General features: G+C 45.4%; 1 protein-coding gene and 3 non-coding genes across 4 annotated transcripts; 3 read left to right on the forward strand and 1 right to left on the reverse strand.

Annotated features, from left to right (window-relative positions):
• Nucleotides 1-8,458: 8,458 nt before the first annotated feature.
• Nucleotides 8,459-8,530, forward strand: trnaw-cca (transfer RNA tryptophan (anticodon CCA)). The gene has a single exon. It is a non-coding gene; the product is annotated as a tRNA-Trp (tRNA).
• Nucleotides 8,531-9,431: 901 nt separating this feature from the next.
• Nucleotides 9,432-9,505, forward strand: trnat-agu (transfer RNA threonine (anticodon AGU)). Its single transcript has one exon. It is a non-coding gene; the product is annotated as a tRNA-Thr (tRNA).
• Nucleotides 9,506-28,469: 18,964 nt separating this feature from the next.
• Nucleotides 28,470-28,541, reverse strand: trnam-cau (transfer RNA methionine (anticodon CAU)). The gene has a single exon. It is a non-coding gene; the product is annotated as a tRNA-Met (tRNA).
• A 16,439-nt stretch (nt 28,542-44,980) lies between these two features.
• Nucleotides 44,981-45,649, forward strand: LOC144670170 (histone H1-like). Its single transcript, XM_078532643.1, has one exon. The coding sequence runs from the start codon at nt 44,981-44,983 to the stop codon at nt 45,647-45,649; it is 669 nt and encodes a 222-aa protein (XP_078388769.1).
• The last annotated feature ends 26,440 nt before the right edge of the window (nt 45,650-72,089 follow it).

A 72,089-nucleotide genomic window follows, 5' to 3' on the forward strand; every position in this document is an offset into this window, starting at 1 on the left:
GACACAAATCATGCAGACCTGGAGATTTGTCCATTTTTAAGCCTGCCAACACCTCCAATACCTTGTCACTCCCTATATCAACTTCCTCAAGAACCTCGCAGTCCCTCTCCCTGAGTTCCACACCTTATTCCTCATTCTCTTGGGTGAAGACGGATGTGAAGAATTCGTTCAACACTCTACCGATCTCCTCTGGCTCCATCCATAGATTTCCGCCTTGGTTCCTAATGGGCCCTACTCTTTCCCTGGTTATCCTCTTCCCACTGAAATACTGATAGAATATCTTGGGATTTTCCCTACTTTATCTAGCAAGAGCTTTCTCATATCTCCCCTTTGCTGTGCTAATTGCTTTCTTAAGCTCCCCCTGCACTTTATGTACTCCACTAATGCCTCTGCTGATTTGCTCCCCTTCTACATGCTAAAAGCCTCTCTTTTCCTTCTCATCGTATCCTGAATATCTCTGGTCATCCATGGTTCTCTGGGCTTGTTACTCCTTCCTGTCACCCTAGAGGGAACATGTTGAGCCTGTCCCCTCCCAATTTCCTTTTTCAACGCCCCCCACTGTTCCCCTGTAGATTTCCCCACAAGTAGCTGTTCCCAGTCTACCTTGGCCAGACCCACCTTATTTTACTAAAATCCACTCTACCCCAATCCAAAACATTTTTTTTGCAACTTGTCTATTTTTTTGTCCATAACAAGCTTAAGTTGTACCATGTTGTGATCGTTATCACTAAAATGCTCCCCAACTACCACCTCAGCCACCTGTCCGGCTTCATTCCCCAGAATTAGGTCCAGCAATGCACCGTCCCTTGTTGGACCCTCTACAAATTGACCTAAAAAGTTCTCCTGTGCACATTTCAAGAAATCCCCCCACTTAACACTATGTCTATCCCAATTAATATTGGGAAAGTTGAAATCACCTAATATAATTATCCTATTGCTATTTTTTTTACACATCTCCGCAAATTGTGCACATATTTGCTCCTCTATTTTTAAATGTTGAGCTGCAAATCCTGCCCCTCTCTCAACCACGTCTCTGTGATGGCTGTTATATCACAATTCCATGTGTCAATCCTCACCCTTAACTCATCCGTTTTACCTGTAATACTCCTGGCATTAAGGTATAGGCCATCCAGCCTTGCTTTACTCCGCTGAAACTTAATGCAGCTGTATTCCCTCTGACTTGATTGTTTTACTGTATTATGAATTGTACCTATTCTGCTAACGTTCTGTGTCCTCTCCCCCTGCCGAATTAGTTCAAACTCCTCCCAACAGCACTAGCAAACCTGCCCGGAAGGAAGTTAGTCCGCTCAGGTTCAGATGTAGACTGTCCCGCTTGTACAGGTCCCACTTTCCCCAGAAACAGTCCCAATGATCCAGGAATCTAAAACCCTCCCCCCTGCACCAACTCTTAAGCCACGCATTCATCTGCGTTATTCTCCTATTTCTGTGCTTGCTAGCACATGGCACTGGGAGTAATCCAGAGATTACAACCCGAGAGGTCCTGCTTTTCAGTCTACTGCCTAACTCCCTGAATTCTTGATGCAAGACCTCATATCCCTCTTTCTACCTATGTCATTGGTACCAACATGTACCATGACCTCTGCCTTATCACCCTCCCTCTTCAGGATGCCCTGCAGCCATTCATTGACATCCCGGACCCTGGCACCAGGGAGGCAACACACCATCCTAGAGTCACGTTGACAGCCACAGTAGCCCCTATCTGTTCCCTTGACAATAGCATACCCTATTACTTTTGCTCTTCCTCTCTTCCTCCCCTCCTGTACAGGCAGGCTGCTTGTGGTGCCAGAAACTTAGCTCTGTCTGCACTCCCTGGAGGATACAGCGCCCTCATAAGGCTCCAAAATGGAATACCGATTTGCAAGCGAGACCCCAGGGGACTCCTGAACGACCTGCCTGTTTCTCTTGGACTGCCTGGTGGTCACCCATTTCCTTCCTTCCTCAAGTCCCTTCAGCTGCGGTGTGACCCCCTCCCAAAACGTGCTATCCACGATGCTCTCAGACTCGCAGATGCTCCACAGTGTCCCCAGCCGCCATTCCAGCTCTGAAACCCGAGCTTCCAGGAGCTGCAGCTGGACGCACTTCCTGTACACATGTTGGTCCCGGGCACAATAAATGTTCCCGGCTTCCCACATGGTGCACGAGGAGCACACCATGGCTTTGAGCTCTCCAGCCATCCCTTTAAATTAAGCCTTTTAAATCAATTACTCTAGGGCCCTTCTTTCCTGATCCTCGTTACTACAGAATTTACAAACTATAAACCACAAAAAAACCTTAAACTCTCAGCGATAAAAGTAGTAAATACTTACTCGACCTTACCCACTACTTACCAGTCATTTCTCTCCCTTGTAACCTCTACTGCTGCAGCAGGGCAAAACCACTCTCTGAAGATTTAAGAAGTTGGAAAGCAAAGAAAAAATGCAAGAAAAACTCTTCCCCTCTGCACCGAATTCCCACTGTGCACCAAATTGCCAATACCCACACTCACTCTGGCGGTGCCTCACTCAGGATGAGGTCTCTCCTCTGCTCGTGTGCAAGCACGATTTGATGAATCATTTTATATGTCATCCCTCCACACAGCAGTAATTGATTATTTAATCAGCAATGCTACCCCACCACACCTTTTTAGGTCCCTCTGTACCCTGCCTGAAAATCCTAAGTCCAGGGATGTTGAGCTGCCATTTTTGGCCCTCTTTAAGTCAAGTCTCCATTATAGCAATGATATCATGCTGCCACGTGACTATCTTGTCCCTCAGCTCATTGGCATTTTTGCTAAATTCCTTGCATTTAAATAAATACCTTTTAACTTTGACAAATCCCTGTGCATTTAACCTTTGCTTCTTCTGTCTTTCAGAGTCACTCGCTAATTTGCTGTCTCCCGCTCTCTGCTCTGAATTTGTCCGACCTGAATCTGCCTTCAGGTTCCCATCCCCCCGCCAACCTAGTTAAAACCCTCCCCAACAACACTAGCAAATCTCCCTTAAAGGACACTCGTCCTAGTCCTAGTCAGGTGTAGAGCGTCTGGTTTGTGCAGATCCCACCTTCCCCAGAACCGGTACCAATGCCCCAGAAATCCAAAGCCCTCCCTCCGGCACCATCTCTCCTTCTCTCTTCTGAAGGTGTTGACTCTGACTGGGTTCAGCTCTGTGCTCATCAAAAAGCAGAATACGGAAGAGATGATGGAAATCTTAAATTAAAACAGAAAATGTTGGAAAAGAAAACTCAGCAGATTAGGCAGCATCTGTGTCCTGAGAAAAACAGAGTTAGTGTTTCAGCTGTGACCTTTCACCAGGACTGGGAAAAGTGAGAGATGGAATAGGTTCGAAACCAGGGGTGTGTGGGACAAGGACAAAAGGAAGGTTTGTGACCGGGTGGAAGACAGGAGAGGTTGAGTGACAGAAAAGTTAATCTCCAGGGCCAAAGGGAATGGAGATGGGGCAGGAAAAGAAGCAAAGAAACAAAACCTGTGCCTGGAGCAGCTGAGCTGCGAACTGAAAAAATAAAAGGAAACAAGCAAAGGAAACAAAATGAAGAACGGAGTTTACGGTCTGAAATTGTTGAGCTCAATGTTTCATCTCACTGACCTTCAGTCTGCAACAACCATCGGCTTCATGGTGCCGCCCGCCCAGGTCCCTCGCCGCACGTCTGCCGATCCTGGCGGCTCCGATTCGGGCTCTGAGAGCCGCTGGGACTCGGTCACCCCCGGCTAAGCTTTCAGGAGCCACACTGCGCATGCTCGAAAGAAACTAAATCCTCCGGGGGCCGGTCTTTTCTGCGCCTGCGCAGTGTGGCCTTTCTGATGGCGAGAGGCCGCTTTCCGAGCCGCTGAGCATTCTGGTTATTTCTGCCCGCCATTTCATTCAACAACAACTCAGACAGAAGCCATTCGACACAGAGTGTGGGCCCTGTCCCATTCCTCTGATCGTTGCCGATCAGCCTGAAAATATTGTCATTTCTGTATTCCAATTCCCTTTTAAATGTACAATTGAATCACCAACTCACTTGTTATTTTAACTTTCCTGCCCTCTACGTTTGAAACAACAAGACAGCAGGTTATACCAGATATTGTAATGAATAACGACCCACAATCTATTAATAATATGACAATGAATGAACATCTAGTAATAAGTAACCACAAAGTTTTAGTCGCTGACATTCAGTTCGAGGCTTTCAGGCAGCGCATTCCGAATCACCACAACTCACTGTCTTTAAAAAAAATTGCCCAGCTACCACTAAACACTCATGGAACCCTTATCTTGCAGAATGGTGCAGCTGAGTCGTGATCGGCCTATAGCTCAGAGATCACTGAATCAAAACCATTCTCTACTATTTGTATTCCCATTGACACCAAAGGATAGCATTTGATGCAACACTCAATCACTTTTATTAAATGAATATTTGTATCAGTTTATTACGCCCAGTCAACACTTCAATCTGCAATCTCAAATTGTTTTTATTTACGCAAGGACACAAACTGTAAATGCTGCAAACACACAGCAGCTCAGGCTTTCAACTTTCTCTCAACCGTTTTCTCCAAAAGACCTGACATAGGCAGCTGCCCTTCTTTTGTTCTCCTGCGCTCGAGGATTATCTGAAAAGCAAAAGTTATTCCCTTAGATGGAAACAGTATAGTGCAGGTGATACATATTTGTCAGAGAATGTCAGATCTATACGATCTGACAGTAATTCACCATGTTTATTTGAACAGCAGCGTCCTCCCTGTGACAAGTACCATTCAGAAATACAAGAACGTCAGCAAAATGGAGACAACATTTTCACAAAGACGCACTAAATAATTATTTGGACAGACATCACCACGATTTCTTAATCCCTGATTAAAAACATGGAATCCTGTCCCCAAAAATCACCATGAACTGTTAAAGTGAAGTTTCATTTGTATTTGTTCGTTTCGGGCTTGTATTAGCTACATATTGCTCTAAATACTTCTTTGAGAGCCTCCGATTGTTCCCTGTCTTGTTTTGCATGGGATTTAACGTGTTCAGTTTACCGCTCATTCCGTCCTTATCGGCCTTACTTAAGGTGAAAACTGTGACATGTGTCCTCGAGCCTTTAGCCTCGAACTGAATGTCTACCACTAACATTTTGTGGTCACTTATTGCTAGCTATTCATTCATTGTCATATTATTAATTTATTGCGGGTCGTCATTCATTACAATAACCGGTATAACCTGTTGTCTTATCATTTCTAAAGTAGCGTGGAGGGCAGGAAAGTTTAAATTATAAGCGAGTTGCTGGTGCAAGGCTAAAGGGAGTGGTAAAGAGACAAGTAAAGAAATGAAAGATTTGTCTGATGACGGTGTGAATGGCAGACGGATGAACAGCTGCCATCCGAAAGTAATGTATGAATTGTTTCATCGGAAACCATTGGCCTGAAGCTGCATTATGATCTGACTTGATATCCCCATTTTATACTTGTTCTTCCTTCGTTTCTCTTCCCAAGCCCAGTGGCGTCTGAGGAAGACAAAGCAAATGCTTACATCTGTTTCTATGGCTAGCTTGTTTTCCCCCAGAAACAGGGCACTCGTGGCAAGAACTTGTGGTGCTCAACTCTGCACCAAGCAGTGCCAACCAGGAGACTCTCCTTCTCTTCCTGCCAGCCATTGGCGTATTGGAATGATTTACAGATTGATGATTAACCTGTTTGGCCATCAAGTCCTGGAGTGGGACTCGAACCCAGAGAAGCAGCGACGCTCCTGTGCTGCACCATGGGACACTTATTCCTCATATTATACATTCTACCGTAAGTATTCTGGGGAGAACAAGTTACAGGCATGGGAAGGACAATCCATGAATCTCTGTAGCTGAGAATCCCTGTTGGTGATGAGTGTGGTATCATCAGATAGAGGAGTTCTCTGATCAAGACCTGCTGTATCTTTGCCTTCACTTTCAACTGGGACAATTTAATGGTTTGCTATCTGACCTCTTATGCAGGAAATCTGCAGGGAAGGCAAAGGGCAGGATCATGAGAAAATTAAATACTAAACAAAGTGGGGCAAGGAAACAACCCATTCTTCATTTCACTCCATTCTTCACCCTGAAGCTGTTGGAAGTGGTGCTGTCAAACTGTATAGTACAGTGCATGTTGTAATGAAAGGACGGAGGAGCTTTGATAGACAGTCAATTTTATCCAGAATTTGGTAAAGTCCTGCGCTGCTGATGGTGGTGAGTGTTTTAGTGCCTTCTCTGAAAACAAGATAAAGATATTCACATATTTTGTCCCCCATGTCTGCAACTGGTTCTCCCTTACTAGAAACTGCAAAAAACAAATCTGTGGCCGAGGGATCAGTGTCACATCTCCGCCCTTGATGCCATTGAACAACACCACGCAGAAAAAGTTAGCACATTCTTATGTCACACAGGAATACATCGAACTTCAGATCAGAAAGCTGTGGGTCTGAATCACATCCCAACCCAAGCTACTGTTATAACAGATCTGTGTCTGAGTAAATGGAAGCCCCATGCAATAAACACTGTCACATTTGAATGTTTAGTGAGTGAGTTTCATAGAGGGTTCTTAAACTGCCCAGCAAATAAAGTGTCACCTTTCAGCAGAAAATGTGGCCAGAAAATACTAGGAAACTCGAAATTGTATAATTTATCTGTCAGAGCACAGGCATTAACTCCAGGTGACAGATCCGGGCTTTCAGACCTCTTGGGTAGAGAATTTCAAAGATTCACTCCCTCTGAGTGAAGAAATTCCGCCTCACCTCAGTCTTAAATAGCCCGGCCTTTATTCTGACACTTTTCCTTCTGGTTCTGGACCCACCAGCCAGGGGAATCAACCTACAACCCATTTATTAGAGTTATTATAACGGGCAACGCGGGGCCTGTAAATATACTATACTTGTATTGTGAATGTCAACATGAAAGCCCTTTAGGACTCGGCCAGCTTGCCCTGTGCTGGTCGTTCCGAGCCACTTTTGGTGGATGGACGTTGACACTGTGCCGCCACCTCCATGACATGATCTGTCAGGTATCATTCCATGAGTATGACTATATCTGACTTTGGTGTTGATTAAGGTCTCAGAAGATTGCAGGCTTGAGTCCTGTCGTGATCCTTTTAAACGGAAATCTGGTGGAACTCCCTGAAAACCACGTTCTTACTCGGCAGCTGAAGGTTCTGATTGTTCTTCCAAACATTAAAGGGCTCTTAGGAATTAACACATGAAATGACATAAAAAGCATATTTTAATAAAGAGCGTTGCAATTCCCAGAAGGATATGTGGAATAAGAATTAAAGCCACCCAGTATTAAAGTGGAATTGAATGAATTTTGGAATAAATAAGTTTGTTACATCTCTCGATGTGTTTGCTAAACAATGTTACATCTAACACTGTTCTGGTGAAGATCAGAAGCAGTGATATCAGTTTGCGCCACTCGCCAGCTGGGCCTGTGATTGCGCCTCGCCAATCACGTGGGTAATGCAATTCTGCCAGTCCCTGAGGTCAGCTGACATTTTCGGAGAAATTCCAAGTCATCGTGATTTCATCAGGGACCTCATGTTTAAGGTGTGAGTGATGTAAATCATGACCTGATCAAATGAGTGTATCTTTCGCTATTTCCGCGATGAATTTTCATGCTGACGAGAATCATGTGGGACATGGTCTGGAAATATTTCACACGGAAAATATCTTTCTGAACTAATGAAATGGCTGGACGGAAATTTCAAACAATCCCGCGCTACCTGAGCCTCGCGGCCGGCACTGGGGCCGCGGTCATTTCCCTGACTCTCCCACTTTCTCTCTCCCCCCAGAAATTACTTTCGACATTTCATCCTTTGATATATTTTTTAAAAAGGCGCCACCATGTCATTTTAATTGGGGGGTGGGGTGAGAATGGGGGAACAGAGTGGGTCCCATTTGCTCTTTCTAGCCCTGTCTGTGAGGTTTGTGCTGAGCTGCGGATGGAGTGGTTGTGAAAAGCGTGAATTTTGTAATTCCAGGGCCAGCGATTAGTGCGCATGCGCCCCTCTGTACATTGCCCCCAATAAAGATGGCGGACGCGCATCCATGCGCGTGCGCGGCGATGGCCGCAAACGAATCCGTCACTCAGTGACACCCGAGTTCAGGGTTTCTGACACAAGCTCAGTGCAGCAGCAGTGTGAGCGTCGGTATTAGTTTGTGGATTCAGCGATTAAATTCAAGGTTGCTGTTTCGAGGTCACTCGGAGTTGGCGGAGTTCTGCATTTGTCCTTCATATATTCCGGGGCACTTTGTATCAAGCTGAAGTTAGAAGCAAAAAGTATAAGTAATGTCTGGGAAATACTTAAACAGCAGACAGCCTAGAAAACAGTTTAAATTAATCACTGACCTGACAGAACGGAGGGAAAATGGGGATTAAGCAAAATTCCAATCCCCGGAGTATAATCAAGGTGTAAAGAAGCGAATCTAGGAGCAGTACGATACCGTCTTCAACGGATGGGCTTGTGGCGCAACGGTAGCGCGTCTGACTCCAGATCAGAAGGTTGCGTGTTCAAATCACGTCAGGCTCAAAAAGCTTTAATGCTCAAGTGGCAAAATGATTACTGATATAAAAGCGGGTTTTTATATCTGTAATCATTTTGCGGGGATCTTGGCGAACAGGTTAATTTCAAAAGCAATTTCGATAGATGTCTGTGCCAGTATCAGCTGTGACTCATTTGGTAGCACTCTTGCCTCTGAATTCTAAGGCTGTGGGTTCAAGTCCCGCGCTTGGACTTCAGCACAAGAATCAAGGCTGAAATTCCAGTGAGTAGACACCACCTTTTTAAGCACTGGCTGAGAGTGGCTCAGTAGATAGCTCTCCTACCTTTAAGCTGGAGGTCCTAGGTTCAAATCCCACTCCAGGACTTGTTAATCATGAAATAACCTAGCTACAGAGTATAATGGTGTCAGTCTCCAGCCCAGATAAATGAGGAGAACAAGCAACGGAAGGGCATTTGGCCGTAAAAAAAAATCCCAGCAGCGCCCTATTTCGTTGAAACTGATCTGAGCGATTACGCACTTTCGTCATAACAGGGTGAAATCTGTCTTTGTTCTAGAATTATAGTTTAAAATAGTATTTCCCTGTATCGTTGAACAGCTGCAAAGATTTTAACACAAAAACAGAGTTTTGTTTCTGCGACTGAGGAAGACATTTGGGGGAAGAGGCCACTCACACCGAGAGACTCTTGATACCGGAAGAGATGGGCGCAATTCTATTTCACAATTGAACACTGACATCGAGATTTTGGAAGACCAAGTGAAAAAATCACTGGCTCAGTGACAGAATTCAAACATCATCCCGGGGAATAAGAGGAAGAGAGATTAAAGCAGGTGACTGTATGAACGCTGGAAAAAAAAAATGACTAAATCCTGTTTTCCGGGAACTCCTGAAGTTTGGACCTGTGATTAAAGTATCTATAAATTAATCTTGGCTCTGTGGCTAAGTTGGTTAAAGCGCCTGTCTAGTAAACAGGAGATCCTGGGTTCAAATCCCAGCAGGGCCTTATTCCAATTTCGAAGTTTTTGAGCTGACCTGTGCAAAAAATGGCTTGGTTCAGGTGAGCACTTCCGAATTGCTGGTTCAAATTGTCCATCCTTGTGCAATAGATTATCTTCTACTCTTTCAACGCAAGGAGAGTTTCGTTTCTTTGACTAAAGAAGAGATTTGTGGAAATTGGCCACTCACACTGAGAAACTCCCTCGTGCGTTTCTACTAGAAGAGTTGGGCGCTTTTCTATTTAATAGTTGAAGGTCAGAACACTGACATCGAGATTTTGGAAGAACAAGACAACAGAACAAGAAAAAAAATCACTGGGTCAGCGAGAGGATTCAAACTTCATAAGAGGAAGAGATAAAAACAGGTGACTGCATGAAAGCTGCAACAATCAGTTGTTAAATCCTGTTTCCCGAGAACTCACTGAAGATGTTTGTTTAAACTGTTTCCCACTCCGTTTAAAATGCTGAATATTCTGGGCTAACATTGGGGCGGACATTTGGTTTAACTTCACTCGTGAATAAAAGTGTCAAATGTTGACATGTTGTTAACATGACAGCACGTAAACGTTTCAAGGAATTCTCCTCACAACCTGCTTCACCGAAAGAGGTTATCATTTAACTTAAATAGCCTTTCACAAAGAGGGATGTTAGGTATCACTCCACGAAAATCCCAAGGGGTTTGTGACGGATTCACTACAAATAATCAGGAATTTCAAAGTGCCTCAATCAGCCACAATTTCTTCAAAAGAAACCGCTCGTGACATTCATCTCACTGAAGCAGAGTGTGACCGTGTTGTATCTGTCAGTGTGGAGGGGACGAGTCTGGGTTGGGTAGCCATGTTCCGTGTTTGTGAGAGTGGGGTCTGGGTGAGCAGCTGGTGAGTGCGACAGGGCCAATGCTGGATGCAGGAAGCTGCCGTCAGTGTGGGTGGGTCTGATGGGGCTGAGTGATTGACAACTGGCGGTTGTTGGTGTTTCCATAAATGGAGGAAATTCCCTCCGACAGCTTATTTTTTCTTCATTTGACTATAAACAACTTGAACAAAAGTGAAACAGTGTAGGAACATTTTTGCTCTGCATAAAAGGGAGGTGATTTCAGCTGCCATTGTCCAGTGGTTAAAGCTTTCGTCTAAAAATCCATGGGATTTTCCCACTTTGACTTGAGTCCTGCTCCCTGAGGAACTGTTCAGTATTTTTAATTCTGTTTTATCTTGAATCCTCTATTTCCACAGAATGCTGACACTGAAATTGCTTATACTTCCCGCCATTGTTATCTATGAAGCAGGTATTGTCTGCATGGTCTAATGGAGATATGCATAGAGGGCTGTGCCAGAGGGTTTCTTTCAGGTTTTATGCCTTTTGGTCCATTAGCAGCAACCGGATGTCTGCAGAGGAACTCGGAATGCCGAGTACCTCTTCTCAGGATGGACTTAATCAAGGGACAGAATGTTGGCTGAAGGGAGGATAACGGTCTGGGGATTTGGGCTGCCATTCCAGAACATTTGGGGAATAGCACAAGGCGGTGTTGCAATGTGACAATGGCGGTATGCAACCTTGGGATATTATCCTTTCTTTATTCATTCTTGGGATGTGGGTGTCGCTAGCTAAGCCAGCATTTATTGTCTATCCTTAATTGCCCTTGAGAAGGTGGTGATGATCTGCCTTCTTGAACCACTGCAGTCCCTCTGGTGTAGGTACACCCAAAGTGCTGTTAGGGAGTGAGTTCCAGGATTTTGACCTAGCGACATTGAAGGAACAGCGATATATTTCCAAGTCAGGATGGTGAGAGGCCTGGAGGGGAACTTCCAATTGATGGCGTCCCATGCACCTACTGCCCTTGTCCTTCTTGATGTTAGTGGTTGTGGGTTGAAAGGTGCTGCCTAAGGAGCCTTGGTGAATTTCTGCAGTGCACCTTGTCGATGGTACGTACTGCTGCCACTGTTCATCAGTGGTGGAGGGAATGAATGTTTATGGAATGAGTGCCAATCAAGCGGGCTGCTTTATACTGGATGGTGCCAAGTTTCTTGAGAGTTGTTGGAGCTGCACTCATCCAGGCAAGTGCAGAATATTCCTTCACACTCCTGACTTGTGCCTTGTAGATGGCTTTGCGGAGTTTGACACAAAAATTGGCCCTGTAGTTGATAGTGAAAAGGAGAGCTTTTGTCTCCAGAATTATATCAATGGTTTGGGTGAGTGGACGGAAAAATGGCAGATGGAATTCAATCCAGAGAAGTGTGAAGTAATGCATTTGGGGAAGGCAAACAAAGCTAGGGAACTACACAATAAATAGGTTATTGGGAGGGGTAGAGGAAGTTAGATACCTTGTGCATATCCACAGGTTCCTGAAGGTGGCAGGACAGGTGGATAAGGTGGTAAAGAAAGCATATGGAATGCTTTCCTTTATTGGACAAGGTTTAGAACACAAAAACAGGGATGTCATGATGGAACTGTATAAAACACTGGTTCAGCCACAGCTGGAATTTTGTGCACAGGTCTCGTCACCACATTACAGGGAGGACATTATTGCGCTGGGAAGAGTACAGAGGAGATTTACAAGAATATTGCCAGGACTTGAAAATTGTATCTATGGGGTAAGATAGGATAGCCTGGGGTTGTTTTTCTTAGAACTAAGGAGGCTGATGGTGACCTGACTGAAGTGTACAAGACTATGAGGGGCCGAGATAGAGTAGGCAGGGATGTCCTTTTTCCCTGAGCACAGTGGTCAATTACCAGAGGGAACAGGTTTGTGATTGGTAGAAGTGGACATGAGGCAAAACATCTTCACCCACGGGGTGGTGGGTGGTTGGAATTCGATGCCTCATTTGGTGGTGGAGGCAGAACCCCTCAACTCATTTTAAAGGCACCTGGATCTGCACCTGAAGCACTGTAACCTGCAAGGATATGGACCGGGTGCTGGAAGGTGGGATTTTAATGAGCAGGTTTTTAATTGTTTTTTCTTTTTCGGTCAGCACAGACACATTGGGCTGAATAGCCTCTTTCTATGCTGTACCTTTCCTGTGGTTCTATTTCAGTCCTGATATTCTGTTAACCAATCTGTGCTGGTTGTAATTTATCAACCCATGTTCTACCAAGTGACAATGAATCTTGTCCCAGATTATTGCCTCTCAACATTTCCCCACCACGACCATTAGATTAACTGGTCTGTAGTTACTGGGTTTATCCCTATACATTATAAACACAGATATAACATTAGCAACCTGCAGTTCACTGGCTTCACTCCCATGTCCAAGGAGAATGAAAGATTGTGGATCAAGTCCCTATTTCCACCCTTCCTTCCCTCAGTAATCCAGGATGTATCCCATCTGAATCGGGTGAATTTTATACTGTAAGTGTTGCCAACCTTGTAATTGCTTCCACTTTATCTGTTTTCATCCTATCCAAATTCTCCACCAGCTCCTTCATCACTGTGACATTAGCAGCATTCGCTTGTTTTGTGATAGCAGATGTAATGTTCTCATTTAGTACCTCAGCTATGCCCTCTGCCTCCATGGGATCTCCAAATCAGCCACCCTTTCAGTGACTCTCCATTTGTTGGTAAAGGTCTGGAGTGTTTTTGCTTGCGTTAACTGCTAATCTTTTCTCATAGACTCCCTCCGCTGATCTAATTTCCTTTTCCAGCTCTCCTCTGTACTTTCTGTATTCTGCTTGGTTTTCCAGTGTATTATGGATCTGGCATTTATCATCAGCCTGATTTGGAGCTCCCACTGAGCACAGGATATGTAGGCAACAGCTCTCAGCTGTCCCAACATTTCACTGAAATGAGTTGTTTGTTTAACTAAACTTCTTGTCATTTAGAGTGTTCCACTCCTTCCCTTTTGTACTTCTGCTGTTGTCACTCAGTTTAAATTACACAGCAGCTCCTTCCCCGTCTGCACCTAATCCCCACACTCAACAAATCCACATTTTTAACTCTTCACTCTGCAATTCACTTTCTCTATTTGAGCTCGCAGGCCACTCGAGTTCTTGTTTGTAATTTAATTGTTCCAATTTCTTTATTCACAATTCAGGTTTGTTTTTAAATTAACAATTAATTTGCCCTGTTATTTTAATTTATTTGATGTCAATGTCTGAGCAAACTGGAAGTTTAAAAATCAAATCTAGAAATGATTTCTTGTTCTGCAATGACGGTCTACTCCATTCAGTTCAGTAAATCCTAATCAATAAATTCCAAACAGAATGCTGTATCTCTACTTGATGAACTGATGATGCACAGGGCTCTCAGCTTTTACTCAATGACCTTCACAGGAGTTGATCCAGTTTAGATGTTGACTTGTTCGCTGTTGTCGATTTACCTGGATTCTTCACCTGATTTCTCTGCTGTCCAATGAAGCTCTCTGAGCGGAGTTTTCAATAATGACTTGACTTTTCCTCACAGGATTTCAATCTCCGAGGTTTTTGAATTATTTTCTGAATACATGTCTCCAGAGTTCTCCTCGTGGTTAAGCAGAAAGTTTAACTGATGTGTTTTCAAGCAGCCGACAGCTTTACTTGAAAAGTCATTGTGACAGGATGTTGGGGTTTGAATCCAGTCACAAATCTGGTGGTGATGCCTTGTGGGTTTTTTTTATTCATTCCTGGAATGTGGGCATCGCTGGCTAGGGCAGCATTTATTCTCCATCCTCTTATTCAGAGGGCACTGTTTTTTAAAAAGAGTAAACCACATTTCTGTGGGTCTGAAATCACATGTAGGCCAGACCAGGTGAGGACAGCAGATTTCCTTCCCTAAAGGACATTCGTTTTTATGAAAATCGGCAATAGTTTCATTGGTTCAATGGCTTTAATTCCAGATATTTACTGAATTTAAATTCTACCATTTGCTATCTTGGGATTCGAACCCCAGTCCTGAGAACATTACCCTGGGTCTCTGGATTACCAGTCCAGTGACAATACCACTACGCCACCGTCTCCCCTGCAGCTCCAGCTCTCACGTGATATGCCAGGGGATGACCTCATAATTGCCCCAGTCATGTAGCTGTGGATTGGGCGATTTCTTAAACACGTTTACTGGGGCTGACTTAGTCGTACTTGGCTTTGAAACACAAGGGTATGTCTTCTGCTTTATCTGACCTTGTATACTCCTAGATAACCAGGGGGCTCTAGATTTGGCAGTCCTGCCCTTTTTCTTTGTGGGGACATGTATACATCGTTCCCGTAGAATTCCGCTTTTGAATGCCTCCCACTGGTCTGTCACACTGATTCCCTTCAAGTAGCTGCAACCAGTCCACTTTGGCCAGGTCAACTCTTAGCTTCATAAAATTTGTCTTCCCCAATTTAGAACTTTCACTCCTGTTCTATCATTATCCTTTCCATAATTATATTAAATCCAACTGTATTATGGTCACTATCTCCAAAATGAGCACCCACTGCACCTTCCTCCACTTGGCCAGCTTCATTTTCCTGAGACTAAATCTAGAATTTCACTCCCTCTCATTGGGCTTACGTGCTGGCCAAAAAAGTTCCCCTGAATGCAGTTCAAGAATTCGGTGCCTATTACACTGTTCGTACCCCAGTTGATATTAGGGTAATTGAAGTACCAAACTATTTTTCCCCCAACGTTTTTGTACTCAGAAATTTGCATCCACATTTACTCTTCTATCTCCCTCTCACTGTTTGGGGTTCTCTCGTACACTCTGAGTAGTGTGGCTGCTGCCTTTTTATTTCTGAGCTCAAACTATCTCGCCGCATTTGATGAACCATTTGATATATCATCCCTCCTCACAGCTGTAATTGATTCTTCCACAAATAATGCTGCACCCCCACTTTTTCAGCCCCCTCTATATCCTGCCTGAAAACCCTTTATCCAGGGATGTTGAGCTGCCATTTTTGCACCTCTTTAACCCAAGTTTCCGTCATAGCAATATCATCATGCTACCACGTGTCCCTCTGTGCCCTCAGCTCATCGGCTTTCTTTGCTTTACTCCTTGCATTGAAATAAATACCTTTTAACTTTGCCAAATTCCTGTGTTTAAACATTTTAACCTTTGCTTCATCTGTCTTTCAGAGTCACCCGCTAATTTTCTGTCTCCCGCTCCCTGCTCTGAATTTGTCTGATCTGAATCCGCCCTCAGGTTCCCATCCCCCGGCCAATCGAGTTTAAATCCTCTCCAAAAATATTTAATACATTTCTGGGCAAAGTTTCAGAGTAGGGTAGTAAGGTTAATGATATGTTTCCGCTCTTCCAAAGGCATTTGAAAAACTCCCACATAATAGACTTGTCAGTAAAATTCAAGCAAATGGGATTAAAGGACAGTGGCAGCCTGGATACAAAATGGAATAAGGGACAGAAAGGATAAAGTGGTGGCGAGCGGTTGTTTTTCAGAGTGGGGGGTTGCGGTTGAGACAGATCTGATGCTCTGTCAGGTCAGCCGGCTGTTCTATTCCCATTCCCGGAAGTTTTATTTTAAATTTTAATAACTTCCAGCCTATATCCAAGTTTGCTGATGACACTAGGTTAGGTGACATGGTTAGTAGTGTAGGCAGGAGCAGCAAGTTTCAAAGGGTCATTGACAGATTCAATGAGTGAACAAAACTGTGGCTGATGGTGGTCAACATGGGGAAGTGTGAGGTCAACCATCTTGGAGCAAAGAAAGATCAGAGAATTTCCTAAACAGTCAGAAACTTGGGACTGTGGACAAGCCTGAGTGAGACTGGACGATGGTTAAAAAGCAGCGGCAGAACAGCAGCGAGAGAGAGAAGGAGAGAAGAGTGACAGCGACGACGGTGCGGGGGGGATAAAGAGCTGTGAGGGAGGGGTTGGAGCAAACCGGCCATGTTTATAATATATAGTCAAAGCATGATATCAGGGGAAAGAAGGGAGCTGGTTGGTTTGTGCAGATTTCTCTAAATTAGGGCTTTGATTTAAACTAGGAGCTGGAAAATTAAACATTTCAATCAGGGTAAGTACAACAGTAAGTATAAATGCAATAAGAGTATTAGTGCAGAGCAGGTCAAGAGGCATTAAATAAAATTAATAGTTAATCAAGGTACAAACTGGATTCTAAAAGAGGGAATAGAGGTTTGTTTTCGATCATGGATGGGCAGCTGAGACCTGTTGTTTGCAGTTCCTGCCCCATGTGGGAACCTCAGGACACTTCATGTGTCTTGGGGGCCACATGAGCAGGAAGTGTCTCCAGCTGCTTGAGTTCGAGCTCAGGATTTCCGAGCTTGAGGGGCAGCTGGAGTCACTGTGGAGCATCAGGGAGGATGACAGATTCCTGGATCGTATGTTACAGGAAGGGAACACACAAAAAGGAAAGAGAGAGCTCAAGATAGTAGATGAGTGGCAATCTGGAAGAGTAGGAAGAGGCAGGAAATGCAGGAGTGTTCGGGGTGTGTGCCACTGTCAAACTGGTACTCGGCATTGGAGACTGCTGGGAATGGTGACACCCTGAAGGAGTGCAGTCCAGACCATGGCATCAATGCAATGCAAGAAACTGCACAGGTGGGAACAGCAAAGAGTAGAAATGCAGATGTTATAGGAGATTCCATTGTCGGGGGATAGACAGGCATTTCTGTAACCTTCACCGTGAGTCCCACATGGTGTGTTGTCTCCTTGGTGCCAGGGTAAAGGACATCACGGAGAAGGTGCAGAATTTTCTGCAGGGGGAAGGGAGTGAGGTTGTCGTACACGTCAGTATTAACGACACGGGGAGGACAGGTATTGAGGTCCCTCAGTCAGAATTGCAGCAGCGAGGGAGGTAGTTAAAAAGTGGGACCTCGAAGGGAGTAATCTCTGAATTACTGCCAGTGCCACGTGCTGGTGAGAACAGAAATGTGAAGATAGGGAGCATCAAATGTGGCTTGAGGACGATGCAGGGGGGAAGGATTCAGATTCTTGGGACACTGGGACCAGTTCAGGGACAGAAGGCACCTATTCAAACGGAACAGGTTGCACCTTAACAAGACTGGGACCAATGTCCTCATGGGGAGGGTCTCTCATGTGGTTGGGGAGGGTTTGAACTAAACTGGCAGGAGACTGGGCGCCAGTATACGTAAGTGGAAAAGAGGAATGGCTAGAGAAGAAAGTAGGACCATATAAGATTGGAGTAGATGAAGAAGGAATCTAAAAGGAATACAGAATACAGAAAGGGAGGGGAACCAAAGCCAGGGCTCCATGAATGATGAGGAAAATAGAAAATATAATGAAACAATGAAGTATGATGCATGTCAGATGAATTCTTCAAGTGTGAACCAGGTCACTGTTATTGGACGAGAGTGTGGAATTAACTCTATATACGCCCGTCTCTGTTACTTTGTCTGAGAGTGAATTCATTCTCTATGCTTTAGTATTTTAGTGTGGCATTAACACTCTGTAAATCTGTTGCTGTATGAGTGTGGAATTCACTCTCTGTCAATCTATAATATTATGAGTGTCATTAACTCTCCGTCCGTCAGTCTCTGTTACTCTATGGAAGTGGGTCACTTTCAAGTTAGCAAACTGAAGCTAGTAGAGAGTCACAGGGATCAGTGCTGGGTTCTCAGCTATTTACAATCTATATTAATGACTCAGATGAATGGAGGGAGCATAACCGAATTTTCAGACAATACATAGATAGGTGGGAAAGCAGGTTGTGAGGAGGACACAAAGTCTGCAAGAGGATATAGAAAGGTTAAATCAGTGGGCAAACATTTGGCAGATGGAATACAATGTAGGAAAATTTGATGGGAAGAACAGAAAAACAAAACATTATTCAAATGATATATATATTAATGACCTAGACTGTGGTGTGCAGTGTATGATCTCAAAATTTGCAGGTGATACAAAGATTGGAAATGGTGTCCATAGCGATCGGGATAGTCTTGAGCTTCAAAAGGACATAGACATGTTGGTGGATTGGGCAGGCAAGTGGCAGATGAAGTTCAATGCAGAGAAGTGTGAGGTGATTCATTTTGATAGGAAATATATGGTGTGACAGTACAAAATAAAGGGACAGCCTCTAAAGGAGGTGCAGGAACAGAGGGACCTCAGTGTATATGTACATAGGTCATTGAAGATGGTGGGGCGTGTTGAGAGAGCAGGTAATAAAGCATATAGTATCTTAAGCTTTATTAATAGGGGCATTGAGTGTAAGAGTAAGGAGGTCATGCTGAACTTGTATAAGACACTCTTTTGGCTTCATCTGGAGTACTGTGTCCAGTTCTGGGCACCACGCTTGAAGAAGGATGTGAAGGCATTGGAGAGAGTACAGCGGAGATTCACAAGAATGATTCCAGGGATAAAACACTATAGCTATGAGGACAGTTTGGAGAGATTGGGGTCTTTTCCCTGGAAAAAAGGGGCTGAGAGGAGACTTGATAGAGGTGTTCAAGATCCTGCGGGGTATGGAGAGGGTAAAAAATAAGAACCTATTCCCACTCATGAGAACATCAAGAACTAGAGGGCACAGATTCAAAATAATTGGCCAAAAGAGTAGATGTGATGTGAGGAAAAGTTTTTTCACCCAGAGGGTGGTTGGAGTCTGGAACAAACTTCCTGAAAGGGTGGTGGAGACAGGTTTGCTCGAGATATTCAAAAGGGAATTGAATTGCTACCTGAAAGAAAAGAACGTGCAAGGTTACGGGGAAAAGGGAGGAGATTGGGACGAGGCAGAATGCTCTTTCAGAGAGCCAGTGCTGACTCGATAGGCCGAATGGCCTCCTTCAATACTGTGGAGAGAGACTGCAGAATGTTGCAGTACAGAGGGATCAAGATCTCCTTGTACATGAATCACAAGAAGTTAATGTGCAGCTGCAGCGAGTAATTAGGAAGGGAAATGGAATGTTGGCCTTTATTCTGGGGGGAAGGGGGGTGAGTATAAAAGTAGGAAAGTCTTGCTACAGCGACACAGCATTGGTGAGACTACACCGAGAGTCCTGTGTTATGTTGCAGTCTCCTTATTTAAAGAGGGATATATTTGCATTGGGGATAGTTCAGGGAAGTTTGACCAGACTGATTCCTGGGATGAAGGAGCTGTCTTATGGGGAATGTTTCAGCAGGAAAGCCCGATCCCCATTGGAGGTTCACAGAATGAGAGATCCTGTTGAAACATATAAGATTCTGACGGGGGTTTGACAGGGTAGATGTTGAGAGGAATGTTTCCATTTGTGGGGAAACTAGAACAAGTGAACACAGTTTAAAAATAAACATTTATGATGGAGATGAGAAGGAATTTCTTCTCTCAGAGGGTCCTTCATCTTTGTAAATCTCCACCTCAGAGAGCAGTGGAGGCTGAGTCATTGCATATATTCATGCTGAGTTCGACAGATTTTTCATCTACAGGAGAGTCAAGGGTTATAGGGCAGGTGGGAGAGTGGGTTTGAGGCCACAAACAGATCAGCCATGGTCTTATTGAATGGCAAAGCTGGCCCGATGGGCTGAATGGCCTCCTCCTGCTTCTCTTTCTTATATTTTTAATTTGTCAGTGTGGGATTGACCCTCTGTCTGTCAGTCTCTGTTGCTGTATTTCAGGAATTAACTCAGTCTGATACTGCGTGTGAGTATGGAATTGATCCTCTCTTCATCAGTTTCTTTTTTATTCATTCACAGGATGTGGGCTTCGCTGGCTGGGCCAGCATTTATTGCCCATCCCTAATTGCCCTTGAGAAGGTGGTGGTGAGCTGCCTTCCTGAAATGCTGCAGTCCATGTGGTGTAAGTACACCCACAGTGCTGTTCGGAAGGGAGTTTCAGGATTTTGACCCAGCAACAGTGAAGGAACGACAATATATTTCCAAGTCAGTATGGTGAGTGACTTGGAGGGGAACTTCCAGGTAGTGGTGTTCCCATCTATCTGCTGCCCTTGTCCTTCTAGGTGGTAGTGGTCATGGGTTTGGAAGGTGTTGTCTAAGGAGCCTTGGTGAATTCCTGCAGTGCATCTTGTAGATGGTACACACTACTGTTACTGTGCGTCAGTGGTGGAGGGAGTGAATATTTGTGGATGTGGTGCCAATCAAGTGGACTGCTTTGTCCTGGACGGTGTCCAGCTTCTTTAGTGTTGTAGGAGCTGCACTCATCCAGGCAAGTGGGGAGTATTCCATCACACTCCTGACTTGTACCTTGTAGGTGGTGGACAGGCTTTGGGGAGTCAGGAGGCGAGTTACTCGTCACATCCTGAGAGATAGGATTCAATCCTGAAAGATAGGATTAACTGTCATATGGAAAGGCATGGACTAGTCAGGGATGGTCAGCATGGATTTGTTAAAGGAAGGTCTTGCCTCACAAATTTGATTGAATTCTTTGAGGAAGTGACAAGAAGGGTTAATGAAGGTGGTGCAGTGGATGTTGTGTACATGGATTTTAGCAAGGCATTTGACAAGGTCCCACATGGCAGATTGGTCAGGAAAGTAAAAGCCCATGGGATTCAGGGTAATGTGGCAAACTGGATAAAAGGTTGGCTTTGTAACAGGAAACAAAGGGTAATGGTCGATGGATGCCCTTGCAAATGGAAAGTTGTCTCAGGTGGTGTTCCACAGGGCTCAGTGTTGGGACCCTTGCTGTTTGTATTATATATTAACGATATGGATGTGAATGTGGGGGGCACGATTGGGAAATTTGCAGATGACACAAAGATTGGCTGAGTAGTGGATAGTGTAGAGGATAGCCATAATCTCCAAAACGATATAGATGGGTTGGTGGAGTGGGCGGTAAAGTGGCAGATGGATTTTAACATAGGGAAGTGTGAGGTCATACATTTAGGGAGGTCAAACAGTTACAGGGATTACACAATAAATGGGAATATACTAAGGGGGTAGATGAAGTGAGAAATCTTGGCGTACAAGTACACAGGCCCCTGAAGGCAGCAGTTCAAGTAGACAAGGTTGTAAAGAAGGCATATGGAATGCTCTCCTTCATTGGCAGAGGTATAGAATATAAAAGTAAGGATATGATGTTGGAATTATATAAAACACTGGTGAGGCCACAACTGGTGTATTGTGTGCAGTTCTGGTCACCACATTACAAGAAGGGCATAATAGCTCTGGAGAGAGTGCAGAGGAGGTTTACAACAATGTTGCCAGGGTTAGAAAAGTGTAGCTACGAGGAGAAATTGGATAGGGTGGGGTTATTTTCTTTAGAACAAAGAAGGCTGAGAGGTGACTTGATTGAGGTGTACAAAATTATGAGGGGAATAGATAGAGTGGACAGGATAAAATTGTTTCCCTTGGTGGAGAAATCTAGAACCAGGGGACATAGATTCAAGATAAGTGACAGAAGGAGTAGGGGGAACATGAGGAAGAACTTTTTTACACAGAGGGTAGTGGGTGTCTGGAATTCGCTGCCCAGGTTGGTGGTAGAGGCAGAAACTCTAAACTCTTTTAAAAAGTACCTGGATCTGCACCTTAAGTGCTGTAAGCTGCAGGGCTATGGGCCGGGTGCAGGAAGGTGGGATTAGAAAGGGCACCTGGGTGTCCTCGGGCTGGCATGGACAAGATGGGCCGAATGGCCTCCTTCTGTGCTGCAACTTTTCTATGGTTCTATGATTCCTAGTCTAGATGAAGCAGCTGAAGATGGTTGAGCCTAGGACACTACCCTGAGGAACCCCTGCTGTCATGTCCTTGAGATGAGATGACTGACCTCCAACAACCACAACCATCTTCCTTTGTGCTAGGTATGACTCCAGCCAGCGGAGAGTTTCCCCCCCGATTCCCATTGACTCCAGTTTTGCTCGGGCTCCTTGGTACAACACTCGGTCAAATGCTGCCTTCATGTCAAGGACAGTAACTCTCACCTCACCTCGGGAGTTCAGCTCTTTTGTCCATGTTTGAACCAAGGCTGTAATGAGGTCAAGAGCTGAGTGGCCCTGGCGGAACCCAAACTGGGCACCAGAGAGCAGGATATTGCTAAACAAGTGCCGCTTGATAGCACTGTTGATGACCCCTTCCATTACTTTACTGATGATGGAGAGTAGACTGATGGGGCGGTAATTGGCTGGGTTGGATTCGTCCTGCTTTTTGTGTACAGGGCATACCTGGGCAATTTTCCACATACCTGGGTAGATGCCACTGCTGTAGCTGTACTGGAACAGTTTGGCTAGGGGTGCGGCAAGTTCTGGAGCACAAGTCTTCAGTACCATTGCCGGAATGTTGTCAGAGTCCATAGCCTCTGCAGTATCCAGTGCCTTCAGCTGTTTCTTGATATCAATGGAGTGAATCGAATTGGCTGAAGACTGGCATCTGTAGAGGAGGCCCAGATGGATTATCCACTTGGCACTTCTGGCTGAAGATTGTTGCGAATGCATCAGCCTTATCTTTTGCACTGCTGTGCTGGACTCCTCCATCATTGAGGATGGGGATATTTGTGGAGCCACCTTCTCCACTGAGTTGTTTGATTGTCCACCATCATTCACGATTGGATGTGGCAGGACTGCAGAGCTTAAATCTGATCCGTTGGTTGTGGAATTGCATAGTGCTCTCTACCACTTGCCGATTATGCTGTTTGGCATCCAAGTAGTCCTGTTTTATAGCTTCACCAGGTTGACACCTCATTTTTATATATTTCTGGTGCTGCTCCTGGCATGCCCTCCTGCATTCTTTGTTGCACCAGGGTTGATCCCCTGGCTTGATGGTAATGGTAGAGTGGGGGATATGCCAGGCCATGAGGTTACAGATTGTGTTCGAGCACAATTTTACTGCTGCTGAAGCATCCTCATGGATGCTCAGTCTTGAGTTGCTAGATCTGTTTGAAATCTATCCCGTTTAGCACGGTGGTAGTGCCACACAACACGATGGAGTGTATCCTCAATGTGAAGGCGGGACTTCATCCCCACAATGACTGTGCGGTGGTCACTCCTACCAATATTGTCATGGACAGATGCATCTGCAGCAGGCAGGTTGGTGAGGATGAGGTCAAGTATGTTTTTCCCTCTTCTTGGTTCCCTCACCACCTGCCACAGACCCAGTCTAGCAGCTATGTCATTTAGGACTCGGCCAGCACGGTCAGTAGTAGTGCTACCGAGCCATTCTTGGTGATGGACATTGAAGTACCCCACCCAGAGTACATTCTGCACCCTTGCCATTCAGCCCTTCCTCCAAGTGATGTTCAACATGTAGGAGCACTGATTCATCAGTTATTATATGTGAGTGTGTAATTTAAATCTCTGTCAGAATCTGTTCCGGTTATGAGAGTGGAACTAACTCTCGGACAGCCTTTACTGTAAATAATTGTGGAACTCACTCTGTCAGCCTCTTGCTGTATGAGAATGTGGAATTAACTCCTTATGTCAATTTCTGTTACTGTATGTGAGTGGAATTAACTCTCTATCGGTCAGTCTCTGTTATGTATGTGTGTGGAATAAACAAACAATTTGTGAGCCTCTGTTACTGTCAGTGTGGAATTAACTCTAGCGGACAGTCTCTGTACTGTATCTGAGTGTGGAATTAACTCCTTACGTCAGTCTCTGTTACTGTATGAATGTGTGGAATTAACTCACTATTGGTCAGTCTCAGTTACTGTATCTGAGTGTGGAATTAACTCCTTACGTCAGTCTCTGTTACTGTATGAGTGTGTGGAATTAACTCTCTATTGGTCAGTCTCGGTTACTGTGAGTGTGGAATTCTCTTTCCCAGTCTTTGTTAGGATATCTGAGAGTGGAATTAAGGACCTGTCAATTTTCATTAATGTTTCAGTGAGGAATTAACCTACAATAACAGAGACTGACAGAAACTAAGAGTGTTAGTTCCACACTCTCATATTAGTCTATGTTACTGTATGTGAGTGAGGGATAAACAAATAAATTCTCAGCCTCTGTTTCTGAGTGTGTGAAATTAACCCTCCATTGGTCAGTCTGTTATTGTGACTGTGAATTAACTTTCAATCTATCAATCTCTGTCACGTGTGTAAGTGCGGATTTAGCTTTCTATCCAATCGTGACGGTTACTGTAGGTGAGTGTGAAATTAACTATTTGTATGATAACCTGTTACTGTAGGTGAATATAGAATTAACTCTGTCAGTTTCTGTTACTGTATCAGACCATGGAAATAACTCTTTCAGGCTCTGTTACTTCAAGAAAGTTAATTTCACACTCACCATCTGTCAATCTGTGTTACTGTATATGAGTGCGACATTAACTCTCCGTCTCTGTTATGGAGTGAGGAATTAAATCTCAATCGTTTAGTCTCTGGTGCTTTCTGTGGGTGTGGAATTCACATCTTACATATCAACCTCTGTTACTGTACATGAATGTGGAAGTAATTCTGTACCTGTGAGTCTCAGTTATGGCAAGTGTGGTATTCACTCTCTGTCAGAATCAGTGACTGTGAGTGTGAAATTAAATTTCTGTTAGTTTTGGTTGCTGTGTGTGATTGTGGAATTATCTTCCTGTCAATGTCTGTTTCTGTATGCGAGTGTGAATAAAGAGTCTAATAATCTGAATTACTGCATGTAGGTGGAATTAAATTTCTGTCAGTCAGTCTCTGTTGCTGTGAGTGTGGACAGGGTAGACAGGAAAACTTATTTTCCCCATTGATGGAAAGGTGGAGAAAGAGAGGGTGCAGATTTAAGGTAATTGGCAAAATAACCAATGACATCATGAGGATAAACCTTGTTCATGCAGCGAGTGGCTAGGAAAAGTGCCTGGGAATTTGGGGAGGCAGGGTCAATCGAAGCATTCAAGAGGGAATTGGATTATTATTAAAAAAGGAAAAATGTGCAGGGCTATGTGGAAAAGGCGGTAAAGTGGCAAGAGGTGAACTGCTCCTTCAGAAGGCCAGCATAGACATAATGGGCAGAAAGGCCTCCTTCTGTGCTGTAATCATTCTATGATTCAATGAATTAACTCTCTGTCAATCTGTCTTACAGTATATGTGTGTGGGTGGAATTAACTCTGTCTGTCACTCTCTACTATTGTATATGAATGTGAAATTTACTCCCCGTCAGTCTCTGTTACTGTACAGGAAACAGTTAATAACATTTGATCAGAAATAGTTGGGCCCTACTGTTCTCAAACGTGCTCGTGGTTAAACTCATCAGCTTCTCCTCTCTCTACTCTCCAGTTCAAAGTCAGCCAATGGGAACATACCTTCAAAGTAAGCGAGGAACGACTTCCACGTCCAACATCCATTCTGATTCCGAGGGTTGTTCATTTCTCAGTTTGTGTTTCCGGCCTCGGTTTTGTGAGCGACACTTGCAATAATTCACTGACAAAATCATTTGGATACTGGAAATCTGAAATAAAGAGAGAAAATGCTGGAAATACACAGCACATCAGGCAGCATCTGTGGACAAAGAAAAAGAGTTCACATTTCGGGTCACTGACATTCAGCCTGCAATAAAACACTTACTAACATCTGCTCATGGTGGCTGCAGATCCCACAATTCCCTGCATCCCAGAAAACGCTCTATCAAATGCACTGACTTCCCCGACATTGTGAGTGTGCATGCTCCCCAGGGCCGGCCCCGGGTCATTCTGAGGTCGAACTTTTACCACTGCTACTTGCCTGCCTATTCCACCAACCTGCCTCTGTCCTTTAGAAGTTTAACACTATCCTCCTCACAGTTCACAATACCTCCAAATTTCATCCACAAATTTTGAAACGGTGCCCCGTACACCCAGGTCTAGGTCATATAACATATAAGAGCAAACACAGATCCCTGGGTAACTCCACTATAAACTTTCCTCCAGTCTGAAAAACAACCATTCACCACTACCCTCTGTTTCCTGTCACTCAGCCAATCCCATATCCATGTTGCTCTGTCCCTTTTATTCCATGAGCTGTAACTTTGTTGACAAGTCTGTTGTGTGAGACTTTATCAAATGCCTTTTGGAAATCCATGTAAACCACATGAACAGCATCACCCTCCCCAACCCTCTCTGTTACCGCATCAAAGACTCGGTGCAAAGGGGAGAATCCGGGAAGCGGCGGCTGGGATGGGGGAGGCGCTGCACCATCGGCTTCACGGTGCCGTCCCCGGGTCCCTCTCCGCACGTCCGCCGGACCCGGCGGCTCTGATTCGGGCTCTGAGAGTCGCTGAGACTCGATGTCACTGAGGATGCGCTCGACAACGCGCAGCTTCTTGTTTCTGTACCGCGCATGCACGGCGCGGAAAGGATTTCCGGTGGACGACGTGCCTGTTTCGGCGCCTGCGCATTGCGGTCCCCGGTAGAGATAGGTTGTTTTATGTTACCCAGCGCATTCTGGGAATCGATGTCCGCCATTTCGCCATAAACTTCAACGCAGTCGCAAGCGATTGTGCTCAACCATTTTGCGCAAACTCTTTTGTAACAAATAAGCCCCACTCCCCTTAACCTTTTGAATAGCCCTAAAATATTTTCCCTTCTGTAGTTGTTCGTTTCACTTTTGAAAGTTTATATTGAATCTGCTTCCACCATCCTTTGCGGCAGAGCTTTCAAGGTCACAGCAACACGCTGCCTTCTAAAGAAATGGCAAAGGATGATCCATTCAATGTGGAGGGTGGTGGGGAGGAAGGTGAAGACAAGGGGAAGACTATCAGAATCCTGGGAGAGAGGGAATTGGTGGGACCAGAGGTCGCGAAAAGTAACAAAAATGGTTGGGGGCCCTGTCAATCGCAGAGAGGAGAGAAAATCAGTTGAGGAAAAAAGGAAAATAAATTTGCAGCGTTGGTATGGGATATTAGCTCTCCTCACCAAAACAATTATTCCAGGTGAAACAGTAATATAAGTGTACTTTCTTCAATTTAGTACCCCGTATTCACTGCTCACAATGTGATCTGCTCTACATTGGAAAGATTGAGTGATTGCTTTGTGGAAGATCTGTTCACTCTGCAAGCATGACACCGAGTTTCCGAACACATGTCATTTTAAGTTTCCAGCTTGTGCTCACACTGACCTTTCTGTCCTCTGCATCTTGAAGTGTTCTTATTAATCTCAATGTAAGCTCTAGGAATGGTATCTCATCTTTCAATTGAGCACTTTAAACCCTTACAACCTCAATACTGAATATAACAATTGGAGGGGGTAATCTCAATCCCCATTGTGTATCATTTATATTGGATGTTTTGCTTTAATTCACATTTTTCTCTTGATTTTGCATGGCAGCTGTTCATCAAAATTCACACCTCCTTTAAACACATCTTTGGTTTTGTTACTTGTCCATTTATCTGAGCCTTGCACCATCAACTGTTTTGTCATTTAATCTCTTCTGCCTCCACCCTGATTTGGAAACCACAAGAGAAAGTGTTATACTAGATTCAATAATAAGTAACGAGAGAGAATTAATTAATCTTCTGACAGTAAATTAGCATCTACCAATGAGTGACCACAATGCGTTAGAAGCAAAGAAACGTCACAGAAATGTTACAACTTTCACCTTAGTTAAGGAACATAATGGCAGAATGAGCAGGAAACTGAACGCATTAGCTTCCAAACAACTACTAACAGGCAAAAGGAAATAATCAGAGACACTCAAAGGAATTTTTAGTACAATATGTATCTGATGCAAGGCCGAAGGAAGGAAACTTCACTTTCTCTGTTCATGGTGATTATGGAACTGAATTCCACGTTTAAAACCTGTAATTAAGCAGGAATGTCGATATCTGTCCTAATAATGATTTACTGTCTTTGACATGATGCTGTCTTCACTATGATGGCACTTCTGTTCTTTTCAATGCTACATGTCGCAGTGAAGAAGCTGTTGTACAAATTAGAATTTTGAATTACTGCAGGGTATCATATAGATCAGACGGACTAATAAATATAAACTTCACTATATTGTTTCCATCTCAGAAATTTCCGATTCAGATAATTTTGGAGTGATAGTGAACGAGAGAAAAGCATTCAGACTTTGCCAGCTCTTAGCGAGAAATGGGCTGACAGAAAGTCTCTGCTGGTGTGTGTTTGCAGCATTTTCCCCTAGTGTCCCGGTGTGAATAAAAGGAATTTGAGAGGTTTGTTGCAGATTTAAATGTTTATGGGAAACGGAAATCCAAAGCTGTAAACTGTAAAGCTAAATAAGAGAAGCTTGTCGTAGCAGCCAATGTTTCTTTTAGTGGGAACATAAATAGCAGAGGATGGTTTCGATCCATCGACCTCTGGGTTATGGGCCCAGCACGCTTCCGCTGCGCCACTCTGCTACATAAAGCTATTGGGTGATGAATATCAATGTTGTGTGTTAGGGAAATAAGTAGTCACTTGCTTTGTGCTTTTTGGGCTAGAATACATCTGTTGGGAGGATCAACTTCGCTACATATTTCCACTGTGTCACGCCAGAAACAGACAGAGAAACACAGACAGAAAAGCAGCAAGAGACTGTCAGGATACACAAGGTGACAGAGAAAGATGCCGAGCAAATTAGCAAGACACTGAGATGGTGAGACTGATCACTTATGTAAAGCTGTTCCTTGCTGCACAGAGATGTCCCCTGTTTGTAAATATGACTCCTGTTGTATAACGGTGCTTTCTGTTGTGTAACTTTGCACCCCGTTGTGCAAATGTGCTCTCTGTTATGTAATTGTGCTCTCTGTTGCCTAACTGTGCCCTCTGTTGTGTAACTGTGCCCTCTGTTGTGTAACTGTGCCCTCTGTTGTGTAATTGCGCTCTCTGTTGTGTAACTACGCCACTATCATGTAACTGTGGCCCCTATTGTTTAACTGTTGTGTAATTGTATTCTCTGTCATGTTACTATGCTTTCTGTTGAGTAACTGTGCTTTCTGTTTTTTAACTGTGCCCCCTGCCCCCTGCTCGAGGGAGCAGACTCAGCGGAAGGAGCAGCGGAGCGGTAACCTCGGGGCACAGAGTAACTGAAGCGAAAACTGAAAATGTCACGTCACGGGAAATCTGTGACCTGATTGGTTGGTAGGAAATCTGCACCAAATTTGAAAAAAAACACTGCAATGCTAATTAATAAATTAATTTACTAAGTAGGGATGGCTGGACAGGTGATGTGCTGTAGCTGTATGATGTGGGAGCTGGCAGATCCCATTGCGAGCCGCAGCGACCACATCTGCAGCATGGTTGCTGGAGGAACTCCGGCTCAGAATTGATGAGCTGGAGTCCGAGCTCCGGACGCTGCAGCACATCCGGGAGGGGGAGAGTTACCTTGATGCATTGTTTCAGGAGGCGGTCACACCCGGTAGATTAAGTACCTCAAATTCGGTCAGTGGTCAGGGTCAGCAGGATGTGACTGCAAGTAAGGCAGGAAGAGGGATCCTGTGTTCAGGAACAGAGGAGCTTCAGCTCTTGACCTTGTCCAACAGGTACGAGGTACTTGCTCGCTTCTCGGCCTTTTGGCTAAGATCAAGTGTAGTGTTGCAGGGGCGACACCATGGTCCTGCCAAGGCAAGGTCGGGATGGAAGGGCGATAACCAATCGCAATCCAAATCCATACCGTGGGCTACCTATCACCGTCCGAGTCACGGTGAACCACAGCGAAGGAGGATCACCTATGGATCGGGGCTTCTTCACCAGGAGGATCCTGTTGAAGGCGTGCGGCTTCCAAGCTACGGAGATCTTCACCCTGCACGACTCCCGCAAAGGTGGTTATTTTGACGTGACGTTCAAGCGGGTGGCAGACTGCGTCCGGCTCCTGAGGGTGTTCGAGGAGAAGAGAGACCTGCCGGAGATGAAGATCCTGACGGCGGAGCCGCACTTTTCTCTGCCGTTGCAACGGGAACGTGAGGTGATGGTGCATGTGTACAACCCCTTCGTCCCTGTCGCCGACGTGGTCACCTTCCTCACCAGGTACTTCGATAAGGTGGGGAGCGGCACCGAGATCCGAGACGACTTGGGGATCTGGACAGGCAAACGCCTGTTTAAGATCACGCTAAAGACCGATGGTAAGGGAGCCATTTTCCACCCTCCTTCCAGTTTCGCTATCGGGGGAAACCGTGGCTACCTGGTTTACGCTGGGCAACCCAAGCATTGTCGCTCATGCGGCAAGGCTGGTCATGTGGCGGCCAACTGCAGCGCCTCCCTCTGCAAGATCTGCAAACAGGAAGGGCACCAGACAAAAGACTGCAAACAGGCCAAGTGCTGCAACCTGTGTGGCGAGGCAAGTCACCTCTACAGGACCTGCCCCAAACGCTGCCGTACTTACGCACAGGCAGCCAAAGCCGACCAGGGGGAAGCAGAAGAAATGTTCCGTGTCACTCCAACCACCAAGGCCCCCAGGGAGCTCAACGGGACAAAGGAGGACACAGAGAGAGACAAGGTGGAGAAAGAGATTGAGGCAACAGAGAGCCAACCAACAGCACTACCCCCTGAACCTCCCAGTCCTCAGGACAGCGAATCAATGGAGGAGGAGGCAGCAGTGGAAAAGCAGCAGGGGGAGTGGCGGACGGTGAAGAAGAAGAAAAGTAAGAGGGAGCGAAGAAGAAGCAAAGGCGTTTCCCAGAGAAGCGGCAAGAGGCGTCTCCCATCCGACACGGATGACAAGGGCAGCAGCTCTTCGGATGATGAAGTGCCAGAGCGGCACCGACAGAAGAGGCGGCAAAGCTCCAGGGCGTTGGAGGACGAGACACCCGAGCTCCAGAAAATTGGAGACAACAAGGAGACCAGCGCACCTCAACTTTGCCTGCAACCTGAGGAGGCCAGTGCACCACAGCCCCTGGAATCTGGGAGCAGTGAGGCAATCATCGCACCCCAGCTCCAGGAAGCCGGGAACAGCAACACCCCAGAGGGGGTGAGTTTTGGAGAAGCTTCTCCAGCAAAGGTCATCTCAAAACCCGCTCTCTACGTGAACCTCCAGATGCCACCGGAGCAGAACACGGCCAAGGAGATCTACCTCAGCCCATCCAAAGTGAAGGAATTTGAGCTCACTACGGGTATGAAGGAGCAGACTAAAGGTCTGGGACTCTCAGAGACAGTGGGTTTGGTAGGAGAATAAATGCTTTAAAATGGGTTTAAAGATTGTATCCATAAATGTGCGTAGCATTAAATCTACTACGCGATGTGTTGCGACCTTGGACTACCTAGCCAAGGTCAAAGCTGACCTGTTGTTTCTGCAGGAGTGTGCGATACCGCACCTCAGCTCCTACAGGCAATGGTCACGATGGTGGTCCCACGGGCCATCGATCTGGTCGGGCGGAAACGACTCTCGTTCCTCCGGCCTGGGTATTCTGCTGCGGGGAGGCAACTTCACCGTCTCCGAGGTCAAGGAGGTGGTGGGCGGGCGACTCCTCGTAGCAGACGTAATGTACAAGAACGCTCCACTCCGGTTAATTAACGTGTATGGCCCGGCACAAGGGGCTGAGCGGCTGGAGGTTTTTCAGCAGCTCCCACTGCTGCTGGCGACCTCCAGGCCGGTCATTCTGGGCGGGGACTTCAACTGCATCATCGATGCGGCTGGACGATCCGGCAGGGCCGGAAGCAGATTGGACGCTACGTCCAGATCCCTGATGGAAACAGTTAAGGATGCCAAGCTGCACGACGTCTTCAGCAACCCTGCAGACGGAGCGCAGCGTAGATACACCTGGTCGCGGCCAGACGGGTCCATTCGTTCCAGGATAGACTTCCTGTTTGTGTCCCGTGCATTCACAGTCAGATCCACCGAGGTCAAGCCGGTGTTCTTCTCTGACCACTGCCTCCTACTGGCGGACTGCCACTTGGAGAAGGACCTGAGGGTGGGCAGGGGGGCATGGAAGCTAAATGTGCAACTGCTGACCCCAGAGAACATTGAGGAGCTCAAGAGGGATTACAAAGGTTGGAGAACCGTGAAACCCCTCTTTGAGTCCCTGACACACTGGTGGGAAGTGATCAAGGGAAGCATCAAGAGGTTTTTCATCCGCAAAGGCACCCAGAAAGCTAGAAAGGAACAGAGGGAAATGTCCCGACTCCAGAAAAAGATGCAGAATCTGCTCCGGCTGCAGTCGATGGGGGTCGATGTCAAGGAGGAGCTCCAAGAGGTGAAGGGCCAGCAAGCCTCGCACTTTGCCTCGGAGGCCTCCAAGATCATCTTCCGTTCCAGGGTCCGCTCCGTGGAGCAGGATGAGACGTGCTCACGTTTCTTCTTCCAAAAGGTACACAGAGAGCGCTCTGTGATCAGCAGCCTGAAGGAAGAAGACGGCTCAGTAAAGTCATCACGGTCCGACATTCTGAGGATCAGCAAATCCTTTTATGCCGGACTGTATGACGTGAAGCCCACGGACAGCACGGCCTCCCAGTCCTTCCTGTCCTCTATCACGGAGGTCTTAGACCACAGTACGCGGGAGAGCCTAGACAAACCGCTAACTCCTGATGAACTGACTAAGGCCCTCGAGTCCTTCGAGAAGAGTAAAACTCCCGGAAGCGACGGCTTGCCGGCGGAGTTGTATTCGGCTCTGTGGGACTTGATCGGCCCAGACCTGCTAGGAGTGTACGAGAGTATGCTCCTGGCCGGTAGTATGTCAGAATCCATGAGGAAAGGCATCATCACCCTCATCTACAAGCACAAGGGGGAAAGGGAGGAAATTAGAAATTGGCGACCCATTTCACTGTTGAATATGGACTATAAGATTCTGTCCAAGGTCATCGCCAATCGGGTCAAATCCGCTCTGGAATTGGTGATTCACCCTGACCAGACCTGCTCTGTGCCAGGCAGGAAGATCTCTGACAGCCTGGCGCTGCTCAGGGATACGATTGCCTATGTACAGGACAGGGGTGTGGATACCTGCCTCATCAGCTTGGATCAGGAGAAGGCCTTTGACAGAATATCGCACACCTACATGGGGGATGTGCTCTCCAAAATGGGGTTTGGGGAGGGAATTCGAAATTGGATCCAACTGCTCTACACTAACATCAGTAGCGCAGTCTCAATCAATGGGTGGGAAACAGATAGCTTTCCGATTAAATCTGGAGTCAGGCAGGGCTGTCCTCTCTCGCCTGTCCTTTTCGTGTGCTGCATAGAACCCTTTGCCGAGTCCATCAGGAAGGATCCGGGCATAAGAGGAGTGACGATCCCAGGCAGTGGAGGCACTCAGGTAAAAGCCTCCCTGTACATGGACGACGTCGCTGTCTTCTGCTCGGATCCGCTGTCGGTGCGCAGACTGATGCACATCTGCGACCAGTTCGAACTGGCCTCGGGAGCCAAGGTAAATCGTGGGAAGAGCGAGGCCATGTTCTTTGGGAACTGGGCTGACCGATCCTTTGTCCCCTTCACTGTCAGGGCTGACGGCCTGAAGGTGCTGGGGATATGGTTCGGAGGGACCAGGGCATGCGTTAGAAACTGGAAGGAGCGAGTGGCTATGGTGAAAAGGAAACTGGGCATGTGGGAGCGACGCTCCCTCTCCATTGCGGGTAAGAACCTGGTCATCAGGTGTGAGGTACTCTCGCTGTTGCTGTACGTGGCGCAGGTCTGGCCCATTCCAGACTCCTGCGCGATGGCGATCACTCGAGCCATCTTCCGCTTTATCTGGAGGTCGAAAATGGATCGTGTCCGCAGGGACGCGATGTACAAGCCTCTAGATAAAGGGGGAAAAAACGTGCCCAACATCGCCCTCATACTGATGGCCACCTTTGTGTGTGGCTGCATCAAGCGGTGCGTAGACCCTCAGTACGCAAACACCAAGTGTCACTACGTGCTGAGGTTCTACCTGTCCCCGGTGTTGCGAAGGATGGGTCTGGCCACGCTGCCGCGGAACGCTCCAAGTAGTTGGACCGTGCCGTACCACCTGTCCCTGGTGGAAAAATTTATGCAGAAAAACACCTTTGACCACAAGTCCATCAGGCAGTGGTCAGCACGTAACGTCCTAGAGGCCCTGAGGGATAAGGAGAGGGTGGACCCTGTGGGATGGTTCCCCGAGCAGACTGTCAAAGTCATTTGGCAGAATGCCTCATCGCCAGAACTTTCCAACAAGCACCAAGACGTAGCTTGGCTGGTGGTGAGAAAGGCCCTCCCTGTCAGATCCTTCCTACACGCCAGGAATCTCACCCCCTCTGCACGTTGCCCTCGAGGTGGCTGCGGTGGGGAAGAGACCGTTGTTCACCTCCTTGTGGATTGTGCCTTTGCAAAGAAAGTCTGGAGAGAGATGCAGTGGTTGCTGTCGAGGTTCATCCCGAGCAGTTCTGTGACACAGGACTCTGTGCTCTACGGGCTGTTCCCAGGGACACACACCGAGACAAACATCAACTGCAGCTGGAGGATCATCAACTCGGTGAAAGAGGCGCTTTGGTCTGCCCGAAACTTGTTGGTCTTCCAGCACAAAGAGTTGTCCCCGACCGATTGTTGCGGACTGGCACAATCCAAAGTCCAGGACTACGTGCTGAGGGACGCACTAAAGCTTGGGGCAGCTGCCGCAAAGGCGCAATGGGGAAGGGTCGCTGTCTAAGACCTTTCTACCACAGCGCACCGAGAGACTGGGAACTGTTTAGAGCCCCTCGGGCTGTACAGATCAAAATGAAAGGCTGTAAATGATTGTAATATTGTTTGTACTGATGCACCTGGTGATACATTATGTAAAAGTTTAACCTGGATTGTACCCTTGTAATGTTGTCTTTGAAATGGTTTTGAATGTGATTGAAGATAATTTATGAATAAAGTATATTTTTACAAAAAAAAAAAAAAGGTACTTGCTCCCTGTGTAGATGAGGATCAGGGCTGTAGGGAGGATGAGCCAGCTCACCATGGCAACGTGGCACAGGAGGCCATTCAAGATGGGGGAGCAAAAAGACAAGTGGTAGTTGTAGGGGATTCTATAATTAGGGGAATTGATAGCATCCTTTGTAAGCAGGATCGAGAGTCCTGCATGGTATGTTGCTTGCCCGGTGCCAGGGTGAGGGAAATCTCTGACCGGCTTGAAAGGAGAGAGAGGGGGAGGATCCGGTTGTTGTGGTCCACATCGGGACAAATAACATAGGTAAGACTAGGAAAGAGGACCTGTTTGGTGATTATCAGGAGCTAGGAACTATATTTAAGAACGGGTCCTCAAAGGTTATAATCTCCGGACTACTACCCAAGCCACGTCCAAATTGGCATAGGGATGCGAGAATAAGGGAAGTAAACACGTGGCTAAGGGAGTGGTGCAGGAAAGAGGGGTTCCATTTCGTGGGGAACTGGCATCAGTATTGGAAGAGGAGGGATCTGTACCATTGGGATGGTCTCCATCTGAACCAATCTGTGACCAATGTTCTAGCAAAAAGGGTAAATAGGGTGGTCAACAGGACTTTAAACTAGAAAGTGGGGGCGAAGGGAAGGGGAAATCTCCAGGAAGTCTGACTAATGGGAAACAAATCAACAGGTTAGCGTGTGGGGGGTGGATTCAGCTTCATGGAAAATTATGAAAAAACTGAAAAGAAAGGAGAGCCCAGGAGAGGCAATTAAAGTCTCCAGAACACAAAATAGGACAGAGTGTTTGGAAAGGGATAGGAATCTAATTCAAGCACAGCAGATAAAGGGACGACAATGAGAAGGGGGAGGGGAAATACAGGACTGAAGGTGCTGTATCTGAATGCACGCAGTATACGAAATAAAGTAAATGAGCTTGTGGTGCAGATTGAAATTGGCAGGTATGATGTGGTGTGCATCGTGGAGACATGGCTGCAAGGGGATCATGACTGGGAGCTAAATTTCCAAGGATATACACCCTATCGAAAAGATAGGCAGGTTGGCAGAGGGGGTGGGGTTGCTTTGTTTGTAAGAAATGAAATTAAATCGATAGCAAGAAATGATGTAGGGTCAGATGATGTAGAATCTGTGTGGTTAGACTTGAGGAACCGCAAAGTTAAAAAAACCATAATGGGAGTTATGTACAGGCCTCCGAACAGTAGTCAGGATGTGGGACACAAGATACACCAGGAGATAGAAAAGGCGTCTAAGAAAGGCAAGGTTATAGTGATCATGGGATATTTCAATATGCAGGCAGACTGGGAAAATCAGGTTGGTAGTGGATCCCAAGAAAAGGAATTTGTGGAATGTCTACGAGATGTCTTTTTGGAGCAGCTTGTGGTGGTGCCCACTAGGGAACAGGCAATTCTAGATTTAGTGATGTGAAAGAGGCAGATTTGATAAGGGAGCTTAAGATGAACCCTTAGGAGGAAGTGACCATCATATGATGGAATTTACCCTGCAATTTGAGAGGAAAAAAGCTGGAATCAGATGTAACGGTATTACAGTTGAATAAAGGCAACTACAGAGGCATGAGGGGGGAGCTGGCCAGAATTGATTGGGTGATGAGCCTAGCAGGAAAGACAGTGGAACAGCAATGGCAGGAGTTTCTGGGAATAATTTTGGAGACACAGCAAAAATTCATCCCGAGGAAGAAGAAGCATACTAAAGGGAAGAAGAGGCAACCATGGCTGACAAGGGAAGTCAGGCACAGCATAAAAGCTAAAGAGAAAGCGTACAATGCGGCGTATAGCAAAGGGAAGCCAGGGGATTGGGAAGCCTACAAAGACCAACAGAGGACAACTAAAAAAGAAATAAGGAGGGAGAATATTAAATATGAGGGTAAACTAGCCAGTAGTATAAAAGAAGATTGCAAGAGTTTTATTTAGATATATAAATGGTAAGAGAGAGGCAAAAGTGGACATTGGGCCGCTGGAAAATGACACTGGAGAAGTAGTAGTGGGGAAGAAAGAAATGGCAGAGGAACTGAATAGGTACTTTGCATCAGTCTTGACGGTGGAAGACACGAGTAACATCAAAAAATTCAAGAGAGTCGGGGGGCAGAGGTGAGTATGGTGGCAATTACCAAGGAGAAGGTGCTAGGAAAACTGAAAGGTCTGAAGCTGGATAAATCACCTGGACCAGATGGATTACACCACAGAGTTCTGAAGGAGATAGCTGAAGAGATAGTGGGAGCGTTAGTGGTCATCTTTCAGGAATCTCTGGAGTCAGGGAGGGTCACAGAGGACTGCAAAATCGTGAATATAACCATGCTGTTTAAGAAGGGAGTGAGGCAAAAGATGGGAAATTAGAGGCCGATTAGACTGACCTCGGTCGTTGGTAAGATTTTAGAGTCCATTATTAATGATGAGATTTCAGAATACTTGGAATTGCATGATAAAATAGAGCAAAGTCATCATGGCTTCATCAAGGGGAGGTCATGCCTGATAAATCTGTTAGAAGTCTTTGAGGAGATAACGAGTAGGTTAGACAAAGGAGAGCCAATGGATGTTATGTACTTGGACTTCCAGAAGGCCTTTGACAAGGTGCCGCACAGGAGGCTGCTCAGTAAGATAAGAGGCCATGGTGTTAGAGGCAAGGTACTAGCATGGATGGAAGATTGACGGTCTGGCAGGAGGCAGAGAGTGGGGATAAGGGGATCCTTCTCAGGATGGCGGCCGGTGACTAGTGGAGTTCCGCAGTGGTCAATGTTGGAACCACAACTTTTCACTTTATACATTAATGATCTTGATGAAGGAACTAAGGGCATTCTGGCTAAGTTTGCAGATGATACAAAGATAGGTGGAGGGATAGGTAGTACTGAGGAGGCTGGGAGGCTGCAGAAGGAGTTAGACAGGTTAGGAGAATGGGCAAATAATTGGCAGATGGAATCCAAAGTGGTGAAGTGTGAGGTAATGCACTTTGGTAGGAAGAATAGAGGCATAGACTATTTTCTAAATGGGGAGAGAATTCAGAAATCTGGACTGCAAAGGGACTTGGGAGTCCTAGTCCAGGATTCTCTTAAGGTTAACTTGCAGGTTGAGTCGGTAGTTAGGAAGGCAAATGCAATGTTGGCATTTATTTCGAGAGGACTAGAATATAAAAGCAGGAATATGCTGCTGAGGATTTATAAGGCTCTGGTCAGACCGCATTTAGAATATTGTGAGCAATTTTGGGCCCCATATCTCAGGAAGATGTGCTGGCCCTGGAGAGGGTCCAGAGGAGGTTCACGAGAATGATCCCAGGAATGAAAGGCTTGAGGATGAGGCTATGAGGAACGTTTGAGGACTCTGGGTCTATACTCGATGGGGTTTAGAAGGATGAGGGGGGATCTGATTGAAACTTACAGAATACTGAAAGGCCTGGATAGAGTGGACGTGGGGAAGATGTTTCCATTAGTGGGAGAGACTAGGGCCCGAAGGCACAACCTCAGAGTAAAGGGAAGACCTTTTAGAACAGAGATGAGAAGAAACTTCTTTAGCCACAGAGTGGAGAATCTATGGAATTCATTGCCACAGAAGGCTGTGGAGGCCAGGTCTTTGAGTGTATTTAAGACCGAGATAGATAGGTTCTTGATTGGTAAGGGGATCAAAGGTTACGGGGAGAAGGCGGGAAAATGGGGTTGAGAAACTTATCATCCATGATTGAATGGCGGAGCAGACTCGATGGGCCGAGTGGCCTAATTTCTGCTCCTATGTCTTATGGTCTTATGGTCTAACTGTGCTCTCTGTTGTGTATAACCGTGCACTCTTTAGTCTAATTCTGTTCTCTGTCGTGTCATGATGCTCTTTGTTGTGTAACTGCACCCTCTATTGTGTAACTGTGCCCCCTGTTGTTTAACTGTGCTTTCTGTTGTGTAACGGTGCTCTCTGTTATGTAATTGTGTTCTCTGTTATGTAGCTGTGCACTCAGTGACTCATAGAGGTCTACAGCACAGAAGGAGGCCATTCTGCCCATCGTGTCCTCGCCTGTCATCAGAGATCCGACTAATCCCATTTCCCAGCACTTAGCCCAAAGCCCTGGAGGCTATAGCAACATAACTGAATACCTAAATACTTCTTAAATGTTACGAGAGTTTCTGACTCAACCACCCTTGCAGGCAGTGAGTTCCAGACTCCCACCACCCTCTGTGTAAAAATATACCATTTCTACTCCCCTCCTAGCCTTCTATCTCTTACCTTATATCTATGCCACCTGGTTATTGACCCCTCTACTCATGGAAAAAAAAATAGTGCCTATTCCCTTCATAATCTTATACACCTCTATCAGTCCTCTTCTCAACCTTCACTGTTCCAAGGAAAACAAACCCAGCTTATCCAATGTTTCCTCATAGCTCAGACCCTCCAGCCCAGGCATCATCCTGGTAAATCTCCTCTGCATCTCTCCAGTGTAGTCATCACCCTTCCTATAATGTGGTGACCAGAACTTCATGCAGTACTCCAGTTGTGGCCTAACCAGCGTTTTATACAGTTCTAACATAACCTCCCTGCTCTTGTGTTCTATGCCTCGGCTAATAAAGGCCAACATCCCATATGCCTTCTAACCACCTTATATACCTGCCATGCTACCTTCAGGGATTTGTGAATATGCACTCCAAGGTCCCTCTGATCTTCAGTACTTTCCAAGGTCCTACCATTCATCGTTTAATTCCATGCCTTGTTAGCCCTCCCCACATTTTTCTGGGTTGATTTCCATTTGACACTGCTCTGCACCTGACCAGTCCATTGATATCCTCCTGCAGTTTACGACTATCCTCCTCATTATTTATCACCCTACCAATTCTCGTGTAACCTGCGAACTTCTTGATCATATCCCCTATATTTACGTCCAAATCATTCATGTACACCACAAACAGCAAGGGCCCCAACGCCGAACCCTGTGGAACCCCACTGGAAACAGGCCTCCAGTCACAAAAATATCCCTCTACTATCACCCTCTGCTTCCTGCCTCTCAGCCAATTTTGGATCCAACATGCCACTTTGTCTTGGATCCCATGGGCTCTTACTTTCTTGACCAGTCGGCCATGAAGGACTTTATCAAAAGCCTTGCTAATGTCCATGTAGACCACACCAAATGCATACCCTCATCAACACTCCTGGTTACCTCCTCAAAAAATTCGATCAAATTTGTCAAACACGACCATCCCTTAACAAATCCATATTTACTACCCCTGCTTAATCCGTGTCTCTCCAAGTGCAGATATATTCTGTCCCTCAGAATTCTTCCCTACCACCGAGGTTAGACAGAATGTCCTGTAATTTCCTGGTCTATCCCTTCCTCCTTTTTTAAATAATGAGACAACGTTAAAAGTCCTCCAGTCCCCTAGCAACTCACCTGTGGCCAGAGAGTATTTTAAAATTACTGTCAGGGCCCTTGATATCTCTTCCTTTTTCTCTCACAACAGCCTGGGATACATTCCATCTGGGCATGGGATTTATCCACTTTTAAGGCTGCTAACCCCATTCGTACCTCTTCTCTCTCTATTTCACAGTCCTCCACCCTAATGTCTATGTCTGCATCGTACTTTTCCATTGTGCAGACTGACACAAAGTATTCGTTGAGGACTGTACCCACGTCTTCTAGGTCCACTCACAGGTTACCTCTATGATCAGGAATAGGCCCTACTCTTTCCCTAGTTATTCTCTAAATCTTTATATGTTGAATAAAATCCTTTGGGTTTTCCCTTATACTACCCACCAATGCTTTCTCATGCACCCTCTTAGCTTTCATAATTTCATTCTTAAGTTCCCCTCTGCACTTCCCGGTCCAAACTTATCCTTTTCCATAACTATCCTAAATCTAACTGAGTTATGGTCACTATCTCCAAAATACTCCCCTACTGATATGCCTTCCGCCTGCCTGAGCTGATTTCCGAATGTTAGGTCCTGAACTTCCCCCTCCATTGTTGAGCTTTCTACGCACTGGCTAAACAAGTTCTCTTGCATGCAACTTAAGAATTTTGCTCCCTCCCTACCTTGTGCACTAAAACTATCCTTGTTAAAATATGGGTCGGTAAAATCTCTCTTTTGTGTAACTATGCTCTCTGTTGTGTAACTGTGCTCTCTGCTGTTGAGAGATCTTCACCATTGTGTAAGAGCTTCCCTGTCAAGCAAACGTGTTCCCGTCTGTGTAAAAATGTTCTCTTCCCTGTTCTGTAATATGTTCTCCATTGCTCAGTGATGATGTTTTCTGTTGGGCAAATATTTTCTTCCGGGGGCCTTGATTTTCCCTGTCATGTTAATGTGTTCCATGTTGTGTTCAGATATTCCCCCTTCTTGTGTGAAAATCTGGCTAAGCTACTACTGGACTACAATCATCATTTCTCGAATGCATTTGTTACCCTCTAGTAGTCAATGTGATTGTGCAATACATTCCCGAGAACTCTGTTATGAAACACGAGGGAGATTTGTTCTGTATATGTCGATCACAGATAGTGTTTGTGAGTGTAGCATTCATTCTGTATCTCAGTCTCTGGAACAGTTTGTGAGAGTGAGATTCTTGCTTTATGGGTCTATGTCTGGTACTGTTTGTGGGGGTGGGAATAATTCCGTTTCAGCCAGTGGTGCTGAATGTCAGCGTGAGAATCATTCTGTATCTATCAGACCCCATTGCTGCCAGGGGAAGTGGGATTAATTCTCTCTCTGAATATCTCTGGTATTCTTATTATTATTCAGGCTTTCAGGATAGAGGATGATTTGCTTCCACTCCTGTTCAGTGGTTTCTGAAATGGATAATATGTCCAATGCGTGATTTTTTAAAAAAAATATTCATGTGGTCTTCATTGGTTTATTGCACATCCCTAGTTGCCCTTGTTCAGGGGTATTTGAGTGTCAACCAAATTGATGTAGGTCTAGAGTCACATGTCGGCCAGACCAGGTAAGGACGGCAGATTTTCTTCCCTAAAGGGCATTAGTGAACCAGGTGGGTTCTTACAACAATTGACAATGGTTTCATGGTCATCATTAAGCTTTTAATTCCAGATTTATATTGAATTCAAATTCCACCATCTGCTGCGGCAGGATTGGAACCAGGGTCGCCAGAGGCATTCCCCTGGGTCCCTGGATTACTAGTCCAGCGACAGCCTGATCTGCAGTCTTTGCCACATGTGGGGCTTGTTGTGCTTGAAGGTCGGGTGGATGAGTTGTTTGGAGGTTTGTGTTCCCTCTCTCTCCCTCTCTGAAAAAAAACGGATTCAGTGTCTGATTCCACTGCAGTCCTGCAGCACCCAGCTACTGCAGACCAAGGACTTGAATCACTTTACAACAATTTCCTGCCCTCCAGAAACAATCCACTGCTCTGTGAATGGGACTGAGTGACAGAGCAGAGGGTCCTGCACAGATCAAATTATTAGTCCCCGCACCACACAGAATATACTTATGTTTTTATTTGTTCCCAGGATGTGGGAGCCGCTTACCAGGCAAGAATCTATTTGCCGATCCCTAATTGCCCTTCAGGCCAGATCCAACTGAGTTGCTGCTTTTTGTTCTGGTTTTTCGTAATGACTATTAATTGAAAAAATATTTTAGTCTATTTTGTATTTGCTACCTCCCCTCTGCTTGAGTTATTATAAATACCCTTTTCTTCTGACAGGCAAATACTTGAAAGCAGCAGAATAAATGGAGTGGTTCCGTGACACAAGGAGAAGTGCAGCCAGCTCCTTCTCACACAGTAAGTACAGTATCACTCACAGAGAGCAGAGACATCAGTTCCACAAGCACCAACAACACAGTAATTTTGACGGGCACTGAGCCCAAGTCCCAGAAATGTATATTCAATCAAACAGAGCAGGAGAGTCAGTCAACCAGATGGGTTTTTATCGATGGGAGTTTCAAGATTATAAAAAAACTAAATGTCACCAGCAGCTGTGGTGGGATTTGATCCCGCGCCTCCATAACATTATCCTGAGCGGGTCCTGATGGGTCTCGACAGGGTGGATGTGGAGAGGATTTTTCCTCTTGGAGGAGAATCTAGAAGTCGGGGTCACTGTTTAAAAATAAGGGATCGCCCATTGAATACAGAGATGAGGAGATTTCTTTTTTCTCTCAGAGGGTAGTGAGTCTTTGGAACTCTCTCCCTCAAAAGGCGGTGGAAGAGGAGTCTCTGAATGTTTTTAAAGCAGAGCTAGATAGATTCTTGATAAGCAAGTGAGTGAGAGGTTATCGAGGGTAGGCAGGAATGTGGGTTGAGGTTACAATCAGATCAACCAAGACGTTACTGAATGGCGGAGCAGACTCGATGGTCCGAGTGGCCTCATCCTGCTCTTTATTCCTTCTGTTCATATGTTCATTTGCCTGGAACTCTAGACTCCCTGTCGATCAACTCCACTCATAAAACTGGCACCGAAACCAAACAGCCGCTGTTTAAAACGTGCCCGTCCTACTTCTCACCTGGTGCCTGCAATAGCTGCTCTTTGTCTGACTCCCCACATCCTGACTGTCCGGCTCTGTTCCCACTCCTCACTGTCCAATACCAACAAACCGGGGGAGTGGGAACTAAACCAGGAATATTCACTGTTGGTTTGTGGAGAGAAAGCAGCAATGATTTTCAATAATAACTTCTTGCCATTCTGTCTCCCTCCTCCCAGGAAGCTGCTGTTTGTTCCCTTCCCCCGGGACCGGGGTCTCTCCATTGGCGGCTCTTCCTGTCCCAGGTCGAACAGGGGGAGAGCAGCGCGCATGCGCTCTTCCGCTCACCGCATTCCCCGCTCCCCCCTGTCATAACCAATGCGCCCCGCCGCCCCCCGCCCCCCAACCCCAGTTCAGCTCTGGTGGCGGGTCGGAATGACTCATGCACAGAATTCTACAACATTGTGTGAAACTATTTTGTTTGGAAATGTTCTCCAATTTTTAGAACTGGATCATTAAGTTTATGCCTCCTCTCCCTAGCTCTTCTGTCAAAACACAGCACTGTTCCTGAGTGTGGAATTAATAATGTGTCTCTGCTACAGTATCACTGAGAACTGAGGTTGGAGCTTCTGCCTTGCCAGGAGAAATTTTATGAATGGAATCATAATTTACAGGGATTTCTGCAACTGATGGATGTATTGTCTGGTCGCCTGAGTCTCACCGCCCTCACTCACTCTGTCTCTGTCTATCCCTCCAGCCCCTCTCTATTGAATTCCATATGAAGGAGAGGCACTGTTGTTTAGTGGCTGAGTGCACACAACCTGTATCTGCAAATGATCAAAAATAAGTCTGCTTGTGTACAAGATAATAATTTAAACCAGTTACGGGTTAACCCTGTGATTAGCTGCAGTCCCCTGAATCTGGAGAACTGTCACTGTGAGCAGCTCCGGTCTCAGAGGGTTTAACAGTTACTGAGCTGGGAAACTACAACTAATCCCCGAGAATCCACAGCACAGGCCGAGAGGAGAGGAAAGCCTGTCCTGGGAGCTGTAAATGTGAGACACAGTTTGTCCTGTCAATGTGTAGATGTGAACATTGTATCAGCGAGAGTGTGTTAAAGGGGCGGGCGGGTTAGACTAATGTCACTGTGTTTGTGTGTCCGGTCTCAGCGCCAGATTTCCAAGTCCCTCTTGTGTAAAATCACAAGATTTCCCTGTAATTGGATCGCGATGCTCCCCTGCTCAGCCCTGAAGAAAAAATTTAATGGAAATATTTCGTTAATTTCAAGATTTCAGTGGAAACACAGAGAAGAAGTCAGCGCTCGGCTGAGAGGGCGCGATCAAAGCAGCAAAGAAACGGGTTTAAATCGAAATTGCTGCCTTTAATTCGGATGGAACTTTCTCGACAACAAAGATTCGGATTTTGTTAACAGAAGGAAGCGAGTGTGGGAATCTGAAATGTCCAATTTGAAGTGGAATTGGGGAGTTTATGAGGAGAGAGAAACACAGAGAGGCTGGAGGAGCCGGGAGCTGACAGCAGGTTGTCTCTGCCCCGTCCGCTCTCTGTGTTTAAGTTGCTCTGAGCCGCCACCACTGGTTTCATTTCTGATCCAGTTCTGACTGTCAGAGAGATTTTCCACACAGTCTCGGATATGACTGATACTGCAGCCGCCGAAACGGTTCCTCCAGCCGCTGCCGCTCAAGTTAAATCTCCCAAGAAGAAGAAGGCGGCTTCCCGATCGAAGGCAGCCGGTCCCAAGTTAGGCGAACAGATCCTCAAGATTGTGGCGGGTTGCAGCGATCGCAAGGGGATGTCCCTGGCCGCGATAAAGAAAGCTTTGTCTGGCAGCGGTGTCGATGTGGGGAAGCTCGGCTCCCAGATCAGGCTCAGTATCAGGAGGAAGGTGGAGAGCGGCTCCCTGGTGCAGGTAAAGGGACAGGGCGCCTCCGGCTCCTTCAAAATCCCTAAGAAGGAATCCCAGGGGAAAGTGGGAAAGAAGGAGAAGAAACCAACAGCCAAGAAATCTTTAGTCAAGAAACCAGCGGCCAAGAAGGTGAAAACAAAGAAACCAGCAGCTAAGAAATCTCCAGCCAGGAAAGTAGCAGCCAAGAAATCCCCAGCGAAGAAAGCAACAGTCAAGAAAACAAGCAGCAAGAAGGCGGCAACTCCAAAAAAGGCGGTGAAGAAAGCAGCGCTGAAGAAAAAATCTCCCGCCAAGAAGGTGACGGGCGGAAAGGCTTTAAAAAAAGTGGATAAATCGAAGGCCAAGCCCAAAGTGAAAGCAGCAAAGGCTAAGAAAGCAGCGCCAGGAAAGAAATGAAACCAGCCGAGCAAATTGTAAACCTCTGAACCCAAAGGCTCTTCTCAGAGCCGCCCACGTCTCTCAGGAAAGAGCTGATCCCCGAATCAAATGTCCCTGTCCCGGCGCTGGGAGCAGGTTTCACACTGAAATGATTTAGATTCAATTGAAAATTCCCGGTATCTCACTGACATGCACTATACCCAGCCTCTCCCCCACTCTGCAATAAAACAGAGCGGTGTCCGTGCCCCATTGTAACTGGGGATTTGTTCAGCTGCTCTGTCAGTTTCTGCTCGTATCCTTTTCACAGATTCAGGGTGAGAGTGTGTAAGACAGTTACCCGGGCGGAGTAACCCCGCGTTACAACTCAAAGCCCAGCACATGAGTTTGTCTAATTCAGCTGGAGTGAGGTGTCGGTAAACTGCTCAACCCATCTGGAGGGGAGGTGTGTGAGGATAGAACAGAAGCTGGGAGTGAAGTGGAAACAGACGGATTTGACAGGATATAGTGTTTGTACTTGGGCGGGAATATTACTGAATTTTAATTGTAAAGCTCTTTATTTAAAAGCTGCGGGTTTTTAGAACCGTTTAATTTGAAGCTCCAATCTATAAGCTTTGTGCCGAGCGCTGTGTTAACTTCCATTGTCGAGAATTTAAAAACAAAGTCGTTTCTGGCAGGCAGGAGGCGGAGCTGGATTATCATAGACATTCCTTTGTTCTGTCTGTCACTCAGTCTCCTCCCCGTCCCGCCTCTCACTCTATGCCCGTTTCTCAGTCAGGTCGGGGCGGGCTTTATAAAAGAGGAACGGAAACAGCTCGTCTCTCATATTCTGCAGCGTTCTGAGTGAAGAATCATCATGTCTGGCAGAGGGAAAGGAGGCAAAGGACTAGGTAAAGGCGGAGCAAAGCGGCACCGCAAAGTGCTTCGTGATAATATCCAGGGCATCACCAAACCAGCAATCCGCCGCCTGGCTCGCCGTGGCGGTGTCAAGCGGATCTCGGGTTTGATCTATGAGGAGACTCGCGGGGTGCTGAAGGTTTTCCTGGAGAATGTGATCAGGGATGCGGTCACCTACACTGAACACGCCAAGCGCAAGACGGTCACTGCCATGGATGTGGTGTACGCTCTGAAACGCCAGGGCCGCACTCTTTATGGTTTCGGCGGCTAAACAATTCGACCCTTTCTACCAAACACACAACAAAGGCTCTTTTAAGAGCCACCCACCGCCTCACAGAGAGAGCAGAGACCTGGGAGCGGGAGCTGGGATGGGCTGTGATCGGGAATGTTAGTGCCTGATTTGTTCTGACGCGGAATGTACTGATAATCTCAGTTTGCTCGTTGTTTATTTACCCGGATGGCACATTCTGCACTGACACTGAAAAGTCTCCGCTGCTTCATATTGACGAAAGGTTTTGTTCTGGATGAATAATGAGTCGGATAGTAATGACAGGATCCGGCGGTTCCTCTGACATCAGCCGTTCAATCCGTCAGTGGAGTTGAGGTTACAATCAGATCAGCCATGATCTCACTGAATGGCGGAACAGGCTGGATGGGCTGAGCGGCCTCCTCCTGCTCCTAATCCCAATATTCGACTCAGACCGGGAACAGGGGGAGCTTCGAGCCGCTCCCGTTCCCGCTCTTTATCGGAATGAACAGCCCAGAATGAGGGCAATGGGAAGGGGTCTGATGCCCCCAGCACCGTTTCTATTTTATTACCCATTCCAGCCCTCTAAGCGAGCGGCGATTTTAAAGGTTGGTTGTGCTGTATGGAGCAATACTCAATTATTATTATATTAACAATTCAGTTATTGCCTGGGAAATTCACCACTGACTTTACACAGTTCAAACAACAGACTGGTGTTTCTGTCCAAAAATGAGCAGATTCACCAGGATGATGCGGGGTTTACAAATTGCCGGGTGAGGTTACATGAACTGGAATTTCATTGGGATTAGGAAATAGTGAGTGATAGTGAAAAATGGTATTTATAATTTTCAAAAAAGGGAAGAACGAAGTCTATTGTCGAGACGGGAAACGGCTGCAAAAAAAGGCGGAATTTTTGAAACGGACAATTAAAAACACTCGACCAATGGGGACCTGAGTTTTCAGGGATTAATTCATTGGTTAGATTCTGGGTAAAACTGCCTGGGCGTAAGGCTGCAGCCAATTACTGTTCGGGGCGGTTCCTCACAGAGTTTAAAAAGGCGGATTGTCGAGCAGATTGTATTAATAGTCCTTGTAACTCTGACTGGTGAATCTGTTCAGAAAATGGTCAGGAGTAACTCTCCTTCCTCGACTTTCGCCGCTTCTTGCCGCCCTTTGCTACCGGTTTCGTTAAGGCTTTCTTGGTTCCCTTCTTGGCAGCTGGTTTCTTCTCATCAACCATCTTCAGTTTCAGACACAGAAATAAACCAAACCCCTTCCGAGCGCCGATTAAATAGACAGTCTCCCAGATCTATGCTAATGAAGGATTGGGGAAAGATGACTCTGAATGGACAGTTTAAAGGCTAAACCAGCCTCTAAGTATATAATTTCAGGATTAGATATGGAAACAGGCCAATCAGATTGTGATTTCTCGCCCCCACTCCTCCTCCCACTCCGTCATCAGCCCATTTCCTTTGGTCAGGAAATACATTTTACAAAGACTCTCTCCAGCCCCAGTTCCTCAGTGTTTTACTATACATTGGAGAATGTCGCCTGATTGTTTTGCGGGGGTCCGTTCTCCACAGAGAGAGACTACACGTGAAAGCGGGATGCCATCTGTAACAGAGAGCCCCTGATAATGTGTGCGAGTGTGGGATTTACTCACTCTGATACTGTGAATGAGTTTGGGATTCATTCACTATTTGTAAGGCCGTGCTACAGTGAGAGAGTGTGGGATTCATTCTGTGCATTCTGGCAAGTCTCTGGGACTGAAAGTGATTGCTGATGTCGTTCTGTGTCTGACTGTGATAGTGTTTGAGACTCATTGTGCATCTGTCAGTTAGCGGTGCATGTGAGTGAGTGGGGCTTTCATTCAGCACCTCATCTTCCAACTAGGCACTTTACAGCCTTCCGAACTGAATATTGAGTTCAAAAATTTTAGATCATGAACTCTCTTATATAGATTTTTCTTTTCCCACCTATTTCCATTATTTTTAAATATATTTCCATCCATTGTTTTATCTCTACCTTTTAGCCTTTCTCGATTCCTTCACCCCACCCCCACTAGGGCTATCTGTACCTTGCTTGTCCTGCTTTCTACCCTTAATTAGCACATTCCTTAGATAATATCACCACCTCCAACACCTCTTGTTCTTTTGTCTGTGGCATCTTTTGGTTATTTCTACCTATCACCGGCTCTACTTGTGTCACCGCCCCCCCCCCCCCCCCCCCTTAAACCAGATAATATTTCACCTCTCTTCTATTTTTACTTAGTTCTGTTGAAGGGCCATTCGGACTCGAAACGTTAACTGTGTTCCTCTCCGCAGATGCTGCCAGACTTGCTGAGTTTTTCCAGGTATTTTTGTTTTTTCATTCTCTCCCTCTGACAGAGGCCAAGTCCGGAGAGGAGAGGCGGACCCTCAGGGCCTCCAGGCGGTGGAGTTCAAAGTGACATCACGATTCAAACTATGACACAGTAAGTAGGTCAGGTAAGTATTTCTACTTAAGGGAGAACCAGTGGATTGTATTGAATATTGATATACAGTCTATCGCCAGAAAATGAGACAGAGAGGTCAAGGAAGGGAAGTGTCAGAGATGGACCATGAAGGTGACGGAGGGATGGAAATTGGAAGCAAAATTGATCATTTTTCCAGGTCCAGGTGAGAGAACGAAGCAGCACGGAAATGGTCATCGGTGTACCAAAGAAAGAGTTGTGGGAGGGGGCCTGAGTAGAACTGGAGCAAGGAATGTTCCATATACCTCATAAAGATGATTCAGTGCTGCTTCATGGTCTCGTTTTCACTGAGAGGGTGGTCAGCCTTTGGAATTCTCTACCACAGAAGGCTGTGGAGGCCGGTTCACAGAGTATATTCAAGAAAGAAATTGGTACATTTGTGGATATTTGGGGCATCAAGGGGTATGGAGAGAAAGAAGGAATATGGCGTTGAGATAGAGGATCAGCCATGATCATATTGAATGGTGGAGCAGGCTCAAAAGGGCCGAATGGCCTACTCTTGATCCTTGTTTCTATGATATACCAGTTTGGGATAAATGCTGTATGTGTCATTCTTGACCACAGTATGAGTGTGTTGGATTGATTCTATACCTGTTAGTCCCTGTAACTGTCTGTAAATGAGATTCATCCTGTGTTCGTCAGTCTCTGGCACTGTAAGTCAACGTGGTATCGATTCTAGATCGTTCAGTCTATGGTGCTATCTGATTGTGCACTTCTCATTCACTGTCAGAGCCTGGTTCTGTGTCTGAAGGTGGGATTAATTTTGGACATTCCAACATCTGCTGCTCAATGTGTGTGTGGAATTCAGTCTGTATCTGTCAGTTTCAAGTGTTGAACAGGAATGTGGGAGTCATTCTCAATATCTGGGAGTCTTTGAAACATATTTTGCATCTGTTAGTCTGTGATGCTGTATGTGAGAGTGGGATTCATTTTGTCTGTCAGGCTCTGGTAATCTGTGCGAGTGTTAGATACATTTTGTAACACTCAATCCCTGATGCTGTGCACAACTTTGTCCATCCCTAATTGCCCTTGTTCAGAGGGTATTTAAGAGACAACCACGTTACTGCGGGTCAGGGGTCTGGAGTTACCAGTCGGATCATGTAAAAGAGGCAGGTTTTGCATGGTTTTTGACGACAATCGACAATCAGATTTCAAATTTCACAATCTGCCATGGTGGGATTCGAAACTGGGTCCCATGGGTCTCTAGAATACTCGTCCAGTGACAATAACACTGTGACACTACCTCCCCATCTAGCAGAGTGGCTCAGCGGAAGCGTGCTGGGCCCATAACCCAGAGCTCGATGGATTGAAACCATCTTCTGCTACTTTCATTTTCATTAATGAGTGTGGGATTCATTCTGTCTCTATCAGACTTTGATTCTGAATGTGTGCTCATGATTCCTCTGTGTCTCAGTGTTTGGCACTGTGTGAAAGTCTGATTCATTCTCAACTTCTGAATGTCAAACGGTCTCAGATGTATTCTGTATCTACTGGTCAGCTTTAGTGTGTGTGATGTGGGATTCATTCTGCATTTGTCTGTCTCCGTTACTGTAGTGAGTGGGTGATTTATTCTGTACTGGTCAGTCGCTGGTGCTGTGAGTAATGGGCTTCATTCTGTATCTGTCAGACTCTGGTGCTGTGTGTGTGTATTGTGCAGTTTGTCAGTGCCTGGTAACATGTTGGATTTGTTCAGTAGTTCACCCTGTCTGATTTTCTGTGTGAATGTGAGGTTTATTTTATCGTTCTCAACCTTTGATAAGGGTTATGATTCTCGGGTTTACTCTGGATCTGTGCTCAATAGTTATTGGAGAGAACTGAAAACGAGGTGCAGCCCTGTCGAAATTTGTTGATGCCATTATTCTCTCAATATTGAAAATCTCCAGTTCAGAACTAGAATCCTACACACAGCGCAGCTCCCAGTAAATGTTGCAGTATCCTATCCAAGCTGCATTTCCCAGATTTTACCAGGTGTGAATCCTTTGATCAGTATTTGGGTATTTTAATGGAGGAACATCTGCCTGTTGACCCAATTCATGGTGTTTTTGGGAATAGTAGCCATAGGAGTGGAATTAAAATCCAGCTGTTTCCCTCTCTCTAATATTATCTCAATGAAATCGGTACTTCATACAGAAAGCTTTAGTCCATCACACACTCTGATCAATTAAACCCTCTATCCTTTATTACTAATGCATTGGTTGTGATTTTGAGTCCCACCTGAGTTGAGTTTTCAGTCAAATTTCATGTTTTATTTGTACAAAACCGAAACTCATTCAGGGAAAAGGAACTGACACTTTCTGTCAGAAAGAGGCAGCTAATTTGCACATAGGAAACCTCCAAAAGCGCCAATGTGATCATGTTTTGGGCTGTTGATTGAGACATAAATATCAGCGACTGCGCAGGTGGTGGGGGGGGAGGAGAATAACGCCACTGCTCGTGTCTTCGGCAGAGCACCATGGAATCACTTACAACAAAATGAGAGGCTGGAGGGAGCTTCGTTTTAATGGGTCTTCTGAAGGATAGCACCTCAAGTAGTGGAGTCCTTCCTCAGTGCTGTACTAGAGTATCAGTCTTCTTTGTTACACACAAATTCCGGTGCAGGATTTGAAAAAAAACACCTTTGTGTTCCAAAGGCGACTGCGACCAGGTCAGTCCCAGTGAAAGTGTTTAAGAAATCGACCAATCAACAGCTACATGACTGGGGCAATTATGAGGTCATCCCCTGGCAGGTCACATGACAGCTGGAGCCACAAGGCCTCACAACCATATTTGTGACTGGATTCAAACCCAAAATCCTGTCACAATGATTTTTCAAATTAAGCTGTCAGCTGCTTGAAAACGCAGCAGTTAAACTTCCTGTCTGATCATGAGGAGAGCTAGGGAGCTAGTTACAAAACTAAATCCTTTAATAAAACAGTTCAAAAACCATCAAGATTGAAATCCTGTGAGGAAAAATCAAATTATTATTGCGAACTCTGTTTGGAGAACTTCATTGGACAGCAGAGAAATCAGGAGAAGAATCCAAGTAAATCGACACCAGTGAACAAGTTAAACTCAAAAGCGGAATAACTCCTGTCAAAAGCTGAGAGTTCCGTGCATCATCAGTTCATCAGGTCGAGATATTATCTGGATTAAGCTTTCTGTTTAGAACAGGGTTTAATGAACTAAGTGGAATAGACATGTCATTGCAGAACAAGTAAATCATCTCTAGATTTTCTTGAGTTCCAATTTATTGAAACATTGAATTCCGATGAACTAGAATTACTGTGCAAATGAATTGATAATTTAAAAACAAACTGTTTTCGAATAAATAAAGTAGAACAATTATTTTACAAAAAGTCCCAGAGTGACCTGCAAGCTCAAACACAGAGAGAGTGAATTGCAGAGTGAAGAGTTTAAAATGTGGATCTTCTGGAGAGTGGGGATTAGGTGCAGACGGGGAAGGAGCTGATGTGTAATTGAAACCGAGAGACAACAGCAAAAGTAGAAGAGAGAAAGAGAGAAACATTCGAAATAACAAGAACTTTAATTAAATGGCTCATTTCAGTGAAGTGTTGGGACAGCTGAGAGTTGTTGTCTACACATGCTGTGCTCTGTGGGAACTGCAAAGAAGCATGATGATAATTGTCAGATTCATAATACATATTGAGAACCAAGCAGAATACAGAAAGCACAGAGGAGAGCTGCAAAAGGAAATTAGGTCAGCCAAGAGAGTGTATGAGAAAAGATTAGAAGGTAACCTAACCAAAAACAGAAGTCTTTTACCAATGTATAGACAGTTACTGAAAAGGTCAGCTGATTAGGAGATCCTGTGGCGGCAGAGGGCTGAGGTACTAAATGAGAACCGTTCATCTGTCATCACGAAACAAGCGGATGCTGCTAATCTCCCCGTAAAGGAGGAGCTGGTGGAGAAATTGGATAGGATGAAAATAGATAAAGAGGAGGCCATCACAAGGTTGGCAGCATTCACAGTAGAAACATCACAAAACCTGGATGGGATACATCCTGGATTCCTGAGGGAAGGAAGGGGGAAAATAGAGGAAGCTCGAGCCACAATCTTTCAAACCTCCTTGGATATGGGAGTGAAGCCGGAGAACTGCAGGTTGTTAATGTTACATCCATGTTTATAATGGAGAGGGATAAAGCTAGGAACAACAGACCAGTTAGTCTAATGCTGGTGGTGGGGAAACATTGAGACACAATAATCCAGGACAAAATTCATTGTCACTTGGTAGAACATGGGTTGATAAATGATAACCAGCACAGATTGGTTAACAGAAAACCATGGCAAATACTTAATGAAGTTCTTTGATGAAGTTTCAAAGAACATTGACGAGGGTAGTGAGGTTGATGGTGTTTGTCAGGATTTCCAAAGGGGTTTGAAAAAGACTTGTTAGTAAAATTCAAGCAGATGGGACTAAAGGGGCAGGGGCAGCATGGATGCAAAATTGAATAAGGGACAGAAAGGAGAAAGTAGTGGTGAATGGCTGTTTTTCAGCGTGGAGAGATTTATACAGAACTGATTCTCTGTCACGTCAGCTGGCTGTTGTGTTTGCATTCCCAGAGCTCTTACATTTCAAATACTTCCAGCCTATATCCATGTTTGCTGATGGCACTAGGTTAGGTGACCTGGTTAGTAGTGTAGGCAGGAGCAGCAAGTTTCAAAGTCTCATTGACAGATTCAGTGAATGAACAAAACTGTGGTCGATGGTGGTCAACATGGGGAAGTGTGAGGTCATCCATCTTGGAGCAAAGAAAGATCAGAGAATTTCCTCAACAGTCAGAAACTTGGGACTGTGGAGGAGCTGAGAATGAGTGAAAGTGAGAGCTGAATGAGACTGGAGGGTGGATAAAGAGCAGCGGCAGAGCAGCCCGAGAGCAGCAGTGAGAGAGAGAAGGAGAGAAGAGTGAGAGCGGTGGGGGGGATAAAGAGCTGTGAGGGAGGGGTGAGGAAACCGGCCATGTTTATAATAAATAGTCAAAGCATGATATCAGGGGAAAGAAGGGAGCTGGTTGGTTTGTGGAGATTTCTCCAAATGAGGCATTGATTAAACGAGGAGCTGGAAAATTAAACATTTCGATCAGGGCAATTATAAGAATATTAGTGCAGAACAGGTCTTGAGGTATTTAATATAAATAACAATTTAAACAAGGTACAAACTGGATTCTAAAAGAGGGAATAGAGGTTTGTTTTCGATTATGGATGGGCAGCTGTGACCTGTTGTTTGCAGTTCCTGCCCCATGTGGGAACCTCAGGACACTTCGTGTGTCTTGGGGCCACATGTGCAGGAAGTGTCTCCAGCTGCTTGAGCTCGAGCTCAGGATTTCCGAGCTTGAGGGGCAGCTGGAGTCACTGTGGAGCATCAGGGAGGATGAGAGATTGCTGGATCGTGCATTCCAGGAGCTGAACACCTCAAAGGGAGAGAGAGAGAGCTCAGGATAGTAGATGGGTGGCCATCCGGAAGAGGCAGGAAATGCAGGAGTCTTCGGGGTGTGTGCCATTGTCAAACCAGTATTCAGCATTGGAGACTGCTGGGAATGGTGACACCCAGAAGGAGTGCAGCCCAGACCATGGCATCAATGGGCAAGAAACTGCACAGGAGGGAACGGCAAAGAGTAGAAATGCAGTCACTATGGAGATTTCATAGTCAGGGGGACAGACAGGCATTTCTTTCACCGTCATTGAGAGTCCCACATGGTGTGTTGTCTCCTTGGTGCCAGGGTAAAGGACATCACGGGGAGGGTGCAGAATATTCTGCAGGGGGAAGGGAGTGAGCCAGAGGTTGTGGTACACGTCAGTATCAATGACACAGGGAGGACAGGTATTGAGGTCCCTCCGTCAGAATTCCAGCAGCGAGGGAGGTAATTAAAAAGTAGGTCCTCAAAGGGAGTAATCTCGGGATTACTGCCAGTGCCACGTGCTAGTTAGAGTAGAAATGTGAAGATAGGGAACATCAATATGTGGTTTGAGGCTGGTGCAGGAGGGAGGGTTTCAGATTCTTGGGACATTGGGACCAGTTCTGGGGCAGGAAACACCTATTCAAAAGGAACAGGTTGCACCTTAACAAGACTGGGACCAATTCCCTCATGGGGAGGGTCACTTCTGTGATTCGGGAGGGTTTGAACTAAATAGGCACGGGGTGGGCATCAGTACATAGAAGCAGAACTGAGGAATAACTGTGGAAGAAGTGAGAACATACAAGGTAGGAGTAGATGAAGAAGGAATCTAAGAGAGATACAAGGACATGTGTGTTATGGCATAAAGTGTGGTGAATAATGTTGATGAGCTAGAAGCACAAATAGCCATGTGGGAATATGATGTCGTGGCAATGACGAAAACGTGGTTTAAAAATGGTGAGCACTGGGTGCTTAATTTTCACTGATGCAAAGTGTTCAGAAAAGATAGAGAAGGGAAAAGGGAGATGGGATGGCAGTACTAATTAAGGAAGTCACTGTAATCTTGGTAAGAGACAATATCCTCAAAAGGACAAGGGCAGAATTCATTTATTGGAGCTGAGGAATAATAAGAGGATGATCACACTCACGGGAATATTCAATTGGCCTCCAAAAAGGTGAGAGAGAGGGTGATAGAGGAGCAAATCTGCAGGGAAATCACAGATGTATAAGAACATAGGAAGATATAAATTAGGAGGAGTAGGGCCACTCCTCCCCTCGAGCCTGCTTCACCATTCAATAAGGTCATGGCTGATCTGATTGTAACCTCAACTCCACATCCGGGCCTATCCCTGATAAGCTTTGACCCCCTTGATCATCAAGAATCTATCTCTGCCTGAAAAATATTCAAAGTCTCTGCTTCGACCCTCTTTTGAGGAAGAGAGTTCCCAAGACACAATCGCTTCCGATTGGAAAAAACAATTCCTCATCTCTGTCTTAAATGGGCGACCCCTTATTTTTAAAAGTGATAAGAACTACAGAGTGGTGATGTCTGGAGATTGATGAAATGTGTTTAGGAGAACTTCCTCGACCAGAATGTTCTCAGTCCAGTTAGGAAGGAGGCATTGCTGGATCTGGTGCTGGGGAATGAGGTGGGCCAAGGTTGGCCGCGTGAACCAAGTGTCTGTGGGTGAACCCTTGGGTAAGAGTGATTGGAAGGGAGCGAACTTCAATGGGGGGAGAGGGGATTTAGCCAGGGTGAAATGGAACCAGAGACTGACAGGAAAAACTGTAACAGAACAATGGGTGATCTTTCAGGAGGAGATGTTTCAGGTACAGAGTCGGTACATTCCAATAAGGGGGAAATGGGGAGGAACCAAAGCCAGGGCTCCTTGGATGATGAGGAAGATAGAAAATATCATGAAACAATGAAGAGTCTGTATGACGCATGTCAGATGAATTCTTCAAGTGTGAACCAGGTAACTGTTATTGTACGAGTGGGTGGAATTAACTTTATATCTATCCATCTCTCCTACTGTATGTGAATGTGGAAATAACTAATCCCCAGTATGTGTCATCTGTACATGAGTGCATGATTAACTCTCTATCTGTCAATCTCTGTTACTGTGTTTCAGGGCGGAAATACAGTAACTTTCGACCTGTCATTGACCATTAGTCTGTCTGAGTGTGGAATTAATTCTGTATGTGTCAGCCTCTATTAGTGCATGCGAGTGTGGAATTAACTCTCCCTCCATCTCTGTTACTGTATGTGAGTGCACAATTAACTCTCCATCAGTCTCCGTTACTTTATGTGTGTGTGGAATTATTTCTGTATCTGTTGGTCTCTGTTACTGTATGAGAGTGTGGAATTAACTCGAGATCTTTTTGTCTCCGTTACTATGTGTCAGTTTGGCATGAACATTCTGTCAATCTCTGTAACTGTGTGTGAGTGCAGAATTAATACTCTGTCAATCACAGTTATTCTGAGTGTGTGGAATTCACTCTCTGTCAATCTATCATAATGTGTGTGTAATTAACTCTCTGTCTGTCAGTCTCTGTTACTCTATGGAAGTGGGTCACTTTCAGGTTAACAAACTGCAACTAGCAGAGTGTCACAGGGATCAGTGCTGGGTTCACAGCTATTTACAATTTATATTAATGACTCGGATGAAAGGACAGGCTAGACAAAGTTGCTGACAGTACATAGATAGGTGGGAAAGGAAGTTGTGAGGAGGACACAGAATCTACAAAACAATATAGATATGTTAAGTCAGTGGGAAAAATGTGGGATGTGGACTATACTGGCAGAAAATGTGAGGATTTCCACTTTGGTGGGAAAAATAGAAAAGCAGATCATTATATAAATGTGAAGAGATTGCAAAATACCATGGTTCAGACAGATCCTGGACATGAATCACAAAAAGTTAACATGTAGCTCGAGCAAGTAATTAGGAATGCAAATGGAATGTTGGTCTTTATTGCAAAGACGATGGAGAATGAAAGCAGAGATGCCTTGCTGCAACTGTACAGGGCATTGGTGAGAGTACAGCTCGAACACTGTGTACAGCTTTGGTCATCTTGTTGAAGGAGGGACATATGCCCAACATCACCATCATTCTGATGGCCACCTTTGTGTGTGGCTGCATCAAACTGTGCGTAGACCCCCGATTCACAAACACCAGGTGTCACTACGTGCTGAGGTTCTACCTATCCCCAGTGTGGCGAAGGATGGGTCTGGCCACACTGCTGCGGAACGCTCCAAGTAGTTGGACCGTGCGGTACCACCTGCCCCTTGTGGAAGAATTTATGCAGAGAAATACTTTTGACCACAAGTCCTTCAGACAGTGGTCAGCACGTAATGTCCTAGAGGCCTTGCGGGGAAAAGGAGATGGTGGATCCTGTCGGGTGGTTCATCGATCAAGCTGTCAAAGTCATTTGGCAGACTGCCTCATCACCAGAACATTCCAACAAGCACCAAGACGTAGTTTGACTGGTGGTGAGAAAGGCCCTCCCTATCAGATTCTTCCTACACACCAGGAGTCTCACCCCTTCCGCACGCTGCCCTTGAGGTGGCTGTAGTGGGGAAGAGGCCATTGTTCACCTCCTTGTCAAATGTGCCTTTGTGGAACGTCTGGGGAGAGATGCAGCGGTTTTTGTTGAGGTTCATCCCGAGCAGCTCTGTGACACAGGACTCTGTTCTATGGGCTGTTCCCAGGGACACACACCAAGACAAACATCAACTGCAGCTGGAGGATCATCAACTTGGTAAAAGATGCCCTTTGGTCTGCCCGAAATTTGTTGATCTTCCAGCGCAAAGAGTTGTCCCCGACCGAGTGTTGCAGACTGGCACATTCCAAGGTCCAGGACCACGTGCTGAGGGACGCACTAAAGCTTGGGGCAGCCGCCACAAAGGCGCAATGGGGAATGGTCGCTGTCTATGACCTTTCTGCCATAGTGCACCGAGGGGCTGGGAATTGTATAGACCCCTCGGCTGTATGACTCACAAGGAATGTATATAGTGAAAGCTACATGTGTCTCAATTATATTGAAGTACTTCAAAGTGCAACATGTAGTATATCGATAACTCCAATACCATTGTACTGTCTGAAAGTCTGTGATGACCATATTGAAAATACTGTAATGTTCATTGCTGGTATTAATTGCTCCTCGTGATCCATGTGGAAAAGTTCAATATGATTACACTTTTTGTGATGGCCATTTGGAAATGTTTTGTAATGTTCTTTCAGATATTTTATGAATAAAGTATAATTTTCCAAAACAAAAGTAGCTCAGAGAAGGTTCACTGGGCTTATTCCTGGGATGAGGGGTTATCCCTTGAGGAAACATTGAGCAGTTTGGGCCAATAGTCATTTAAGTTTAGAAGAATGAGAGGTAATCTTATTAGATCTTAAAATGTTCTGAGGGGAAGGATGCTGAGAGGAAGTTTCCCCTTATGGGGGAATCTAGAACAAGGGGAGTGGGGGGCACTGTTTCAAAATGATGGGTCTCCTTCTTAAGACAAAGATGAGGAGAAATTTCTTCTCTCAAAGGATCTTTAATCTTTGAAAATCTCTACCTCAGACAGCAGTGGATGCAGGGTCATTGAATATATTCAAAGCTGAATTAGATAGATTTTTGAATGACAAAAGCCTTGTTATTGTTAGTTAAACAGGTGATGGGTATTGATTATCCCACCTAAACAGAATAAAAAGACACAGCTGAAACACTTTGTGGGGAAGCTACTTGGAAGTCTGTAGCACTGAGGAGCTGTCTTGAAAATAAACCAGCTTGAACAAAAAGACCAGCCTGAATTAATTCTTCCACCACAACCTCTTATTGTGAATAACAAAGGCCACAATCAGATCATCCATAATCTTATTGAATGGCATCGAAGGCTAGGGTGGACAAATGGCTAACTCTTGCTCCTACTTCTTATGTTCTTATGTAGTGTGATGGAGGCAGGTTCAAACAATGTCTTCAAAAGAGATTTGGATTAACTGAAAAGGAAAAATGTGCAGAGCTACAGGAAAAGGTGGTGAAGTGGCACAAGATGAATATAACCAGCACAGACATGACAGGCTGAATGGCCACCTCCTGGACTGTGACCGTTCTATGAATCTATGAATGAACTACCTTTCAATCTCTCTTACAGTATGTGATTCTGAGTGGAATTAACTCTGTCTGTCACTCTCTGTCACCAAATCAGAGTGTGGAATTTACTTTCTGTCAGTCTCTTAAAGTACAGGAAACAGCTAATGATTTTTGCTTGTGTCCTTTTATCAGAAATAGATAGGCTCTACTGGTCTCAAAAGTACTCAAGGTTAAACACATCAACTACTCCTCCATCTACACTCCAGTTGAAAGTCAGCCAACAAGAACATACCTTCACAGAAAGCGAGAGACCGACTTCCATGACCAACATCCACCCTGATGCAAAAGGACGCCTCATTTGTCAGTTTCTGTTTCTGGCCTTGGTTTTGTGAGAAACACCTGCAATAATTCACTGTCAAAATCATGTGGCTGCTGGGAGTCTTAAATAAAGACAGAAAATTCTGCAAATATGCAGCAGGTAGGCAGCATCTGCGGTGAGAGAAACAGAGTTAACATTTCAGGTCACTGGCAATCAGCCTGTAATAAAACACTTACTGACATCTGCTCATGGTGGCTGCAACTCCCACAATTCGGTGCCCGAGAAACCGCTGTATCCAATGCATTGATTTTACCAGGCACAGAGTGGGTATGCTCCCCAGGGCTGGCCCCAAGGCATTCTGATCCCAAACTTTTACCACTGCCACTTGTCTATCCATTCCACCAACCTGCATATATCCTGTCTATATCTTTAGCTCTGAAGAAGGGTCATACAGAATAGAAAAGTTAACTCTGTTTCTCACTCCACAGATTATGATGTCAGAACTGAGTTTTTCCAGCATTTTCTGTTTTTACACTTATATCCAGTTAAAGTTTAACACTATCTTCCTCACTGTTCACAATACCTCCAACTTTCATGAAGTCTGTAAATTTTGAAATGCACACCAAGGTCTAGGCCATTAATTTGGATCAGGAAGAGCAGGGGACCTCACACCGACCCCTGCGGAACTCCGCTTTAAACCTTCCTCCAGCCTGAAAAACAACCATTCACCACTACCCTCTGTTTCCTGTCACTCAGCCAATCCCATACCCATGTTGCTCTGTCCCTTTTATTCCATGAGCTGTAACTTTGTTGACAAGTCTGTTGTGTGAGACTTTATCAAATGCCTTTTGGAAATCCATGTAAACCACATGAACAGCATCACCCTCCCCAACCCTCTCTGTTACCGCATCAAAGACTCGGTGCAAACGGGAGAATCCGGGAAGCGGCGGTGAGGATGGGGGAGGCGCTGCACCATCGGCTTCACGGCGCCGACCCACTCCCCGTCCCCGCGGAGGCGGCGCTGAGAGTCGGTGTTAATGAGGCGACGATCACCCACATTCAGCTTCCTGGTGCCGCACTGCGCATGCTCCGCGCAGCAGGCGTTCTCCGGTGGCTGGGCCTTCCCGCAGCTGCGCAGTGAGACCCTTCTGATGGAGATAGGGCGTATTCCATGACGCGTGGAATTCTGGGTTATATTGTTCACCATTTCTGGAATAAAATTAGTGCAGTCGTTGACATTTCGACTCAGCATCTGTGCCACTTCATTCGGAGCGAATCAGTCCAACTCCTCTCCTTGCACTGAAAATATCTTCATTTCTGTATTTGTTCAATTCCCTTTTAAAATTTACTTTTGAATCTGATTGAACCAGTCTTTCTGGTAACACATTCCGGATCACAGCGATTTGCTGCTGCGAGAAAAAAAAATACGTTCACACACAGCATCTTTACTTTTTTATCTTATGATTCTCCCACTTTCCTGCACTTGGTCCATACTCTTGCAGGTTATGGCACTTGAGGATCATATGCAGGCACCTTTTCAATCAGTTGAGAAAATCTGCCCCTGATACCAGTTCAGACAGTGAGTTCCAGTCTCTGGCTAACCTCTGAGTGAAAAATACATCCTCAGCTTCTCTCTAATCTTTCTTCAAATCACTTTAAATCTATACACCATGGTCACTGACCTCTTTGCGAAAGTAAATAGGCCCTGCCCATTTGCTCTATTCAGGCCCCTCACAATTATGTACATTTCAATCAAATCTCCTTTCAGCCTCCTCTGTTCCAAGGAGAACTACTGCAGCCGACCTGACATATCCTCATTGCTGCATTTTTCCAGTGCTGGCAACATCACAATAGATCTTCTCTGTATTCTCTCCAGAGCATTTACATCCTTTCTATACTAAGATGACCTGAAGGCACATGGTACTCAAGTTGTGGCCTCATGATTTATACAGTTCCAGCATTTCCCGCCCTCCCCCCCGCTCTTATGTTCTATAGTCAGCTAATAAAGGAAATGATTCCACATGCCCTCTGAACAAACTTATCGACCTATACTGGTATCTTCAAGGGTCTGTGGACATTTAGTTTAACTTCATCACTTCCTCTACAACTCTGAACATTCTCCCATTAACAGTGTAGTTTGTTTCTCTTTGCGTTGTTTGACCTCCCTAAGTGCATCACCTCACACTTCCCCAGGTAGAATTCCTGTTGCCACTTTTCTGCGCACCTGACCAGTCCATTGATATGGGCGACTGAGCAACACAGAATGAATCATACTTTCCACACAATACCACTCACTAAAATGGAATTAATTCCAAACTCCCACAAAGTATGGGAAACTGAGTGCTGAATAATGCTGCCAAAGCTCACATAGAATACCAGAAACATTCAGAAACAGAATTAATCCCATTTTCCCTAACAGTAATGAGAATTGATAAATACAGAATGATTCCCCCATTGATGTTTTGTACCACTGACTGATACAGAATTAAGCCCACCCTCACATACAGTACCAGACATTGATCCATAAAGAAGGAATCCCACTCTCACAAACTGTCCAAAAACAACAACAAAAAAACAACTGGGAAGAGTCACTAGGCTAGACAGCATCTGTGGAGAGAAAGACAGAGTTAACATTATGAGTCAGTCTGACTCTGCTTCAGCTCTGAAGAACAGTCATACAGACTCGAAACGTTAATCCTGTCTTTCTCTCCGCAAATGCTATCAGGCCAGCATTTTTTGTTTTTGTTTCAGATTTCGAGCATCTGCAGTATTTTGCCTTTACCTCACAAACTGTTCCACAGACTGAGATACAGAATGAATCCTACACTCAGAGGCACTACCTGTGACTGACAGATACAGAACAAATCTCGCTCACATACAGTAACAGAGTTTGATGGATATGATATGTATCCCACAATCACATTCACGACCAGAGGCTAATTGATGCAATTTAGATTTGACAACTGTCCAGTTGTGGCATATCACGATTTTCACATAGGAAATGGGAAATTCTAAACATAACACGAGGCATCTTAACATGACTGGGGGACATTATGAGACCAGGAAGAAAATATTTACACACAGAAAACGTCTTCAAAGATCAACAGGTAATATATTCAGACAACAGGGGACGCCTTCTGATCAGGTCACATTTTACAGAATGGAGAAGAAAAAAGTACAAGAGGGATCGTATTTATACAGCCTGGAACAGATTTGCACGACAGGAAAGTATTTTACACAACAGAGAATATCTCTCAACAGTTCCACAGCAGAGAGCACAGTTCCAATCAGACAGGACAGAACTGCAGCAGAGAGCACAGTTCCACATCAGACTGGACAGAACTGCAGCAGAGAGCACAGTTCCACAGCAGAGAGCAGAGTTCCACAGCAGACTGGACAGAACTGCAGCAGAGAGTACAGTTCCATAGCAGAGAGCAGAGTTCTTTTCTTCCATTTGTCCATGGGACGTGGACATCGCTGGCTCGGCCAGCATTTATTGCCCAACCTTAATTACCCTTGTTCTGAAGGCATTTAAGAGTCAAACACATTGCTGTGGGTCTGTAGTCAAATGTAGGCCAGATAAGTTAAGGGCGGCAGATATTCCTTCCCTAGAAGACATTAATGAACCAGATTGATACTTACGACAATCGACAATGGTTTCATGGTCATCATTAGAATTTTAATTCCAGATATTTTATTGAATTCAAGTCCCACCATCCGCCGTGGTGGGATTCGAACTCCACAGTGAACACAGTTCCAAGCAGACAGCAAAGTTGCACAGCAGGGAAGATATTTTTTTAAAAACGGGAAAGCACTTCACTACATGCTCCTTTGCCTTCCTATCGTCGTGTGTGCGGACAGTCTCTTACTGCTCTTCTGTGTCGTGCTCTGTCTGTTACATTCTTGGGAGTGTTGCAAAGTGGAATTGAGTCGCCAGGGGGAACCGCCGAATACATGTGCTCTTGTTGAACAACAAAACAAGAATGAACGTTGCTCAAACGCAACAAGACGTAGAAGGAAACTACCAACGAGTAACAGAGTGGCGCAGCGGAAGCGTGCTGGGCCCATAACCCAGAGGTCGATGGATCAAAACCATTCTCTGCTATTTATGTTTTCACTAAAAGCAGAAAGAAACATTTAGCCTCTCCCACAAATATAGTTGATATTTCTTTACCGTACACAGGAATTTTAATCGGCTTCTCGCTTCCAGTAACCACTTCGGTCTGCAACAAATTTCTGTCATGTTTTTTATTCACACAAGAACACAAGCTGTAAATGCGGCAAACACACACAAGCCGAGATTTTCTCTCATCCCATTTCTCCCAAAGAGCTGACACAGGCATGATGGTCCGAGTGGCCTTCTCTTGTTCTCTAACACGCTATGATTGCCTGAAGAGCAAAAGCTATTCCCTTAAATTTAAAAAAAAATGTACATAATGAAGTTTATACGTATAAGCTGCAGTATGTCCGATCTACCGGACACCCTGCAGTAATTCACCATGCTAATTTGGACAACAGTGTCCTCCCTCCGATATGTCCCATTGAGAGCATCAGCATAGCGGAGACAGCATCACGTCAAAGACACAGTTAATCAATATTTGGACAGGTTCCTTCTTCATCGCTGACTCAAAACACGGAATTCTGTCCCCCAAATCATCATGAACCAAGAACGTGAAGTTTCATTCCCTCGGGCTTGCATTCTACATATTGTGCTAAATAATTCTTTGAGTGTCTGATTGTTTCCTGTCTGGTTTTATCTGTTAATCACCGATCAAATTTTAACGAGTTCAGTTTATTGCTCATTCCCTCCTTATCGGACTTGCTTACGGTGAAAACTGTGGCATGTTTGTGACCATTCTCCTCGAACTGAATGCCTGCCTCTAACATATTGTGAGATTTTTAGATGCTCATTTACTGTCAGATTATTAATTAATTCTCCTTCGCTACTCCTTAGTGAATTTAGTAAAAACCTTTTGTCTTGTGGTTCAGTCTGCAGGGTAGAGGGCAGGAGAGATTCAATGGCAAAAGAATTGGCGCTGCAAGGCTACAGGGAATGGTAAAGGAACAAGTAACAAAAAACAGAGATGAGTCTAAAGGAGTGTGAATGGAGGAATGATGAACAGCTGCCATCCAAAAGCAAAAACAAGAGAAAAATTAGATTAAAACCAAACGCGCAAAGAAAAAGGAACCAGAATGGGGAAGAGCTTATAGGCATAAGAACATTAGAGATAGGAGCAAGAGGAGGCCTTTCAGCCCCTCGAGTCTACTCTGCCACTAAATAAGACCATGGCTGACCTGATTATGGCCTTAAGTCCACTTTCCAGCCTATCTCCCTCATTCCTTGATTTGCTTGTAAAATCTGTCTATTTCAGTCTGGAACATATTCAATGATCCAGCCTCTGCTGCTCTCAGGGAAAGGGAATTCCAAAAACTAACAATCATCTGAGTGAAGAAATTCCTCCTCATCTCCATCTTGAATGGGAGATGCCTTATTTTTAAAACTCTGCCCTTCTAGTTCACACTGCAAGTGTAATTCTCAGCCCAATCAGGATTGCTTAGTAAGGATCATTCTCTGCCATTTCTGCTGACTCCAGCATGATGCCACAACCAAACACATCTTCCCCTCACCCCACTGTCAGAATTCTGTGGGGACATTTCCCTCCGGGACAACCTGCTCCATTCCTCCATCACCCCCAAAACCTCAGTCTCCTCCCACTGCACCTTCTCATGCAAGCGCAGAAGGTGCAACACCTGCCCATTTTCCTCCTCCCTCCTCACCATCCACGGGCCCAAACAATCCTTTCAGATGAAGGAGCGCTTCACTTGCACTTCCTTCAATTTGGGCAACTGCGTTCGCTGCTCCCAATACAGTCTCCTCTACATTGGAGAGACCAAACGTAGGCTGGGTCACAGCTTTGTGGAGCACCTTCAGTCTGTCCGCACGCATGACCCAGACCTTCCTGTTGCTTGCCATTTTAACATCCCATCCTGCTCTCATGCCTATATGTCCATCCTTGGCCTGCTGCAATGTTCCAGTGAAACCCAAAACAAACTGGAGGAACAGTACCTCAACTTCCAATTAGGCACTTTACAGCCTTCCAGATATAACATTGAGTTCAGCAACTTCAGACCATGAACTCTCTCCTGCAAGGGATTTGTTCTATCAGTCATCTTCTGGGATTGTAAGTGAATTTGCGACTCGTTCTGAATCTCTTAAAAGTGATGTTTGTGAACATACAAATTGGGAGCATGAAGAGACCACTCAGTCCCTCAAACCTGCTCGATATTCAAGAAGATAATGGCTGATCTGATTTTAGCCTCAACTCCAAATTCCAGTCTACCGTCGATAACCTTTCACCCCTTTGCTTATCAAGCATCTATCTACCTCTGCCTTAAAAATATTTAACTACCCCATGTTAGATTGAATGTGTGTTTGACTCATTATCAGCCTGTGCTATTGCATGTGAATGTGGAAATCATTCTGAATCTGAAATCTCTGGTATTGCATGGGAGTGCAGCAATCAGTCTGCATCTGTTATTCTCTGGAGCTGTGTATGAGTTTGACAGGCTTTCGGATCTGTCACTAGGATTTATATATAAATCTCTCGTACTGTGAGTGAATTGATACTCACTCTAGTTCAGTCAATTGCATTCTATGTCTGTGATGCTATGTCAGTGTGGGAACCATATGTGTCTTTCAGTTCCTCGTGCTGTTTGTGAGTATAGGATTAATTCTCTATCTGTCAGTGGGATTAATTCTGTATCTATAATTCTCTAGTACTGTATGGAATTGTGGGATTCATTTATTGCTTTTCAGTCACGTGTGTGTGTCTGTGTGTGTGGTATTCCATTTGCATCTGTCAGCAGCTGTTAGCATATGTGAGTCTTGGACTCTCTCTAAATCTATCAGTGGTACAATTGGCGTGTGATCAGCAGTGATGATGTGGTAGTGCTGCTGATCCAGAGTAATATTCCAGGGTTTCGAATCCCACCACAAGAAATGGTGAAACCTGCTCTGGTACCTAAACTCCATTGTGTTGTGTGGCACTGACACTGTGCTAAATGGGATAGATTTCAAACAGAGCAACAACAATGTCCTTGATTTTAAAATGGCAGCAATCCACTCAGTTCCATTAAAGGAATAAAACCGAATAGGCCACTTAGTATCAACTGGAATCCCTGTCAATCCTTACTAACGTTTTGGCACTAGTCAAGCAATTGCCTCACATAGTCATACTCATGGGAACATTCCTGACAATCTCCCAGATACCACCACCACTGAAAGGACAGATCACCAGCAGTTATAACCGTTGCCCTGGGAGTCCTCAAAATCGATTCCAGTCTCATGGCATCAGGTCAACCTTGTTCAAGGGAACCCTCTACAGAGTAATACGTGCTGACGTCCACTATCCACTCTTCAGCTCATGAAGCAGTACTCCTCCAAGTTGAACACCACTTGGAGGACGCACTGAGGATGGCAAGGGCACAGAATGCAAGCTGGGTGGGTCCATCACCAAAAATATCCTTGTAGCACCACCGCAGACCGTGTCTGCAGCAGATGGTGAGGAGAAAATCAATTTTGAAATCCTCGACAACCTGCCTGTGGCAGATGTATCTATCCATGGCAGGAGCGGGAGGAGTGAACACCGAACAGTGCCTATGGAGATGAAGACACATCTTTACATCGAGGATACACTCCATTGTGTTGTGTGGAACTACCACCGTGCTAATTGGCATATATTTCAAACAGATCTAACACCTCTAGTCTTGTCATCCATGAGGTGCTGTGGGTCATCAGCTGCAGAATTGTACTTAGCCGCAATCTGTAACCTCATGGCCCGGCATATTCTCCACTCTACCATTACCATCAAGTCAGGGGATCAACCCTGGTTTAATGAAGAGGGCATTCCAGGAAGAGCACCAGGCATAACTAAAACGGAGGTGTCAACCTGCTGAAGTCACAAAACAAGACTAGTTTCGTGCCAAAAAACATAAGCAGCAAGTGATAGTCCGAGTTGAGCAATTCCACAACCAACGGGTCAGATCTAACTGTGCAGTCCTGCCACATCCAGTCATGAATGGAGGTTTCACAAATAGCCCCAACGTCAAAGTTTGAGGAGCCCAGCACATCAGTGCCACAGATAAGGCTGAAGCATTCGCAACAACCTTCATGCAGATGTGCTGAATGGCTGATCCATGTCGGCCTTGTTCAGAGGCCCCCAGCATCACAGATGACAATCTTCAGTGCATTCGATTCACTCCACGTGATACGAAGAAACGGCTGAAGGCACTGGGTACTGCCAAGGTTATGGGCCCTGACAATGTTCCAGCAATAGCACTGTAGGTATGTGATCCTCAACTTGCTGCACCCTTGGCCAAGCTGTTCCAGTATGGCTACTACGCTATTATCTATCCAGTGATGTTGATATTTGCCCAGGCATGTCCTCTATAAAAAAAGCAAGACAGATCCATCCTGGCCAATTACTGCCCCATCAGTCTACTCTCGATCATTAGTAAGGTGATAGAAGGGGCCTTCAACAGTGCTAACAAGTGACAATAACCTACACACTGGCGCTCAATTTGGATTCCACCGGGGCCACTCAGCTCCTGACCTCATTGCAGCCTTGGTTCAAACATGAACAGAAGAGCTGAACTCCAATGGGGAGGCGAGAGGGACTGCCCTTAACATCAAGGCAGCATTTGACAGAGTGTGGCATCAAGGAACCTTAGCAACACTGGAGTCAATGGGAATCAGGGGGGAGGCTCACCGCTGGCTGGAGTCATTTCTAGCACAAAGGAAGGTGGTTGTGATCGTTGGAGATCAATCATCTGAGTCCCAGGATGTCACTGCTGGAGTTATCCAGGGGAGTATCCAAGTCCCAATCAACTTCATTTGCTTTAGCAATGACTTTTGTCCATCAACTGCGGGAAATGGGCATGTTTTCTGATGATTGCACAATGGGCAGCACCATTCACAACTCCTCAGGTACTGAAGCAGTCCATGTCCAAATACAGCAAGACCTGGACATTAACCAAACTCGGCCTGACAAGTGGAAATTATCATTTGCACCACAGAAGAGCCAGGCAACGACCATCTCCAACAAGAAAGAAACTAATCATCGCTCTTTGACATTCAATGGCGTTGCCATTGCTGAATTCCCAACTATCAACATCCTGGTGGTTACCATTGACCAGAAGCTGAACTGGACTAGGCATATAGATACAGTGGCTACAAGCACAGGTTAGGGGCTAGGAATAATGCGGCAAGTAACAAACCTCCTGGCTCTCCAAAGCCTTCCCACCATCTGTAATGCACATGTCAAGACTGTGATGTCATACTCTCCATTTGCCTGAAAGAGTGCAGCTCCAAACACACTCAAGCAGCTAGACACAACCCAAAACAAAGCAGCCTACTTAATTGGCAACCCATTCAAAAACATTCACTCCCTCCACCTCCGATGCACAGTCGCAGCAGTGTGTACCATCTGCAAGTGCACTTCAGAAACTCACCATTCCTCCTGAAACAGCACCGTCCAAACCCATGACCACCAGTTTTTAGAAGGACAAGGGCAGCAGGCACATAGGAATACCACCACCTGGAAATTTCCCTCGAAGCCACTCACCACCCTGACTTGGAAATATACCGCCATTCCTTCACAGTTGCTGGGTCAAAATCCTGAAATTCATTCCCTTAACAGCGCTGTGGGTGTAGCTACACCACATGGACTGCAGCGGTTCAAGAATGCAGCTCATCACCACCTACTCAATGGAAACTAGGAATGGCCAATAAATGCTGGCCTAGCCAGCAGAGCCCACATGCCATGAATAGGGAGAAAAAAAAAAACAGCTGCCCCTTTCAGCATCTGACACTGAACATGTGTTGAGAATTATTGTCTATCTGTCAGTCTCTGTCACTCAGTGTATGTGACTGAGTATGGGATTCATTGTATAACATTCAGTCTCTGGGATTGTTTACGTTTTGATTAATTCCATGCAAATTTTCAGCTCAGTTACAGACCACTGATGTGGTAACTATTAAGCAAGCAATGTTTGTAAGTTATGGCCCAGTGTTAAATGTCTGTCACTGTGAACACATTTGTGAAAGATAATGTATCTTTCAACCTGCTACTCAGTTGAGATGCGGGTGTAACTCAGGTTATACTGCTCGATTTGATCTGTGACACTCAGACTGATTCTGAGTAAGAATTTTGATATGGATGTAAAATGGAGATCAGTCTGGAACTGGCACAGTATTCTCAATCTGACATTGAAAATTTAGGATTAATATGAAAGTTACAGCTCAGTTCATACTCATCGAATTGATATTGTATCTTTTTGTTTCATAAAACTGGAATCAACGTTTGTATCTCAGGTTATTCTCGCTTTCAGAATATCTCGCTCTGATAATGTACTTGAGTTTTGGATTTGCATCTAATGTATATGTCAGGACAGACAATGGGAATTGACACTGCAATTTATAAACCCGTGATGTGTGCAAATATTGGACTGGTACTTCACATGTATCTCAGAGTATATTATTCAGGTTAATTCTGTAAACTTGAAACTGACACCGTTGTGTCCGTTTTATCTGATATTTAAATGTTGACATGGAAACAGCGCCTGTCTCTCCTGCTTTGTTTGATTGATGGATTGAAAATGTGAGACTGGAACTGAAGACCTGCCTGTCTCTCTGTGCCCTGTAAGTTATAAGGTACGTACTGTGAGAGGAGCTGGCGGGAATCTTCATTCTAACTTGACTGGTGGAAACAACACATTTATTCCGGTTCTTTCATTTATTTCCCTGTATATTTTAGAATATAGAGTATATTTTTGAACTCAAGTGCAACTGAGGTTGAAGACACCGATTCTTTTAGTTTAATCTGTCTATTAATAATCATTATGAACGGTTTGAGAGGCTGTAGCTCTAATTGGATACTCTGTTCTCAATCAAATTCCTAACCAATCGGAGAGCCAGGGGGAAGAAATTGGAAGTTTGGATTGGCTCACATTTTCAAATTCGAAATGCCCGCCAATTTCAGTACAGGAAAAATACAAAATAACTGAACGCCAGTTTGAATGTGTCAACCTCTTATCTGTAACCGGCGGTAATAAGACCCCGTTCAGCAATTTAAATCAGCGGAAAAGCAAAAACGTATAGATTACCAACCAACTCCTTCACACAGACTTCACGGGGACTGAGAAAAGCGGCTGATTTCTGATCCTCTCCATTAAAAGCGGCCGGGAATGTTACAACAGGGAGTGCGGAGAGAATCCCCGACACCAAACCGCCTGGGACAGGCAGCTTTGTGTCCGGAGAATAGGGAGACCGGGGGGAGGGGGCGGGTGCAGATCTGAAACAGCAGAAATGGACTCAGGTCCTGTGAGTGCTCAACTCTCACTGATTCCGGCCTCTGGGAAAACTGCGGAATAAACAGATCAGCCCGAAAATGTCCGCTCCGTTTCCGAGTTTACTCCGTTCCTGGAGCGGCGCTCAGATCACCCGAGAGTAAAAACAAAGCATTTAATGCACCAGTCGTTACATTTTTCATAGTTTTCATGAATGTACCGGTACAAACTCGATATTTATGACTATGAAATATTTATGAAAATGTCGACTCTGACTCTGTGTTTCAATTCTTCAGTTCACTAAAGCGGGAGATGTGTGAACAGAGAAACAGCGCAATGCAGAGAGGGAACTGAAAACACAAGTAAACAAATCAGAAACAGATAAATCCACCGTTACAATAACTCCATCTCCTGACAGTGAGCAGCCCTTTCAATGATCCTGTGAGTGGCTCTGAAAAGAGCCTTTGGGTTATTAGATTAAAGAATGGCCGCTTCACTTGGTCTTCGAGCCCGCAGCGGCGCTGGTTTTCTTGGGCAGCAGCACGGCCTGGATATTAGGCAGCACCCCGCCCTGAGCGATGGTCACCCCTCCCAGCAGCTTGTTGAGCTCCTCGTCGTTGCGGACGGCCAGCTGCAGGTGTCTGGGGATGATGCGGGT

Source organism: Cetorhinus maximus, chromosome 31 (genome assembly GCF_964194155.1).
Source record: "Cetorhinus maximus chromosome 31, sCetMax3.hap1.1, whole genome shotgun sequence".
Classification (NCBI taxonomy): Eukaryota; Metazoa; Chordata; class Chondrichthyes; order Lamniformes; family Cetorhinidae; genus Cetorhinus; species Cetorhinus maximus.

What these genes read in the sequence shown, in the direction of transcription:
- LOC144670170 (XM_078532643.1), top strand. Translation starts at nt 44,981, where the DNA reads ATGACTGATACTGCAGCCGCCGAAACGGTTCCTCCAGCCGCTGCCGCT.